Genomic DNA, 72,089 nt, shown 5'->3' with positions numbered 1-72,089 from the left:
TGGACCCTCTCTAACTCAATAATGTCCCGTTTGAGCACTGGAGACCAAAACTGAACAGCATATTCTAGATGGGGCCTTACCAGTGCTCTGTAAAGGGGAAGAATAACCCCCTCCTCCCGTGAATCTATACCCCTTTTAATACAGCTCAGAACCTTGTTTGCCCTTGCAGCTGCTGCCTGGCATTGCTTGCTACAGCCAAGTTTATTATCTACAAGGACTCCAAGATCCTTCTCCATTATGGATTTGATTTAATTGTATGTGGATTTTAGATTTAGAACTTATTTTGCTATTTGTTTCTGACAGATCATGGGGATTTCTGGGAAGAATGTACATAGGCAGCCCATAAAGAGGAATATTATATGTGGTCTGGTCACTTTTTCTGCAGATGACTTTTTTGTGTGGAATCATTTGATCTGGAATTTCTGAGAAAGGAGAAGTTGCTCACTTTATATCACTCCTGTTCAGCAATTCATAAAGGTTACAGGTCACTGGATCACTGGAGTTAAGAAACAAATGCCTGCAGGTTTTTCACCCAGACATATATAAATGAATGGGTATTTTGTTGCCCATCTGGTAGCACTATTCAAGTCCATATTACTAGCACCAATCAATCCAGTGGAGCAAACAGATTGGAAAGAATATATGGCTAGCCTTTGCAATTACTGTAGCAAACCCTGTACACAACTTTGGAATATGGGTAATTTGCTTCTCCAATACTGATGCTGTAGTACTCTTAAAGATAGGAACATTCTCAGGGGCCAGTTTACTACCCTTGTCCCCCAACTTACCTCCCTCATAATGGAGGAAATTCTTCACTCTCATAACCCATAAATTGAATTCAAGTTTATATAAAAACCTGTTGGCTCCTGCAGACCCCATACCTTTTCACACTGCAGGGGAATGGGGGTCTTCCAAAATACCAGAGCTTACTTAAGATGATTGGGAAGATTGATTTCTGATACTATGTATAACTGCCTTATTTATAGTAAGGAGAGATTAATACAGTATAAAACCTTGCATCATCATTAAGGCTACAACAGATGGCACAAGCCCCAACAGGCCATTGCCGTAGATGTGGAACAAAATCTACCAACTTCTTTCACATGATCTGGTCTTGTCACCAATCTCCAGGTTCTAGGCAGCAGTGATTAATTACCTCTAAAATAATCTAGCCTTCCCCACCATAATTACACTGGACAACTTGTCCCTTAGGAGGCTTAGACAATATAATCCCACAAAGAAGCTCCCGACTATTATTATTCTATGCAAAAAAACTTGACCATGCACTGGATGGGCCTTTCTTTGCCCACTGTCACAGCCTGGAGGAAGTTGAAGTGAATATGGTCGTCCCTCTGTGTAAACTTACATATGAAGCTAAAGGAGCATTTGATAAATTTGACAAGGTTTGGGGTCCCTGGCGTGACTTGGAAGGCAAATAAAGAGCCCTACACCGGTATACACTACTTCCCCCCACTTGATATTTCATATGTACCTACGCTAACCAGTAATTTAACTTATTATGCATGAACTGCCGCCAGAACTAAAACCTGAGATGTTGTAGCTGTCAATGTCACTCACAGATAACTTTTCTTGCAGTTGTGTTACTCGACCTGGAATCAAACTACTTGTGCTTTACACTTTTTTAGTGTGATGTAGCTTTTTGTTCAGCAACTTTCCAGCTTGGAATTTGAGCAGCTATCAGGTTGCTAGGGTCAACATACTTACACATACGTATAATAAATTACATACCACATACATACAGTACATAAACCCATTTTATTGTTTATTGATTAATTGGCAAATTGCATGTTGGATAAGACATGCAACACTTTTGCCAATTAAGCAAAAAAGCATGGGAATGAGCTTACTTAGGTTTTCCTAGCCATTAAGTCATGGCTTTTGTGGGGAATCAGATTAGATTCAGTTTCTTTAGAAATGAGATGTTGCACAGAGTTAGTACGTGACCTTAAACAAAACTTCCTGACACACAGCATATAAATTGTAGCTCATTGGGAACTAGCAGTCACTCCATTCTAAAATTCCAGAGGGCTGCACACCAAACCTCTAATCAAGAAAGAAAATGAGCACACTCGAGCTATTTGAGTTCCCTGACATGAAGGGAGATTCTCATTCCTTAACTGCTGATGCTGATGACTTGGCACCAGTTGGTTTCCTGAAGAGAGCACAATCCCTAAGAGTCATTGGGGAGCCCTGGATTGTGTTTACTGATCTCAAGTACCAAGGAAAGTATGCTGTCTTCAAAGAAGGGATCTACAGCTCAATTCCAGGCTTCAGCAAGTCAATCTGCTCCACCCGAATTGTTCAAGGAGGCTTATATGAACCTAAGATCACTGTATTTGAGCATATCAACTATCTTGGCCGAGCTCAAGATCTGGGCAAAGATGCAGATTCACTGAAAACATATGGGATGGAAAATATGATATCTTCCCACAAAGTTGCCAAAGGAGCTTGGGTCCTCTTTCAGGGTGATTTTTTTACAGGTGCAACAATGGTCACCATTGCTGGAGATAAAGTTCCTGACTATACAAAAATTGGCTGGAGTGATAAAGTAAAATCTGTGAAAGCCATCACAGCCTATCAAACCTATCAAACTGTAGTTTAACTCTATCGAAGGCTGTCGAAGTATTACATCACTGATGCTATCACTGCCTTAACCCTGGGTCACTCAAACCACTGCGATGATTTGCTGCAGTCATTATTCCTATGCATAGAATCATCTAATGGCCCTTCCCTCTGTGATTGACAGCAATCTGACTCCGATGAATTTTGACTTACATCATTTTAAAACTCTCTAGGACTGAGGATTCCTGAAGACATGATAAGATGTGGACTCATAATTCCTAATTTTTCTGCATTATTCTGATTATTTGCTTTTTTATCTTTAATAATAATAATAATAATAATAAATTCTTCTAAATGCCTTTTGTTTCCATGTGTCAGCATCTGTTTGTCTGTGCTTTGTCTTTGTGAGCATAAAATGTCTTCTCTAATGAACAGCAAAACTTATAGTAGTTAATAGTAAATGTTGTATGGGCTGAGCAACCTTGTGCAGGAAGCCTTATAAAGGTGTTAGTATGATTTCCATAGTCTTAGCAGGGTTGGCCAACCTGTGACTTAGTATTTTTTTAACTATATGTCCCATTACAGCTGATAAAATAGTTTTCAGGTCTGTGACTGATAAAAGAATTAGTATAGCACATATGTAAGAAAACTCAAACTCCTGTTATTGGGGAAGGAAGTTAAACAAGGAGTTTGCAATCTCAATGAAAAATGAATCCAGTTGGCAGTATGGCACCTTTGTCACAAACACATCATAGTTTAACAAGGACAACAAAAATGCTGGTTCTTTAGTTGGTTAATGCAGGCCGTTTACTCCAAATGTATAATTTTTCACAGAATTTTAAAGGAGAAATAAAGTTACAATCGCTGGGGGGAGCCAAAATCTTAGTGAGTATAATCACTTTCTAGAAACCCTGTGCTGGTGCACTGCACTGGCTGGGGTGTATGCGAGAGAGCGTTCCTTCTAATGTGTACTGTGTAAATAGCATGCAATTCATTTAACACAGGCAGTTGTGCCTATGGACACGAGCAAGTGAGGACACCCTGGAATTACCGACAGTTCAAAGATACTGGTAAATCTAGGGTTCCCTTGCATCCATGTGCACAATTACTTGCAGTTCTTCAGAGCAGGTTAATCAAATGCAATGGGCCTTACCATTAGTGTAAAAGGAGAATAAATGGATTGAAATACCTTTGTAAGTAGTGCCAATGCCTGCTCTGCCTTGCATCCACTCCAACATTTAGCACTTCCATTGGTAAAGGAGCCCTGCTGATTAATTAATGTGAAGGAAAACTTGCATTACATCTTGCAATCTATACTGTGTCCTTAAATGGGGCCCCTTCCAGGGTGTTGATGCCCTGTGCAACCTGGGTGAATTTACTTGCATGTATATGGCCTCCTTAAAGTGATACTGACATGAAAAAACGACTTTTCAAATTATGAATCTACATAAAAAGTTACCTATAGGTCATGTTGATCTTTTTTCACTGTTAGGGCTGGTTTTGTATGTAATTGTTGCTTGAAGTTCCTAAACCTGACTGTTCTGCCAACCTGACTGTCCCTTCTCAGCCTGTCAGTTATAGCTTCTAATGCTAACAGCCTCCTGCTGCACAAATATGGCAGCCCCCTCATAGAGGAACATGGGAGATCAGAAAAGAAATGGAAAAGCATCAGGAAATACTTTTATGGCAAAATTTTAAAGCTCATGGAAAGACAATGTTATGATAGATGTAAAAAAGGTTTCATTTCTGGTGTCAGTATCTCCTTAGGCTAATGCCACACGAGGCGTAGGGCTGAAATTTTCGGCAAGCGGATAAACGCTTGCCGAAAATTCAGCCCTACGCCTCCTACTTGTGCCTGCACCCGAATGAATGGGATACGCTCGGGTGCAGACACATGTAGCCGATATACACATGAAAACGCGAGACTTTGCATTCTCTTGCGTTTTCATGCGTATATCGGCTACATGTGCCTGCACCCGAGCGTATCCCATTCATTCGGGTGCAGGCACAAGTAGCAGGCGTAGGGCTGATTTTTCGGCAAGCGTTTTTCCACTTGCCGAAAAAATCAGCCCTACGCCGCGTGTGGCATCAGCCTTAAAGGCAAGGGGGTAATTGCTGGGTTCCCTTGGGTCCGTAAGCCCTGTACTTTCACTTTGTAAGCAAATAACTCCATGTAAGTCACCAAATTCTTGTGCAGAATAAGAGGATTCATGGTATATAAATAGGGACATAATTAGAACATGTAAACACCGAGCTAACCAGTTAACAAGTTGATCAATTAATGCCATTATAGGCTTTTCTGGTTCCTTTTACTCATTACTTTTTCTTTATGTTTCGAAGGTAGGTATTTTGTAACCCTGCATATATATATAAACATGGTAAAACAGGCACCTGGGTGCAGTATAGCAGATATCACATAAACCATAAAGATAGATTCCGCACTCACAGGACTTAAATAAAAGTGGTAAATTATTGTGATGTGGAACTAACGTTTTGGCTGTGTCCACAGACTTTGTCAAAGTTACAGTGAGTGGAAACAACCTCCCTGAAAAACCCAAAGTGGCAGGAAAACAGCAGTGACATCATCAGGTGAGACAAATTGCAAGCTAATTAAGTCAAAAACAGACAAAAATGAATAAACATCAAAATAAAAAATGAAAAAATCTAAAAACTAAACACAAATAGAAAGAATAAGAGTGAGTATTGAGAGCACTAAAATAGCCGGAGAGATATATGTTTGAAAGGAAAAAAGGGAGCGGGAGATCCTCCATAGCTGAACTGCAACTCACCGATTGGTGCCTATAAGTGCAGCCAAATTATAGCATGAAGAACAGGACTGCTATTTCAATGCGTAAGCATAGACCTGCAAAGGTATTAGATATAAAATTAGCACAAAATCCCAGATTAGTAGCGTTGGTGGCTCGGAAACTGCATTAGAGTTTGGTATGAGTACGGCATCGCTAGGCAAAGTTGATAAATTACTGCCACTATAGGCTTTTCTGTATTCTTTTACTCATTCCTTTTTCTTTATGTTTTAAAGGCAGGTAATGTGTAATTCTGCAGGAAATCGGTTGCATCTGTTAATTTGTGTTTGCAAACAGCTGATTCAGCACTTTGTGGGAAATGATTTTATCCTTTAAAAAGAGGATGCTGCATATTACGTTTATATAATCTTCTATTCCAGCCACTACAGATACAGAGCCCTGGATTGTGTTTACTGATCTCAAACACCAGGGACATTTTGTAGTCTACAAAGAAGGAAGCTACAACTGAATTCCAAGTGTCAGCAGACTGATCTGTTCCCTTTGAATTGTTAAAGGTGGGTTGTACGAGCCCAAGATAACATTGTATGAACAAGCCAACTATGGAGGGCGAGCACAGGTTCTGCAAAAAAATGCAGATTTACAGAAACCTTATGGCCTTTCAAATTAATTTAATCCAACAAATTGGAGAAAGAAGCTTGGGTCATATATGATGGTGATTTTTTTTACTTGGAATGCAATGGTGACAATTGCTGGGGATACTATTCCTGACTACTGATATTCCTGATACTATTCTTCAGCATTACAAGGTATTATTGAATGCTTTGTTACCCATGGGAGGGGCAGTCTCCTGGTTGTGACATGGCTGAAGAGCAACAATAAAACTGGCTTCCACCAATGGCCTTTTGGACCTCTGGGCTTTCAACAAGGTAACTAGTGAAGATTCAACCTCAGCTTTAACCAATGCATCACTTGGGCCCATGTCTGAGGCACATTTTAATAGCTATATACAGGAAGCTAGAACAAGCAAGAAAAAATTGTGCAGTCTGGGAAAATGTAAAATCAGAAACATGCATTATATGTTGGTGAATGTAAAATTGGGGTTTCACTGTCTAAGAATTGTGGACTAACATTGTTTTAATGGACTAAGTTGTAGTTGCAAATGAAGAGAATCACACAGTAGATCCAATGACGCAGACCAGGAGCCAGAGATTCTGGAGGGTGAGGGATGGGAGGCTGGGTGCAAACTATTTAGAAACTATACATTGTCAAAATGTTTGTCTAGACTTTATATTTGCAATATTATAAAAAAAAAATTATGGTAGTTCCCCTTTAATTGAATCCTTTAATCCCTGAGAAAGATCCTACCTAATGGTAATCAACATGCTGGACAAAATAAAATAAATTAATTCTAACTTTTCTGTTTTATACATATACAGAACACTTATCCACAAAGTAAAGAAAAATACTGTGCCAGAAGACTAGATTTATATATATATTGCGTCCCTTTAATTGTTGAATTGATAATTTCCATTTGTATGCCCCGCCTCATATAACCTACACCAGTGACCCACTGGAACAACTAGAAGTTAGGCAGGTTATATATAGGCATTATGGTTGAACGTGATGGACGTACGTCTTTTTTCATCCTAACTTACTATGTTACTATATTACTATGTTACTATATTACTAAGAGCTTACACTCATACGCACATCAATATCTCTATTCCATATGATATTGCACTTTAGCAGATTTCTCTGCTAAAGTGGAAGGGCCAGAATAAAGGTAAACTCCAGAGAAGCCCATACATTCAAAAACCCCAAATATTAAAAACCAAGCTTTATAATTTCTTCAGGCGTTACTCCTTGAAGTACACCTTGACTTAAAACAAATGAGGTTCTGTTAGTGATGAAGCCATTTGCCAGTTGAAATGTGTTCTCCCACAGTCTGTTTGTATTTCATTTGCAAGATCATCTGAAGTGAATATATGTAAAGTAAATGATATATCAAATTTATCAAACCCTGCAGTTCAAAATTTAAACAGAGTCTGCTTCTCAGAAACATAACCTGGCTTTTCCATGCCTCATCCTACAAATAAATAAATATATGTACAAATATATGTACAAATAAATAAATAAATGTTCTGTACCTATTAGGGATACCACCCTATATATGCGTATAATTTTCTAACTAACTGAATTGTCTGTTAGTCATTGGATAGAGATTTTTGCCTGATATTCATAGTAGTATCAAGTTTTGATGATACATTTGCAAGTTATGTTTTGCTTAAATTAATTATAGTACCATATGCTTACGCCCCCTTGTTCTACATAAGATCAGTTGGGATATGCAGGCTGCCATACAGTGGCAGGTTCTAATAAGTGTTTAATGTGTAAGCATTGGGCTTTTTAAAAAATTTTACAAGAGCATTTATTTCTCCTTGAAAAAAAATTATTTTACATTATTTTCATTGTGGGAATATGTATAGGAAGAAATTGTTCCTTTCTTTTAATTCGAGTAACTAAAGTGTCACAAGGCTAAGGTAGGTAAAGCATGAGTTTGCTGCGATCGTTGTTTTCACTTCCATATTGTACTAAATGCTGGTAAAATATTTGAACTGAGGTTATTGCATGTCAGATATTTATCTATAAGCACATTATTTAGGGAATTAGAGAAACATAGAGATCAGTTATTCTACTCAGAGGAAAGTTCTGCTGCTCCCTGGGTCTGTCAAGGAAAAAATGGTGTCTAGGCAGCCATACCCCTAGAAAGCTAGGATTGAAAGAATCATAAGGTAGTATGTTCACTTCAGAACCCAGAAGTATCCATGTGAGATACTGTAGGCCCCCTAAGAAATAAAAGCAAATGCAGAGCTAAACAAAATACATGTAGAAGTAAAACTATAACAATTTACTTTCTCTGTTTCATCACAGGTCTCCTAAGACTGCAACCTTACAGTACTTATTCACAATAAGTAATCAGGGTTAGAGTTTCTTTCTTAGCAGTTCCTTTTTAGAGCCCCTATCAATATCCTGACTGCAAGTCATTCTTGGGGTGTCAGTAGCAGCATAATGCTAGCCATGCCAGATATTCTACATAGCACAATAAAGAACGACACCTGTATCTATATAGCTAGTGATGAGTGGATATTTTTAACCAAGCATGGAATCACCAGCGAATTTCTGCATTTCACCATTGGCGAATTGTTTCGCAAAGATCCACTGTGGAAAGATTCGTCGTGGTGACGTCAAAATAGGCACAGCCGTGTCTAAATGGGTGCAGTGACATAAAAAAATAGGCACGGTGACGGCAAAACAGGCGCTGTCGCTTCAAAAATAGGCACAGTAACCCCAAATTATCAGCTTTATAATTAGAGCTCAATTTTAAAGGTACATGGCCCCTAGTTGTCCATATGCACAGGTACGCTGTCAGACTTTAGGCTATCTAGTCCTAAATAGTGGAAGGGGTGTGTGCAGCAAGTGTTTCTGAGATTGTCTTATGATCTCTTAAATGTTTACTTAGAACTGATTCACTTATTCTTCAGCTTGCTCATTGCAGCCTTGTACCCTTGCAAAGTTTTTTTTCTTACTAAAGAGAAACCTTTTACTTTAAAGGAGCCAGGATGCTTATTTATGTTTTTTTTCTTCCTATGAATCAGCTAATATGTTTAATATTCATCTTATTACTTATACATCAGTACAATGTATGTCATAAATGAAACAGCTTTACTTGTCCAGGGACATACATTCATGTGACATTAATAGTTCACATATAGTTCACAATTTATTTAGGTGATATTGCCCAATCAGTAACTGACATGTCTTTAATCAATAACACCATTGTGAACATATATTTAGTCATTGGTGGCAACAAGAATAAAAAGCATTTGAAAAGATAAAAGTGAGTGAACTGGGGCGAGAGACTGCAAACTGCTGGGTGACTCAGGGGCACGGAAGAGTTTGTGGGGGCCCTGTATGATGCACACTTTTGACTGAACTGACACATATTTACAGGGGTCAAGAGTGTGGGGGGTATCATTAAAATTATTTTCCTAAGGGATTCTTGTAGTTGAACATCCATATACTGAATATCTCCTACAATTGTTACATGGTTTAAAATATCCTTTTACTTTAAAGAAGCAAGACTGCTTATTTATGGTTTTCTCTTCATATGAATCAGCTAATATGTTAAAAATGTATCTTTTTACTTATACATAAGTCACAAGCTTTTCTTGTCCAGGGTCATATGATGCACAATTTGGACTCAACTGACACATAATAACAGGGGTCAAGAGTGAGTGGGGTATCATTAAAATAATTTTCCTTAGGGATTCTTGTAGTTGAACATCCATATACTGAACATCTCCAACATTTGTTACATGGTGTAACATGTCCTTTCTGCTTTAAAGTTGAATCGAATTCTATGTATAAGATAGATAAAATACAGAATTTTTTTTCTCTTAAGACTGAGGTACAAAAAAGTCTCTGTGGGAAAACTGGTTTTTATGAGAAACAGTTTTAATGTTTTTCTTGCAAATGACAAAAAAATAGGCCATGAAAAGACTGCGCACAGTAAAGTCACAATGAGATGACCTGGTAACAAGCTTGTAAACCATACATGGGAATGGGAAAGTGCTAAGTGGTAGTGGCATAGACAGGAAATGCCCGTTCCTAAGCCCCTACAAAAAATACATTAGAGCACAATATTCTGATAGTAAGACAATCCACAATATGAAATATGTGGTAGATCTACTTTGGTCACCCTAACACATGTACATGCCTGTAAGTACTTATGGGCCTGCCAAGTACAAAAACTGCCACCATTTCCAATTTGGAACCTTGATATATGCTCCCCACTATATTTTGAAAACAAAGCTGATAATTTGGCCCTATGGTTTTTAGGGATTAAAGCATAGTTTAGAATTTGAAGTAAATACAAATATTTTATTGTCAACCTTGGTGTACAGAAATATTCAGCTTCTTTCCTTGCCCTTTTGCATCATTACCGCAGCTTCTATTAATCTGGTTGTGACTTCTCTATTGGCTAATTCACTAACATGAGCATTTAAATACACCAGTTTGTTATTATTGTGCACTGGTGCAATGTAACATTTATATTAGCGAATGAGTCCTTTTGTCTGATTCAGAGGTTCCTTATTACATTAGCTCTTACACATAGTCACTTAGCACTTAGTCTCACGGAATAATACTTCTGTATTGTATCATATTGCATGAAATAGACTGATGCTGTTTAGACTGTAGAGCTATGTAGCATTTTATCCAGAAAATTCCCACATAGTGTTGCAGAAGAAAAACATTTATATTATTCACTCACTGAAAAATGATGATACAACAGGAGTAAGATAATCAAATTCTTGAAAAATATAGGATTGAAAATATTTAGCATTTGTTCTATCACAGTTTCTGTTAAAGAAAAATGAATGCTTGACAATAACATAAGGCTAAAATGTTATAGGCTTTTGTACCAGCACAAGACAACCACAGCCTATTAGCATTAAAGGTCAGTGCTTAAGATGCCCCCAAAAGCTCCCTATTTATATAAATACTTTATGATACAATTATTAATTGATTTGGATTATTTTACCCTGCCCTGTAGCATTAACTTTTGTTATCTCCCCCATGATGACTTCCAATGATCTCTAAAATTAACTTCACAATGGCTGCTCAGAGCATACTGAGCATGTGCAGTGTCACTGACGCTCAATTGATGATGTACAAGATCCAAGGTGGCGATCTCCTGTGGGAAACTTTGAAGGCCTGAACCATTACTGTTGTATGGCTGATGAACATTTCTACTTCTATGGTAAATTTATAATATAAAAGCATTTCTAGACTTATTATTGTTTGGCTTTAGTAGTGCTTCTTTGATTTTAAAGGTTTTCATATGGCATCCACGGAACTTAACATAGTAACCAGCCTGTCCTTCCTCCACCAATCTTCCAGGCTTATAGTTGTAGAGAATGAAATCTTGCTACCTCAAGGTTCTCATGAAATATTACAGGGACAATGCTTTAACCATTGTTTGAAAAAGATACACAACTAATTCTAAAATGTTAAGCTTAAGTTTCCATTAAATAAGGGATATTTGTGAAAATGGGGGGGTGTCAGGTTGGGCTGTATAACGTTTTGTAAAAAACACAATTAAAAAGCAATAAAATAACTGGAAATAGTTGAACCAAGATAATGTGGGAATAGCAATGCTGTATTTCAGAGCATTCTGGATAACTGGTTTCCACATAATATATCCCATACCCATACCATGATTCTAATTAAAAAAAAAAGTACACTTGACAACTTATATTAGCCCACAGAAAATCTGAAATCTGTATTTTATGAAATATTTAATTGTATGTGGATTTTAGATCTAGAACTTATTTTTGCTGTTTGTGTCTGACATCATGGGGATTTCTGGGAAGAATGTACATTGGCAGACCATAAAGAAAAAAATCATATGTGGTCTGATCACTTTTTCTGCAGATTACTTTTTGTGTGGAATCATTTGATCTGGAATTTCTGAGAAAGGAGAAGTTGCTCACTTTATATCACTCCTGTTCAGCAGTTCATAAAGGTTACAGGTCACTGGATCACTGGAGTTTTGATTAAATAAGAAACAATGCCTGCAAGTTTTTCACCCAGACATATATAAATAAATAGGTATTTTGTTGGCCATCTGGTAGCACCATTCAAGCCCCAAAATTACTAGCACCAATCAATCCTTTGTATTCAGAATGTATGCTAGGAGAATAGCCCCAATGGGACTGATTTTCGTGGAGTGGTTATGTGACCTTTTAATACAAACAATGACAAACAGTGGAGCAAATAGATTGGAAAGAATATATGGCTAGCCTTTGCAAATGCTGTAGCAAACCCTGTAGACAACTTCAGAATATGGGTAATTTGCTTCTCCAATACTGATGCTGTAGTTCTCTTAAAGATAGGAACATTCTCAGGGGCCAGTTTACTACCCTTGTCCCCCAACTTACCTCCCTCATAATGGAGGAAATTCTTCACTCTCATAGATGGCCCAAGCCCCAACAGATCATTGCCGTAGATGTGGAACAAGATCTACCAACTTCTTTCACATGATCTGGTCTTGTCCCCATATCTCCAGGTTCTGGGCAACAGTGATTAATGAATTACTTCTCAAATAATCTAGCTTTCCCCACTATAATTACACTGGCAACTTGTCTCTTAGGAGTCCTAGACAGTATAATCCCACAAAGCAGCTCCCGACTATTATTATTCTATGCAAACAAAAACGTGACCATGCACTGGATGGGCCTTTCTTTGCCCACTGTCACAGCCTAGAGGAAGTTAGTGAATACAGTCGTCCCTCTGTATAAACTTACATATGAGACTAGAGGAGCATTTGTTAAATTTGACAAGGTTTGGGGTCCCTGGCGTGACTTGGAAGGCAACTATAGAGCCCTACACCAGTATACACTACTTTCGCCCACTTGATATTTCATATGTACCTACGCTAACCAGTAATTATATTAAGTAACTTATTATGAATGAACTGCCGCCAGAACTAAAACCTTAGATGTTGTAACTGTTAATGTCACTCAGAGATAACTTTTTTACAGTTGTCTTACTTGACCAGGAATCAAACTACTTGTGCATTACACTATTATGTTATTTGATGTGGTGTTTTATGTAGCATATAAAAAAATAAAATACCCCTTTAAAAAATTAAAAAAAAATGTTCTACCCAATACCTAGTTCACTGGATGTCTCTACCATGATCTTATTAAAGATTCTCAGTGACAGCTAGAACATCTTCAAACCATCCCAAGGCTGCATAGACCTCTTCTATAAGCTCCATAGTCTCCAAGTTTTACATAAGTGGATCCTTTGAAACACCAGAGCATTCACTTAATGCTTCCTTTGCAGTGTAAACAACCATTTTTACTAGAAAATAATTTTTATTTAAAGAGGTAGCTCTTTTAGTATGATGTAGCTTTTTCTTCAGCAACTGCAGGTTGCTAGGGTCAAAATACTTACACATATGTATAATATATTACATATCACATACATACATAAACTATCCATATTTTAGTCATGCATTATTAATTTCTGTCTATTTATTGTTTATTGATTAATTAGCAAATTGCATGCTGGATAATTAGGGACATTTTTAACAAATGTAAATTGAAAGATACTATGGGGAATTTTTAAGACATGCAACACTTTTGCCAATAAAGCAAAAAAGCATGTGAATGAGCTTACTTAGGATTTCCTAGCCATTAAGTCAGCACTCTTGTGGAGAATCAGATTAGATTCAGTTTCTTTAGAAATGAGATGTTGCGTTAGTGACCTTAAACAAAACTTCCTGACACACAGCATATAAATTGTAGCTCATTGGGAACTAGCAGTCACTCCATTCTAAAATTCCAGAGGGCTGCACACCAAACCTCTAACCAAGAAAGAAAATGAGCACACTCGAGCTATTTGAGTTCCCTGACATGAAGGGAGATTCTCATTCCTTTACTGCTGATGCTGCTGACTTGGCAACAGTTGGTTTCCTGAAGAGAGCACAATCCCTAAGAGTCATTGGGGAGCCCTGGATTGTGTTTACTGATCTCAAGTACCAGGGAAAGTATGCTGTCTTCAAAGAAGGGATCTACAGCTCAATTCCAGGCTTCAGCAAGTCAATCTGCTCCACCCGAATTGTTCAAGGAGGCTTATATGAACCTAAGATCACTGTATTTGAGCATATCAACTATCTTGGCCGAGCTCAAGATCTGGGCAAAGATGCAGATTCTCTGAAAACATATGGGATGGAAAGCATGATATCTTCTCACAAAGTTGCCAAAGGAGCTTGGGTCCTCTATCAGGGTGATTTTTTTACAGGTGCAACAATGGTCACCATTGCTGGAGATAATGTTCCTGACTATACAAAAATTGGCTGGAATGATAAAGTAAACTCTGTGAAAGCCATCACACCATATCAAACCTATCAAACTGTAGTTTAACTCTATGGCTGTCGAAGTATTACATCACTGATGCTATCACTGCCTTAACCCTGGGTCACTCAAACCACTGCGATGATTTGCTGCAGTCATCATTGCTATGCATAGAATCATTTGATGGCCCTTCCCTCTGTGATTGACAGCAATCTGACTCTGATGACTTTAGACTTACATCATTTTAACACTCTCTAAGACTGAGGATTCCTGAAGACATGATAAGATGTGGACTCATAATTCCTATTTTTTCTGCCTTATTCTGATTATTTGCTTTTTTATATTTAATAAAAAATAATTTTTATAAATGCATTATTCCTTTTGTTTCCATGTGTTAGCATCTGTTTGTCTATGCTTTGTCTGTGTGAGCATAACATTTCTTCTCTAATGTACAGCAAAACTAGTAGTAGTTAATAGTAAAATTTGTATGGGCTGAGCAACCTTGTGCAGGAAGCCTTATAAAGATGTTGTATGATTTCCATAGTCTTAGCAGGGTTGGCCAACCTGTGACTTAAGGTGGCCATACACGCACCGATATTATCGTACGAAACCTCGTTTCGTACGATAATCGGTGCGTGTATGGCATGTCAGCGAGCCGACCGATATCGCAGGAAGCTGCTGATATCGGTCGACTCGCCGATCGGCCAGGTTAGAAAATTTTGATCGGGCGCCATAGAAGGCGCCTGACCAAAATTCTCCCTTCAGAGCTGAATCGGCAGAAGGAGGTAGAAATCCTATTGTTTCTACCTCCTTACCTGCCGATTCAGCCCTGAATGGTGTGTGGCGGATCTGACGATGTTTCGTGCGACCGACGGTCGTACGAAACATCGTGAGATCGCCACGTGTATGGCCAGCTTTAGTATTATTGAACTATAACACCCATTACCACCTGACAGCTGATAACTGTTGATTATATTGGGAGTTGGGGTTTGGCAGCTTAACAACCCATATACGTTTTCCAAACCCATCCTTGTTTTCCTGCCCCCCCCCATCATTATAACTTGTAAGTGTGGAAAAGCAAAACAAATGGCATACATATGTAAATATAAATTATTGAAAGTACAGCTGTCAATCAATATCAGTGATTACATTTGTGAGGGGTAAGAAATGGTTTTCAGGTCTCTGACTAATTAGTATAGCAGATATGTAAGAAAACTCAAACTCCTGTTATTGGGGAAGGAAGTTAAACAAAGGATTTGCAATCTCAATGAAAAATGAATACAGTTGAGCAGTATCAGTATGGCACCTTGTCACAAACACATCAGTTTAACAATGACAACAAAATGCTGATTAATGCAGGCTGTTTACTCCAAATGGATATTTTTTCACAGAATTTTAAAGGAGAAATAAAGTTACAATCACTGGGGGAGCCAAAATGTTAGCCCCCCGCCCCATCCTTCTTGTAAGTGTAATCACTTACTAGAAACCCCGTGCTGGTGCACTGCACTGGCTGGGGTGTATGCGAGCGAGTGTTCCTTCTAATGTGTACAGTTTAAATAGCATGCAATTCATTTAACACAGGCAGTTGTGGCTATGGACATGAGCAAGTGAGGACTGAAATTCCCAGCAGTTCAAAATATTGGTAAATCTAGGTTTCCCTTGCATGTGTGTGCATAATTACTTGCAGTTCTTCAGAGCAGGTTAAACAAATGCAATGGGCCTTACCGTCAGTGGAAAATGAGAATGAATGGATTCAAATACCTTTGTGAGTAGTGTTAACACTCCCAGGGCCCGATTCACTAAAGTGCGATAAAAATTATCGCACTTTTTTTGCGTTAAATTAGTCGCGATAATTAGCGCGCAATTCACCATAGTAGTATCGCATGCGTTAAGTCGCCATATCGCATGCGTTATTTCTCGCGCGACAGCATGCGTTAATTTCCGCGCTGAAAAGAATACGATTGCTTGATTCACAAACACTTAGGCGCGCTAAATATCGCATTCGGCTATGCGAAAATTAACACCTACTACAGGCAGGCGAAAAATGATAGAAAAGTACAGTAAATGAGTTTTTGGCAATAAAATATGGACTTACAGTGTTATTTATTCAAGTATGTGTCTTTTTACTCAATTTTACTAAAGTCTTGGCATGTATGGAATTTCGCTACTAATATACAGTACTATAGCGGTAAATATTTAGCCGCCAAAATATACAGTACTATAGCGGTAAATATGTTGTTGCGATAATATACAGTACTATAGCGGTGAGTATGTTGTCGCGATAATATACAGTACTATAGCGGTGAATATGTTGTTGCGATAATATACAGTACTATAGCGGTGTCCCAATGGATCAGGCACTCACGTATCAGCAGGGTTTAGGATGCCTGGGTGCAGAATTTAAAGTAAAGATAATGCAGAAAAGATACCCCGCACTCACAGGGCTTATGAAAATAAAGAAATAATTTATTGGTCAAACAACTAACGTTTCGGCTGGCGCAGCAGCCTTTCTCAAAGTACTATAGCGGTGAATATGTTGTTGCGATAATATACTGTACTGTAGCGGTGAATATTTTGTTGCGCAAAATACATTACTATGTATATTTTGGTGATTTTTTTTTTGTCGCGACTTTGTAATCTCGCGACTTGGGGACATTTTGTGGCGATTTTTTAATCTCGTGCCATGTGCGACTTTGGCCCATTTTGTGTCATTGAGCCTGCAGTCACACTACAGAGAGGATCATGCCTGGGGTTTCTTATCTGCTACCAGGGGAGAGGCGCTATATTATCAGCATGCTCCTGCGCTCAGGATATGACGACCCGCCGCTGGGGGACTTAGGGGTCCACGAGAGGAAGAGGGCAATCCTGCGCGAGCTAAGAGAAGGTTTACTCGCCAGGTTTGCCCTTGATGTGGACCTCCGCCAACTCCAGCGTCTGTGGTCTGACCTGAAGCAACCACCGGCCCCCAAGGCCCGAGCAGCACCGGCCCCAGAGGCCCCAGCATTGGCCCCACCACCAGAGGCCCCAGGACCCAGCAAGGCTCCCGAGGCCCCAGGACCCAACAAGGCCCCCGAGGCCCCAGCAACACCAGAGGCTGAGGAGGCTGAGGAGGCCCCCGAGGCTGAGGAGGCCATGGAGGCCGAGGAGGCCATGGAGGCTGAAGAGTCCCTGGACATTACCCCCCTTTACTCCTCCCCCAGTTTACCCCCAGCCCCCCGGATCCCAGCCACCAGGTTCTCCTGCAGACGAGGGAACATCACGTCGGTCCATGCAGGAGGACCTGGAGAACATGAAGGCCGAGCTGGCCCAGCTCCGGGGGGAAGTGGCCCAACTAAGGAGGGACGTGGATGAACTCAAGGGCAGCAAGCCCTAAGTTTTTTCTCCCCCTTTTTATTTTTAAATATTTTCTTGTTATAGTAAAATGTTATACTTTTCTACTTTTGAACTGTGTAATGTCTACTTATTTTTCCTTCCTTGATATGGTATTCTATACTTTCATGTAGTTTCCCCTACACTCTTACATTTATCAGTAACAGCATCAATATGCTATATGGGTTCAATTTTTGCAAATATTCTGCCAACAATTTTGTCTTTAGCCCATTTTGCTGAAAAGTAAAACTTGCGTTAATTAGTACGTAGCGTATTTTCTGGCGAGTGTGATAACTGCCAATCCAATGTTTTGTTGCCAGAATAATTGCAATATTATATTTGTCCCCATTTAATAAAGTGCCCATAACATATTTGCCATTTATTCTGTGTCTAAAATCTCCCACTTAATTTAAGCCACTTTAGCAAACGGACCCCTAAGTATTTGGCTAAATATTCTTAAATGCACCCCCCCCCCCCCCTATTTTATTATCTCTAGCACTTCTTTTTTTTTCTTACTTAGATTTTTATTGTTTTTTGGGCAAATAAACATTTATACAGCACCTCTCTTGCACTCCCAGGGCAAAATGTCACCAGTTTTATGCTGCCGATTGTCGCGTGCGTAATGTCGCGACAATTAGTGCTTGCGATAAATAGCGTGCATGCGAAAAATACCGCTATTTATATATAAATAACACTATTTATCGCGACAAAATTATCGCATGAAATACCGCGCGTAAAATAGCGCGAGTATGCTTATAGTGAATCGTGCGAAAAGTCGCAAAAATTAAGACGCGATAACATTTTTAACGCAAGCTAAAAATAGCGCACGTTAAATCGAACTTTAGTGAATCGGGCCCCCAGTGTCTGCACTTCCATTGGTAAAGAAGCCCTGCTGATTTATAAATGTGAATTGACTAAGGAAAACTTGTATTACAACTTGCAATCGATACTAAGAAAATGCAGCTATGTGTCCGCATTGTTAAACTGGTAAAGTTACTACTCAAGTTTTACTTGGCAATGTGTCCTTAAATGAGGCCCCTTCCAGGGTGCTGATGCCTTGTGCACCCTGGGTGAATTTACTTGCATGTATATTTCCTCCTTAAAGGCAAGGGGGTAATTGCTGGGTTCCCTTGGGACCATAAGCCTTGTACTTTCACTTTGCAGGCAATTAACTCCATGTAAGTCACCAGATTCTTGTGCAGAATAAAAGGACTTATGGTATACACTGTATAAATAGGGACATAATTAGAACATGTAAACACAGAGCTAACAAGCTAGAAAAGCTAAAAAGTTGATAAATTACTGTCACTATAGGCTTTTCTAGATTCTTTTACTCATTCCTTTTTCTTTACGTTTTAAAGGCAGGTAATGTGTAACACTGCAAATATATATCAGGCAATCGGTGGCATCTGGTAACTCGTGTTTTCAAACAGCTGATTCAGTACTTTGTGGGAAATGATTTTATCCTTTAAAAAGAGGATGCTGCATACTATGTTTCTATAATATTCTATTCCAGCCACTAGAGATACAGAGCATTTAGGATAAAGATCACTTATCAACTGTACAGCTACTGATACATCATATAGCAGAAAAGAATAAGAAAATGAGCAAAATTGAGCTTTTTGAATTCCGGGATATGTGTGGCGACTCTCTGTCTCTGTCTGCTGACACTCCGGATTTGGCACTGGTTGGATTCCTTAAGAGAGCACAGTCACTCAGAGTATTCGGGGAGCCCTGGATTGTGTTTACTGATCTCAAATACCAGGGACATTTTGTAGTCTACAAAGAAGGAAGTTACAACTCAATTCCAAGTGTCAGCAGACTGATCTGTTCCCTTCGAATTGTTAAAGGGGGGTTGTACGAACCCAAGATTACATTGTATGAACAAGCCAACTATGGAGGGCGAGCACAGGTTCTGCAAAAAGATGCAGATTCACTGAAACCTTATGGCCTTTACAAATTAATTTCATCCCACAAAGTGGAGAAAGGAGCTTGGGTCATATATGATGATGATTTTTTCACTGGGAATGCAATGGTGACAATAGCTGGGGATACTATTCCTGACTATGGCAAAACTGGTTGGCGCTACAAAGCGAGCTCTGTGAAGTCCATTGCAGCTCTTGACACCTATCTAACTGCTGGACACAGCTGAAGATTACCCAGACTGATGTTGTAGTGGCTTCTCTTTTAAAATGTCAATTTGCAAGATGGTAATGACTTAAATGAAAAGTTTAAATCCTGAAGTATTGTAGCATTGATTTTCTTTTTGCCTTCTTGTGATTAACGTACTTTTATTGATGAAAACTAATGAAAGCAGCATTTAGGAACTACAGTAGATTATGTGATATGGGTTACATGCCTCCAGTACAATGAAAAAGGATCTACAGAGCCAGCCCCTCCAGAGCTGTTGCAGAATGTGGAAATTGCTCAATGGCAACTACTTTCCTTTTGTTTTTTCCTAGCTATGATAGCAATAAATATTCTGTACATGCAATGGTCAGCCGTGTGTCCCTGGTGTGAAATAATATACAGGTGAGCACAAAGCAGACAGCCATTTGTATTCATTTTTAAGTTTTGCCAAATTTTGCATTTTGGTGTAAATAAATACTACAAAAACTTTTTAAAACACCATATATTTTGAATATGTTTTACAATCAGCAAATAATGTATATGCAGAAACCAACATTAAAAACAAGCAGAAATGAATTCACTATATGCCCATATTGCAGGAGTTTAACAATAAAGGCAAGACAGGCAAGGTCATGGAGAATTTCTTTACTGTACAGGCAAAAATACCCTTCCAAAAGAGAAATTATAATTTGTTATTGGTGGGTTGTTGGTTGGGTGCCATGAGTCATGTGGTGATAATGATATTAATAAAAGTTAATATACCTGTATCACCCTTGCTTCCTTTCTACTGCAGAATTATTCCTGCATCTGTATTATTGGTTTACATGCTAATGTATATTTGTTGTGACTTTTATCTTCCTTGATTATTGTCTTTTATTTAGAAGTGTGAGATTGGTTATCCAGACTACAATATTCGTTATTTTAAATTATTCTATTATAACATCTATATTTATAATTCTGAAACTGAAGGTAATCCCTGCACTTTTTAAATTAATGTTCGTTGTTTATTCAAAATTAAACCCTACCTTTCCCTTTGCATTTTTTTTTTTTGGTATCTCAGCTCAAGATAGGATTTCCATGAGGTAGGACTGCTAGGACAGGCACAATGGTGTCAAGTCGTCTCCCTGGCAAATAGAAGCAAAGGATACATTAAAACCTTTCTTTTGGAACTCCACAATAAAGGAGGCAGAATTGATGGTGTAAAGTTTCAGTGAAGGGTAAATACTTAGGAGGTGAGAAGTGGTAGCAAATGGACCATATGAAGAGTACTAGCTACAGTTATATAAGAATAAGATTAGTCAACCAGTTAAGGAACCCAAGTGCATAGTCTGAGATTTAAGGTGTTCCTTGGTCAGCTGCTGCAGACATGCTCAGTAAAGGCTGTCTTTGGAACACTTAAGTAAGTAAAGCAAAAAAGTGCTATTGTGTAATGTGTTGGTGCTGAACTTCAAATACTGGTCTACTACTGTGGTACACATTCCCTTTTCCTGTTAAATAAGAATGTTTAAGAACCACAGGGGTCCGAGTGATTTTACACCACTAAAATCAAAATTTCACCCTTGAGTGTAAAGAATCAACAATGTAAGATAATGTGGCATCCAAAGTGGCAGTGCATTATACCCTCCTTTGCTCAGAATACCCAATCAACATACATACCTAAAGTGACTTGTTTTCTTTGCCCAAGACATTCCTCTTAGTGTAAATTTCTCTTGCTGCTATTTCTAAACACTGGTCAATTTAACTCCGTTCTATCAGTGAACATTGATGTCTATTTCATCTTTTCTACTAAGTCTAGTGGTGGATGCAATCCATGTTCCAAACAAAATTCACTTCCACTCTAACAAAGCTGTGTTGAGCAACTGGGGGAAAGTCCCATATACAGAATCAAAAGCTTCACTACCACTATATATGCCAGTAACTGTAATGATACAATTAATCCTCCATGCACATAGCTGCTGTGATATGGAAATTGTGTCACAGGCATGGGACAAGGAAATTGTGTCACTGCCTCTTACATAAAAGCCAAGAGAAGTGACTAGGCAAAGAGAAGAACACCGAAACAGGATTAGTAACATGGCAGTTACAGGTAAGTGAACTAGAAATAGCAGACAGAAACACCCTAATTTTCATGAAATACTATAACTACATTTCCAGGCTTATATATTTATATATATACTGTATTGATCAGTGCAAGTGTACATTGTTACAGATACACATAATTGTGGGGAAATGCATACACTATGCTAAATGGTATGGGTGTGGGGTGTCACAGTTCATTGGAGGCATTTGTTGGTGCTAAATATGATTGGCTGCATGTGACAGGTATACACACTATTAGTGATCATAGAGTATAGTTCTACATTTTATAGATAAACCCAGTGCTTGGTTATACTTATGTAATGTAGTACAAGTTCATGATGTACAGATTACTCTGTGCTCATTTATTTGTGCATTATGTTATGTATACATTACACAGGGCCAGATTAGTGGGGAATCAGAAAGACCAGGGCTGAGGGCAGAGTTTTAAGGAAAGCAGCAGGCTGCCACCAGTAATAAAAGGTTTTGGGCAGGATGGCAATGTGTTAAAGGGCCACTGTGTGGGATGTGGAGTAATTAATTGCACATAGTTCAGTTTTCGAAGTTTTCAATGTGTTAATGTCCCTCATCATACCCTTTCCTCCTCTTGCTGCATAATAACTGGCTCACATTATGAAGTGTTCTGAATTACTTAATTATTGTTTCTGTGGGAATAACTTTCTTTCATCATATTTGGGGAAGGTTGTCATTCTGTTAGTTTTTTAGATAACTGTAAAAGAAAAGTAACATTTTAGAAGTCAGGAGTTTCATTATCTATGTTGTGTATATCAAATCTATCTTCATGGTTAGTGAAAGTGGAAGGCAGCTTAGGAGGGTACTCTGTTATTCTTTTAATAGCCAGTGTTAACATGGTTACATGGAAGATACATAAAGCACAAGGCACAGAGCTGATGGCTGATAAGGGCTTCTAGCCTAATTAGATAACCTAAAAATAAAGTCAGCTGCATTATCTGTGCTTAAGTTACTACTCAGAATATTTAATATTGTTTGGCTTTGGTTCTCCTTTAAGCTGCATCCTTAGCTAAAGGAAGTTATCTGGGACAACATAAGGGCTCATTTACTTCTCCAAGTGCAGTGAGCAAAGTGCAATTTCATGCACTTTGGGGGCGGTGGGCCTGAGTTGCAGGGAACTTTGTGCAAAAACAACTGCAGTATTGGATATACGTGAGCCCTATGGTGTATATTTGTTCTCTCTGAGCTGCAGATATTCTGATTCCCTGGTCAAAGTGGCTATAGGATGTGATTGCCAATATCTAATACTCAGGTTTATATCCTGGAATTCTCTTTTTAGCAACTCAGTATAGTCAAACTAAAATCCCTGCAATGTGCAATGTGTACTCACTTGTACGCTCTTCTTCCGAATGCTTAAAATAATATGGCTTATTTATTAGCATAAGTGCTACATAGCAACAAATCAGAAATTTATTTTTTAACCAGCATCTATGTCTTATAACAATGATTACAGCAAAAAAATTAAGTTAACAGAGGGTTGAGCTCCCCAATACTGCTATTGCTATTATAACAATGATTACTGCATAATATGATATTGCATCCAAAAATCACCCATACAATGCAATTATGGTCATTTTAAACTCTCCGCATAGAGAGTCCATCCACATGGCAACTCTAAGCCACTGAACTAAAGAGCTTGATAACACAGTCAAGCAGGGTAGAACACTTTAACAGTCTTTCAGCTTATTATATATGAAATTATTTTCTCTTCGTATCATAGTGATAACTAAAGACTTTTGAAGCCTACATTCTTACTCATATGTTGACTATCACATCAGCGCCTGCACGAAACAGGATATTAAGCTCTACAGAGTTATGTATATGTGGGAATAATATAGATATATTTCATGTGTGATGTTTTTGAAGCCAGACAGGAAGTTTGTGCAGGACTCTGCACATCACCACATCCTTTGTGGGAAATGACAGAAGTGGCCTCTCAAACAGAAACACGTGTTCTATACCAAGACACATGAGTTTATAAAAAATGTGAAAAGCAATAGTTCAGGTCTATTTACCTTCAAAGTTAGCAGTGTATTTACACTTCTCTTAACTACAAACTGATAATTCCCCCCTTTAAAATGTAAGAGTGATAACTGGGTGCATCATTTCCAGTACTGAACATCTTAACATTGGATATTATATGGACCTACTCCACAATGTGATACCTTCTATACACCTAATTGGTTTAAATGTAAGGATCAGCATGCATGCCTTTCTGAATATGTTTTCCCCTACAAAATCTACTGAAGATTTTAAAAAGTTCTATTTTGCATGTGAAACAGCCTTTTTGTAAATACCCATTGCAGAAGGATCAAGACAAATGTTATAGCAAGAAAATTACATGTAGCTCATTCATGTTTAACTGAGAAAAAAAAAATAAAATACATAATATCTCTATAAAATAATATTCCTTATTCTTATTTTAACGGACTGTCATTTTGTCCTGTCTTTTAGTGTGCTTCATTATCATCATCATATTGTCTACGGCATTAACAGGTAAGGTATGGATCCATAAAGAAACAGATATTTATACAGTAAAAACTGCATATAAAAAATTGTAGAAGGGTAGATATTAGTAAATAGGAATGTTTTATTAAAGCAAAAACTGTTTTTTTAATATCATATAACTTTCATTATGGATTTTATCACGACCTTCAAAGCAAAAACTACATGTTGGTACTTGTAGTTGGGCAAAATAATATGTAAACAAAATTAACCCCAACTAGCAATTATTCTGCCTTCTCTCTCTATGCCATTAAAAGTATTATTAATGAGAAATCTTAATACAGAAATTCTGTTTGTAACATTATCGCCTTCAACAAGCGACTATAGAATATGACCGAAGCTCTGCACTGCCCCTGTATTCTCCAAGGTGAATTTAGGGTTTGTTTAATCCACATACAGATTTTTTTATGCAGAAATAGAGTCTTTGGAGCTTGTGTGGAGATGAGCATAAGGCAAATAAGGCAAATAAGGCCAATAGGCCTTACATTTAATTTCCGAATGGTTTGGTATAATATTTGAGAATATATTCTTATGTACAAACATCCTTAATGTCTGTATGTCTTATAAACGTATTGCTTCCTCAGTCAGGATATAAAATATCAGTCATGTGTTCAATGAATAAGTAGTCTAATTGAGCATTTTTTAATTCTAACATATATACCAGACTTTGCCATACAATAGCTTTTTAACTAAAAAGTACATATGATGTATTAATTAAAATGTACAATAGATCAGTATAATGCCCTTTAATGACATTCTGATAATGCAGGATACAATTAACTGTTAAAGTGAGTGTTGATCATTGGTGTAGAGATATTGAGTGTCAGGAGCAGAATGTCATACAGTGACAGCATTTCTTAATTGTCTTTACTAATGTGATTACTGTACAAACAAATCCCAACAGGGCCGGAAAAGATTACCCAATATATGGCTGGGAGGTTCTATGACTATTATACTCTTTTTCCTCCAGTTGTAATAGTCTGTCACACCTCAAACAGGAACAGAATCCAGGATGTTGTGAAATGGCTGAAATACAATCATGATACACTTGCAAAATATTAAGGTCAACTGCTCCTTGCCAGGATAAAAAATGATTTCAATTCCTCAAACTTCATTCTTCTTGTGATTAAATGATGTGGGTTACTAATCCTAAAGTACTGCATGCTTTTAACATTTCACAAACAGATTTTGAGAAGCAAACTGCCAATAACTCTGCAAAGGACCAAACTTCATCTATGACAGTACAGGGTTCCTTTGTGTCCAAGAGCACTGCCCTCTACACATTTCACTGGATTTTTAGCTGCAAAGTGCAGCAAATTCGACAGGTGCAAGTGGATGGGTCAAAAGAGTGCCTCTTGGGGCTCTTGGGCCTGTGGATTTAGCAAATAAGCCCTAGTGGGTACTGCCGCCTCAAGCTCTTTATATGCAGTGAGATACAGTGGTTACTGGCACCCGTAACAAATTATACAGTAAAAGACTTTAGGACTTATTTAAGCTAAATTGCATGTGTGCAGTTGCCAGCAGCAACTAGGTGTTTATTTAATTTTCCAACTAAAGCAGATAGTTCAAAATGAATTGTTTGTTTTAATTAGCAACTGCACTTGTGCAATTTAGCACTTACTTTTTTACAAAATTTGCAACAGTAGGCAAATGCTCCCCCAAACACATTATATCATGCAGTGAGAAACAGTGGGTGTTGATACCCCAACACTATGCAGTAAGAGGCAATAGAGCTAATTTTCTAATGATTGGGCAGGTTGCAATGTGAACACTGCAAAAATGAGTGCAATAAATACACTTAAGCACAGGCCTTTGCATTCCATACTAAAGTGCAAACACTTGCACATACTAGGAAGCACCAACTGGGGCATAGTGCTCCCAGGTCCCAAGCATTCTCTGTAATTCATTCTATGCCTACACATCCTACACATCCTACACATAGGTGTCTAATACATCATAATATATATTCAGAGATGAGAAAAGCATTTCTAATTTGGTTTTTATTTAATTGCATACAGAGAGCTGTTGCCTTTTTATTTTGGACAAGGGACAATAATGAAGTGTAGGGAATGCTAGCTTTTCTACATATTTTTGTTCTTATCAAACATTCTTCCTTCCAGGAGCTGCTCAGGTTGTAGTAATCCGCTTTGAGCCCGAAAGGACTGTGTACATTGAGGGGGAAGCCTTAACAATAAGGTGTCTTGCTGAAAAACCATCAAATATCAGAAGCTACAGTTTCTTTAAAGATGGTTCCGAAACACAAAAAACCAACTCTAATATTCTGAGCAAACCTCTTCTCACGAGAACTGATTCTGGATTATACTTTTGTACTTACACCAGAACTACATCTAATGATTCTACAGAGAGTAATCCCATAACACTCAATGTTATTGGTAAGTGAGCATTTTAACATTTACCAGTTGGATGACTGCTGTATGTCTATATTTATTCACATATTAAATTTGGACTTGGTGTTGTGGATCTTTATCTTTGATCCTAATATTTCTGACTACTGATGAGATACAAATTAAGCTAACTTGTAGTACATAAGGGAAAGGGCTGTAAGCACAGTGAACCCAGACATCCCTATTAAAGGAACAGTAACACCAAAAAATGAAAGTGTATAAAAGTAATGACAATATAATGTACTGTTGCCCTGCATTGCTACAACTGGTGTGTTTGCCTCAGAAAGACTACTATAGTTTATATAAATAAGCTGCTGTGTAGCCATGGGGGCATCCATTCAAAGGAGAAAAGGCACAGGTTACTTAGCAGATAACAGATAAACCCTCATTATATGGGGCTTATCTACTAGTTATCTGCTATGTAACCTGTGCCTTTTCTCCTTTTTTCCAGCTTGAATGGCTGCCCCCATGGCTACACAGCAGCTTATTTATATAGTAGCTTTTCTGTAGCAAAAACACCAGTTTTTTGCAGAGCAACAGCACATTATATTTGAATTACTTTAAAACACTTTAATTTTTTGATGTTACTGTTCCTTTAATATATAACTTGTTATACGTGTTATTGTTAAAAGTAATCATACATGTAACAGTGTGTAAGGCTACACGCTAATGTCTTTCTTAAAGGGATACTAACATGGTAGAATGCCACTAATATTATAACATACAAATACTGTCTTAGAAATGTAATATATATGTCTAAATTGCATGATATCAATGGTTATATTCCTTGCAGGTATGATTACTGCTCTTGCTAACTGTATATTGGTAAAGAATATTCCATCAGCAGGGCAATTTAAGCATCCTGCAACATCACTGCAACAGGGCTATTATCACAGGGTGATCCTATCACATCATACAATTTTCAATAGCCGATGTCAGCAAGAGCATGGGGCATCAGCAGATGAGGAAGCGAAGAGGAGTCACAGTTTGTTTTTTTTAGTTCCCGCAGTTCTAAACTTTTAGGCTTTCAATTAGAATGAGCAGAACCATAGGAAAATACACGTTACCCATGTATGGCCATCAGTTTTGATATTGTCTTTCAGCCCACCAGATATCAGAGAACATCATTCAGAGTATAATCATTTTAAAGGGATAGTTCACCTTTGAGTTTACTTATAAGGGATATGTAATAAAAGGCACTAAGTTTGTCCAGGAGCAGTAATCATCAGCAACCAATCAGCAGTTAGAATTTACTGCTGTCACCTATTTAAAAGCAAAATCTTATTGGTTGCTATGGGTTACTGCTACTAAGCAAAATATTGCCTTTTCTTACGTATGGGGGTTAGTATGTTATAAAATGTCTTATTCCTAGCAAACCTATTAGTGCTTAGTAGTGATGAGTGAATCTGTCCCGTTTCGCTTCGTCGAAAAATTTGCAAATCTTTCAAAAGATTCTCGAAATGGCAGAAAATTTGCGAAACGGCGAAAATGTCGCACATCAAAAAAAAATTGTCGCCTGCAGCTATTCTTTCATTGCCCATGGCTATTATTTTGACGCGGGTGACAATATTTGGACATGCGGCGAATTTTTTGGACATGCGCCAAATTTTTCTGCGGCAAATTTTTTCAGCCATTTCGCCAAACAATCCGCCAATGGTGAAACGCAGAAATTCGCCGCGAATCCATGCCTGCCGAAACATTTCGCCCATCACTAGTGCTGAGCAGGACTTATTGATTGAGCATTTAGAGGCTCATTCAGGGTCTTCTTAAATAGCATCTGCTTTGTACAAAATAAATGACTACATTAGGCACCATACACACTCGGGTTACCACATCAGGCAACCAAGTATCCACCCACTCAAATATATAAACACTAACATACAGAGAAAAAGTTCCCATCCTCCCTCTCTCTCTCTCTCTCTCTCTCTCTCTCTATATATATATATATTTATATAAAGGAAAAATTGTCGGCACTCACAGGATTCTCACGAAGGAAACTCACGGACAACAGACCATAGTAGGATGCAATAAAGTGAGATTTATTGGTCCAACGTTTCGGTTCTCTACTAGAACCTTCGTCAGGGAAGCAAGAGTGCATACAGAGCAGAGTTTAAATGTAATAATTGGCGCCAAATAGCGCGTTGCTAGGCAACCATACAGTAGACAAACAGCCCCACAGTGAAAAAGCAGAAGGAGATACAGAATAAAGCAAGTTTATTTACAAACCTATGCGTGGTGTCATTATTCTGCCTGGGCCCACATAGAAAGACTGGCGTTCACGATCGATAGTAAGCCCCACGTGTGCACAAACCTCTGCTGAGAGCCGATCCGTCAATCAAGTCAAGCGCCGCCCACGTAACCCCCAATGGGCCTTCCTTAGCAACGGCGCGCTAACCTCTGTGCCTTTTAATCCCAGAGCAGGGATCCCAAGTGACACACGTCATGTGCCGATATGGGGAGAGCCCTTTCTGTTGTCGGCACAGCATTAAACCATCAGTGCTGGCGGCAGACAGACATCGCCGGTTTCGGCCGGAGATGTCAGTCAGCCCCCAAGCCACCTTGGAGGAATTTGTGTAAGGGCATATGGTCTGCACAGTGGGGGAGGCGCGTTGAAAGAGGGTACGCATATGCCCCCCGCGGGGCAGTTATACACGATGCTTGTAATGGTACAGGCTACCACACAGGAGATCAGGCTCTGATTGGTCCGCGCAGCACAGCGGGGCTATACCAACAGCCACTACAGTGTGTAGTGAACAAGGGTACACCTGCTACCCATGTCGCCGTCTCAGAAGGGGTATGTCAGGCATGGGTGGCTTCCTAGGCAAATGAACACCCAAGGCAGGAAGGTTTGGTAAAAGAGATAGGGAAGGTGTTAAGAGGGAGGCAATATATACATATATACAAATTACATAGTAACAAATTACTAGCAGAGAGATGGATACAGATTGCTACATTTACTGAGAGCCCAACACATCAGGGAAGTACCTTGTATCGGATAGAGAACATAAATAGGAAGTTTTAGTTTATGCAAGGGGCAAGACTCAAATAAAGCAACCAAGTGGCAGTGTCTCATTAAGGCCCCTGGGAGTCACACAGTCACGTTTGTGGATCCATCTGGATTCCCTTTGTAGGAGAGCTTGTTCCCTGTTGCCCCCCCGTGAAAGAGGGGGTTGAAAGTCTATTGCCATACACCTAAATGTTGGAAGCGAATGCTTCATTGTGAGAAAGTGTCTGGCCACCGGCTGGTGGCAAAATCCCATCCAGTTCTTTTTTAAATTTGTGGGTAGGGTCCCCGGAGAGGGCACTATAGGTCCCCGTGTCGGCCAGTTGTCCCAATAGTTCTCCCCTATAGTAGGAATAGTCCAGTAGAACGATTTAAAAAAGAACTGGATGGGATTTTGCTCTCTGCCCTCAGTGCAGGTTGGCTTACTGAGGACTCCATGCAGTATATGATCACAGAATACCCCCGCACTCCTATTATTTATACCCTACCAAAAGTTCATAAATCCCTATCATCACCCCCTGGGAGACCAATTATATCTGCCGTGGGTTCCCTATACCAACCTGTCTCGACCTTCATCGATTCTTATTTACAACCTATAGTCAAATCTATGCCTTCATATACACGCGACTCGACACGTGATCCAAAGACTGAGAGACCTGGGTGACATTCCTTCTAACAGCATTTTAGTTACAATGGACGTCAAGAGTCTATACACCATTATCCCACATGAACTGGGAATCAATGCTATTAGAATGGCCCTTACTAGGAGCCCGTTGGCCAATACCCCCACGGAATTCCTCCTGCAACTTTTGGAACTAACATTGACCAGAAACTATTTTCGTTTTGAAAACTCATACTATGTACAGGTCGCAGGTACGGCGATGGGCAGTGCACTTGCACCATCCTACGCCAATCTCTATATGCAGGATTTTGAGTCTAAATATATCTTTCCCCTACTTGGGGAACAGATTTTAGTCTATTTTCGTTACATTGACGATTTGTTTTTGATCTGGCTTGATGGGGAAGAGAATTTGCTTAGGTTCCACCAGGAGCTGAATGACCTTGACAATCCAGTCAAATTGACCTTGAACTATCACCATGACAACGTCAACTTTTTAGATTTAAATATCCTCAAAACTGACTCGGGCCTAGGCACACGACTCTTCAGAAAACCCACAGATCGCAACTCTATTTTACATGCTTCCAGTTACCACCCTCCAGCCACAACTAGGGGTATCCCCTTTTCCCAGTTCCTACGGGTGATTAGAAATAACAGCTCACCGGACACTGCAAAAATCCAACTAAAAGAAATGTATAACAGATTCCTTGAACGGGGATATACAGAAAACCAACTAGACCCGCAATTACAGAGAGCACTTCTTCATACACAAGAAGCGCTACTACTAAAGACTAATACGAACAAGACCCAGGCGACTCCCCTGATTTTTACAACTACATACAATTCTACATCATCACAACTTTCTGAAAGCATTCAAAGGAATTGGCCAATGATTGGCCAAGACGAGACTCTCTCCCTGTATCAAGCCAAGAAACCTATGATGGGCTACAAAAGAAATAGTAGCCTACGGGATCTTCTGGTCAGAACCGACTTTAAGGGCCACTCCACCACCCCCACAAATTGGCTTTCGGCACAGAGAAAATTGGGGTGCTTTAAGTGCCCTGATTGCGTCACATGTTTTTTGTGCACACGTGGGGCTTACTATCGATCGTGAACGCCAGTCTTTCTATGTGGGCCCAGGCAGAATAATGACACCACGCATAGGTTTGTAAATAAACTTGCTTTATTCTGTATCTCCTTCTGCTTTTTCACTGTGGGGCTGTTTGTCTACTGTATGGTTGCCTAGCAACGCGCTATTTGGCGCCAATTATTACATTTAAACTCTGCTCTGTATGCACTCTTGCTTCCCTGACGAAGGTTCTAGTAGAGAACCGAAACGTTGGACCAATAAATCTCACTTTATTGCATCCTACTATGGTCTGTTGTCCGTGAGTTTCCTTCGTGAGAATCCTGTGAGTGCCGACGATTTTTCCTTTCTTCTACTATTACTGCTCGTGCACCCAGGTATCGCATTTGAATTTGGGTGTGCTCTCCATTCTGCAATTTTATATATATATATATATATATATATACAAACCACGAGGGTTCAGCACTCCTTAGCAAATGGCTAATTGACCCAGGTGCTACCGATTCAAGCAATTTCAATAAAGTCCACAGGTATAGCGGTGCACACTGGGAATCCTTTAAAAATTAGCTTTTATTGAAATATATAAAACTTAATACATGGAGAAATAGGTCAACGTTTCGGCCCCCATCTTGGGCCTTTGTCAAGACCTATATATATATACACAAGAATAGATCAGTCGGCACTCACGATAAACAGTCTTTAAATGCCTGGGTGCAGTCTCAAAACTTCTTAGACACTCGAACATAAATGGGCCGCTTCACACAGGACTTGTGAAAAAGCATCGTAATTTATTGTTTGTGTAACAAAAACTGACGTTTCAGCTGCTCCTACAGCCTTTCTCACAGATACATAAACAAAAACAGAACGAACTTAAATACTAACTGTGGCGGGAAACACATATTATCGTGAAGACACATATTATCATTACGTTAAGCACATAAATAGAGGTGTTGTATAATAAAGAAAATTCCACCGCTTCCTCTCTTCAGGGTGATGTTAAGTATGTCAAAAAGCAGTTAATGTGCTCCTTTACACAAGCGTAACATATAATCATGAATATTAAATTAAATCCTTAGTAACTGGATAACAGATATACACTGGTGCTATTTTACGTGAAACCCTGTATTATAAATAGAGAATTATCGGAATCACCAAGTATAGCCAGGATTTACGATATTCCTTTACAGCACTGTGGCTGCGAGAGTCTGGAGCCAAGGATACCAAAAAGGAACCTAGAGGGTCGTTCCCACAACTCATAGGATATATTGGCCCACATGAAAGGGCATCAGGTAGCGCTCCCTTTACAGAAACTGCGGCCGCTAGAGTGAGGAGACTAGGCTATCCCACAGCCCTGTACTAAGCCCACATTGTACAATAGCCACTCGTAGTCCGATCCGATTTGTAAACAAATTTTTACGTAAAAAGTAGCTCAGGGTGTAACCGATTGTTGCACTTAATCACCTAATGAGATGGTAAACAACGGGTTTTAAATTTTATTGGTCCAAAACTGGGCCTGGAAGTAGTTGAGGTGAGGTGGATGCAGAACAGTGAAGCCCCCAAACGAATGTGAAAAAACAGAACTAAATGAATAAAAGAAGGATAACCCCGTGTTAGCAAGACCAGGGAAGTAGGTGAAGGAAGTAACAATGTATCCCATAGAAGAGAAAAATACAAAAGGTAAAACAATGTTACCATATTAGACACAGCTCTGAGAAAACCTGAGCACCGTTGGTTAATTGTAAATGCAGTGAAACAAATGTAAGCAGAAAATGTGATCAAAATGAAGTTTAGCTGTTAATAAACGGCAGGGTTCCTAATTAACCAATTTCATTTTTGGTAGGGACCGTGATGATCGGGTAGAGGCCAAGGAGTCCGCAAAATGGACATGATAGAATCACTGAATATATACAGAAGGGTACACATCAGTCTTCACCAGTGTCGGACTGGGACCCCAGGGGCCCACCAGAAAACCTTAGACCCTAGGCCGGCTTTCCAAACTATTTTTCCTCCTTTCCCCACCCAACCTCTTTATTCTCCAAGTCTCTTTTATTTACATGCTAGCATCTATTCTTTCATCACTTTAATCCCATTCAGAATCAGGGAATGACCATGAAACAAGCCAAATGGTCAGTAGCAGGAGGGCCCACTGATACCTGGGCCCACCGGGAGTTTTCCTGGTATCCTGGTGGGCCAGTGCGACACTGGTCTTCACAGAGGGGAGATATAAAAAAGACATGGGTCAAGCCTAGTACCCACAAGTTAATCTGGAAAGTCCTGTGCACATGGGTGTCGTGTCATTTCCCAAAATACACTTTATGGTAAACAGAATGACGAATAGGAAACTAGTTCATTCAGCCCCATCGGGTTTAGTGTATTCAGTTTATGAATCCAGCACAGCTCAAGGTGAAGCAATAGTTTTTTGCGGTCACCCCCACACACCGGAGGGGGGACATGATCAATGACCATGCTCCGTAGGCTTGCCAGAGAATGCTGGTGGGTCAGAAAGTGGTAAGCAAGTATCTGCCTTGCCCTTCTTAAAGGCTAATGTGATCGCCGAACGATGATTCGCCATGCGATCGCAAAATGTGGTGATGGTTTTCACAATGCAATCCACACGGGCATTTAATAAAATAAATAATGAATTTGGAAGTACATGTTAGTCTGTATTTAATGTGTATAGGTTTACCAGTATGTGGGTAATTAAAGCTGGGTCCCGTAATCAGATTCCTGCAGGTGGTGCACGAAGGGCACTTGTAACAGGCCAGTCTCGTAGTGTTTAACCATGTGGTTGGTTTTTCAGCCTGGTAACAATGGATGGGGCTGTTTTTATGACCAAGTCCCTCAAGCTCTTACCCTGTCTGTAGGCTATCCGTGGAAGGATTCTAAAGATGGGAGGCAGACTTTTGTCCTTTGCAAGAATGGACCAATGTTTGAAAATAGATTGAATAAAAGGTTTTTTGTCCGGTGTGTAGGTGGGCAAAAATGTTAGTCGTTCAGGATCAGATCTCACCTTCTTTGGAGTTTCCCCACGTAGTAAGATAACATATCTCAATTATGTATATAAACCCCCAGTCATTAATAAAATCACAGTTGATAAGGTGAGGTCATGCTACCAGGTAATTCATTGTTAAAGGGACAGTAACACCAAAAAATTAAAGTGTATAAAAGTAATTACTATATAATGTAATGCTGCCCTGTACTGGTACAACTGGTGTGTTTTCCTTAGAAAGACTACTATAGTTTATATAATAAAGCTTCTGTGTAGCCACGAGGGCAGCCATTTACAGGAGAAAATGCACAGGTTACTTAGCAGATAACAGATAAAACCCCATTATATTCTACAAAGCTTATCTGTTATCTGCTATGTGCCTGTGCCTTTTCTCCTTTTTCCCAGGTTCAATGGCTGCCCCTGTGTTCACATAGCAGCTCATTTATATAAACTATAGTAGGGTTTCTGTTGCAAACTTACCAGTTTTACCAGTGCAGGGCAACTGTACATTATATTTTAATTACTTTAAAACACTTTCATTTTTTGGTGTTACTGTTCCTTTAAGCTCAACTTATATTTCCTTTCCTTTTCAGAACGTCCAGCTACTCCATCTCTGTCTTTTCAACCCCAGTTCTCCGTTTATGTGAAAGGGCAGCAGGTAACAGTAAGTTGCCTGATTCTGAATCGTGTAGGTATCACAGGAATCTACTTATATCAGGATGGGAGGCTATTGACTGAAGCTGATAATTTTGGAGTCCTAAACATTATGGAAATCCAAGAATGGAATGCTGGAAATTACTCTTGCGTGACTACCATTCAAGTATCAGGGCGTGATATACAGTCTCGATCCAGTGAATACAAGGCGATAGCGGTGACACGTAGGTGTGACATATCACTATAAAAGCACAAACTGATATAAGCTGATCCAAAAACACAATGCTTTGAGAAAGAGAATTATAAAGATAGAGTTGTACAGCTGATTGCGTTGTGTATTACACTGAAATAACTCTTATTCTTTATTCTAGGAAAGGAATTACTGTAAAGCAAGTGATTCATAAAAACAAATGTACAAATATGACACACAAGTTAGGGGGTAGGTAGGAGGGAGGTGGGGGCCAACCTTTCTGGATAGGCAGTAAATGGAGGAAATTACACAATGCAGAATACAGTGTGCAAAATGGAAAAAAAAGTTACAGTTTGCAGCTTTTTTTTTGCTCTTTACACACTGTATGCTGCATTGTAAATGAAGTCTTGTGTTTTGTAGTTTGCTGCACAGTACCCTATAATTAGGGGGCATTTAAGCTCCTTAGTGCTTATTTACACAAGGCTTTCATACAGGGCATTACTGCACTTTGCACCTTGCACCATGATATCAGCATCATTATTTATTATATAGTTCCAGTAAATTAGGGAGCACTTTACCTTAATTTATAAGGAACAGGGATTTTACAATAATTTAACAAACAAGGGTTTCCAGAGTAAGAATAGGATAAGAGGGCCCCTACTCACAAGAACTTACAATCTAAAGGGTTAGGATACTTTGAGACATAAATAATATAAAAAAGGTGATTTACAATCATGTTTGATCAATCAAGATATATTGGATAAGCTTCCCTAAACAGGTGGGTTTTTAGATAGTGTTTGAAAGTTTGAAAGAAAGGGGAGAGTCTGATACCTTGAGGCATGGGGCTCTAGTACATCCTGTGCTGCTGGCACTTAACTTGTTAGGGGATAGAATAGGGGATGTATTGGTCTAGGTGCCAAAATGCAAAATTACATATTGTTTTTTTCATTGTCTGCACTTAGAATTCTTACGATGTTTAAAACTAATTACATTCCCCTAAATATTCTGTTAAAGCACTGTATGTTGATTTATTAACATTGCACTGTGATGTTAATGGTTGAGAATAAAAGTGAGAAATACAAAGGGGCACATTTTCACCAGAGATGTTTCACCAGCACATACTTTTCCTAGCAAATTTTCTCTAGCGGCACTATCTTTCAGAAAAAATTTGTTAGCGTATATGAGCTAGTGTTAATTAAAATCAGTGGCTATATACAGGATAGATGGAACCAAAAGGAAGACTACCTCACTTATCAGCTTCAGTAAAAACAAAGTCAGACACAGAAAAAAAATATTATAGTTACAGTCCAACAACAACATTAATAAGCTATTTGTAATAAATTGCAGCGCAAGGGTTGAAATTTCTGAGTGCATTAATACCTGGACAAACAGTATACACATGTTAATGACTTTAATGAACCACAGACAATTTACAGGTTCAGATAATAATTTTTATTTATAATCATTTGAGCATTTAAAAAAAAAAAAAAAAAATCTTTGTGGGAGGATGGCAGTGAGCATGTGTAAAATGTCATTAACAACACAGGAGGTACAGGAGGTATTAAAGGACAGGGAAAGCCTGTATGTCATAGTCGCTGCATTATTTTCTCTCAAATGTGCCTCCTTCACTTGATTTGAAGTTCTTTGCTGCACTGTAACAAGTGCTATGTTTTTGTTTTCCTTTCCTCCCTGAGAGAGCATGTGTTTCTATTGGAACTGGAAGCCAAGTATACGATTGGTGGGTGTTGCTTTCTTCACTAGCAAAATTTCTCCAAAGCCTTTGGGTAAATCGGCAAATGCTCTGCGAATTGTCTTTTTGGCAAATTTTTGCCAGATAAAGACCATTCACCTTTTAGTAAATGTGCCCCAAAGGCTCCTGGGGATGCTAATTACTAATCATACTGTATCACAGTTTTTAATAGTGTATTCTTACATGTTTATCTGCAGTGTGTTTTTGCCTTCATTCACTTTCCATTATGTAAATGGATTTTGCAACTGTGTGTGGTATAGTGTCTGTATGTGAAGAAGCATAACCTCTAAGCCATGTTTCCTTCATTATTTTTTCTTGAGAATAAATCTTTCTTCCAGTAGGGGGCAATATACCTTCACACAAAATAGTCATCATTTTTAGTGAATCAATTTTATGGATCCTATTTCCATTTATTGGGCAGTATGTATAAAGCTTTAGGCAGATTTTGCGTTCAATGTCTAAAACCTGTGCTTTATTGTCTATGCTGCTTTTTATATAAACAAAATTGTACAATTGTTTTACTTTTTTCCATTTTTTGTCAATTCAGTTTAGTGCACACAAAAAAGGGACGCAATGGATATATATAAAAATAACTACAGCAGAATCAGACAGGATGAAATGGTTTGTTTGGCCTCACATAATTATTCCATTTATGTCAGTCTGCCTATGCACTTCATAATACAGTGAGTCAATGCCTTGACAGACTCTGAAACATTAATTAGTTCTTCAGCACACCACTTACATAATTCCATAGGGTGCATTTAATTCCTCAGCTGCTTCCAAGGCAAATCCATAGACCTCCATACAAGGAAGAAGTATACCTGCATACTGGCAAATAACTTTAACACATTTATTGCATAAAGATGTTGCACAAGCTTTCGGGGAAAACCTCCTCTTCATTGTACGCTAAGAAAGGGGTATCCTGCAAAAGCCTGTGCCACATCTTTCTACAATAAATGTGTTATGCTGGTGTGCTTCTTCCTTGAACGGAGACTCTGAAACATAACGTTGCATGGTTCCATAAAAAGTATGACCCCCCCACCCCCCAATGAACTGACTTGCATTTATGTGCTGGATAGCATTTGATCACACTCTGCTATAACACTTTTATGTAATGGAAACCTTTATAAAAGCAGGTAGAAAGCTGTAAACAGAGTCTAATTATTTTCTCTTTTTAGAACCCCTTCCAGTTCCAACATTAAGGGTTTTCCCAAGCAACCCACAGACAGAAAATACTGAAGTACAACTTATCTGTGAGACCGCATTGCCTTCTACCATCCATGGTTATCGGTTTTACAAAGATGGCAGAGAGGTGACAGGAACAGCTGGACAGAAGGACAATGTTTTTGTCATTGCTGAATACAATAGTCTTTCTGAGGGATGCTATTTTTGTCAGACCTTCAGAGTAGAACTGGCCCAAGAAATAAAGTCCCCTGAAAGCTCTATGCGCTTCCTGACAGACAAAGGTGAGAGGATGCTACACACACTATTGAAAATGTTTTCAGAATGAATGTAATATTCCTGAACACAATGCCTAAAGTAGACCATGGATTTGCACTAACGCTCACTCCTCTAAAGGGCCTAGGTAAGGGGCTTTTGCTGTCACTGTAATAATGAGAATCTTGGAAGAACACAATAAGCCCATTGGTTGAGAATTCCTGCATGCTTTATAGACTTCTCAGGTTTAATATAAGTTTTACACACATATACTCAGAAATGCATGTGTCTCTTATACATGGAACTGGTTGTATCTTGGGCCCTAAGGTAATGTTAGAAAAGTTATCACCAGGTCCAGCAAGCCACAAAAACCAATCAGCAAGTTGCATTTTTATTCATTAGATGCAATCGGTTACAAGACCTGGTGACTTTTTTACATTACCCCATAAGCAGCCCAGTGTATTACTGACCGACAAGCTCACATAGGAAGTCACAGCTTTTGTGCAATGCTGTCCTGCAGCTTGCATAGAAAATATTGAATTGGTGCAAAATGGGATTTTGCCACTCAGTTTCTCAACAAAGAAATTGCAAAGGAATGGGCAGCCTTTACTCCAAACAGGAACAATGAACGGAAAATATCAAGGCAAAATATTGACAAACTTTCTTTTCTGAGTATTTGTGTTGAAGAGGGAGCAGCAATGGCTGCTCTGAAGCGGAAATCCAACCACACTGCCCACCAGTAACCACATTTTTTTCAACCACACATTTCTCTAATATGGCAGAACACATTCGTTTCTCAACAAAAACAGCCACCATTGGTACACCATTCCATCTGTAACTGGAATAACCCTTAAAGGCTAACTGACATGTTATCCTACACCAAAAAGAAAATTAATTCATTAAGGTTTATTTGCAATCTATGGCATCATTTCATGTTAAGTCATGTAAAACAATTTGCAAAGCCATTGCAAAAAAATTGTGTTTAGAAAAGCAAAAAGATTCTTGAATGTTGACAATAAGCCTCCCATTGATTTGCCAATTTTTTTTTCATTCATATTTTTAAGATTGATGAAACTTAAAAAACTGGAATCCTTGAATATGAAAAAATTCAAGATGACTTTTTTTGTTTAATTTTTTCAAATTACTTAAAAAACATGTTCTTAAGTATTAGTACATTTGGCCATTGGTGTTCTTAAATAAATGCATTATTTACATTTAAAGGAGAAGGAAAGCTACTGAGGTAGTTCATTGCCAATAGATTTGCCACAATAGTGCAAGTTAGAACACTATATTTATTCTTTACCATACCCGAGTAAACAGCCCTAGAAGCTTTCACTGTTTGGTTAAGATAATAGCTGCCATTATAGCATGATCTGACATCACCTCCCTGCCTGCAGGCTTCTGCCTGGTAAGCTCTATGCTCAGGTTACAATAAGGAGTGGAGGGGGGAGGAGGGAGGGAGAGAGAGTAGCCAGCTCAGTAGGCTCAAGCCCATGGCCTGGAGGTTTGAGCTGAAAGAAGGATGTCTAATACAGAGGACCAAGAATACACAATTGAAGGCAAGAAATGTGCTGTTTCTTTTGACAGAGGATTCCAAACAGCAATACTGTGAGTGTGTTTGGTGTATTTTTTATTATAAAGCTTACTAAGATTTACCTTTCCTTCTCCTTTAATACAATAAATGCAGAGCATTCTGTGAGATTTCTGTCAAGACACAAAATCTCCTACCATAATAAAAAAAATGCAGGGTAATCTATGTTGGAGTGAGGAAATAAAAATAAATGTCCTTTTGCAAAAGCAGATAAATCCATATTCAGAACAGGAAGTGGTCAGTGGTGAAATTATTTAAATATTCAACACCTTCTACTATACTTCCTAAATAAAGCTTTACTCATAAAAGAACTTAGCATAGGTACAGTTTCTCTAGCACAGGCCTGCACATATATCTGGAGTCCAATTCATTTACTAATCCCACCAGTACAAGCGCTGGATCCTTGGGCGGTGCCTAAGACTTCATTCACAAAGCACTTGCACCCTGCACCTTGTGCTAAATCTTTAGAGCTGTGAGAGCAAGGTAGCTCTATATGCAGCATGCCAAAGGGCAAAGATCTGTGCCTTTGGGGGCAAATTGTGAGGCAAACTGCTAAACTCATTGTGCTCTGTGCCTATTTTTTGCACTTTACACCCTATTCTGTTTAGTAAATGTGGCTGCATGATTATAACAGGGTCAGAGACACTCTGACTCTTTCTTGACCAACACCCAATAGTCCAGCACAGAGTGTGCACACTTCCTCTCTAGGAACGTTCTGCAGCAAATTGTACTCTGTCTCACAGAGCCTGAACTCATGCCTAATCTACTCCTTAGACACATAGTTTTCCCTTCAGTTACTCACTGCTAGAATGGCCCAAATACCTGCAATAAACATTATAAGTCTATAAGACAAAGTCTTAATAACGAGAGTTTTGAAAGTTCCCCAAGACAGCAGCAGCCATAGCCATTAATGCCCCAGCATGCCCAAAATGCCAATCAGGAATGTCCCATGGTAAATGGGGCCTTTGGTAGGCATGGACAAAGAGAACAAAACAAATAACATAAATAAACAGTACAACACAAGTCAAACAACAGCTCACTATAACAGTTACACATTATTATCATCTAGCCAACTACAATGTACAATTTGGATAACACTGTGTGCAAATGAAAAGAAGATACAATTAATTTATAAAAATAAATATTATTACATAGATTATAATGACATTTAGTAGAGCAGGTAATGAATCAAATTTCACTGTGTAGGAACTCACAGCTCCCTCACATGAGGTAAATACAGTATATAGACATTTTATAAATGTATGTCAATAGCGTTAATATGAATTGAATATGTGATATTAGATATATTTCACTTTCTTTTACTACTGGCTCCTTAAGATGTACAGTATATAGAAAAAGACTAATGAAAACGATGTGGTACAACTGAAGGAAGCGCACAACATATGTAATATATAGGGGGACATTTACTAATCCACGAACACTCCGAGCGTATTTTCGGTGACTGTTTCAGCGCTTGCGCAACTTTTTTGTATCTTGCGAAATTTTTTCGTACTTTGCGACAACATTTGTGAGACAAAATCGTATTGCCGCACCGAGTACGAAAGTTTCGGATTCATTCAAGCTTCATTATCGTGACTTTCCTTGGGCCAGGTTGGAGTTGCAGAGTGCCATTGATTCCTATGGGAGGCTTCCAAAATCATGCACAGAAGGATCAAAGTCGGAAAGGTTTACCCGCTGTTTACAATCGTTCGGTATGAAAATTTTGGATCGCCAATATGATATTATCGTGACTAATTCGTAGGCATTTTCGTGATATTTGCGATCTTCAGAAATTATTGTATCCAATCCGAATTTGTCCCATTTGGGATTTAAACTCGTGTTTTCATGAATGTGCCCCATAGTGTAGTATTAATGGGATATAGGGTGATTAATCAAGCCACTATACCAAATTAAAGTGACAGTGCAACACAAGTGACATGTGCAGCCATGTGGGAAATTTCCTCCACTATTACCCCCAGTGAGCCAAATTACTCACCAGATATGAATGAATATTTCAGCATATAAAACACCAACGGCTCATATATGTCCCCTGTTTCACTTCCAATGTCTTATATATGCAGGAAGATAATCCAAGGCTCTAGTATCACAGTCGTATATAGAAAAGATGCAAAAGCAAAAATAGTGCAATGAACTTTTAATTAAAAAATGTAGATGCCACAAAATGGCTACTCACAAGTTTCCAGAGATAATCAACACATCAATAAATGGCTATTCAATTGCTGTTCAACGCATTTCACTTGGAGTATGCCACACTTCTTCAGGAACTGAAAAAAGAAGTCTGTAGCCAGTACCACTGATAATTAATTCTTTTATTTTGTTAAATTTTTATGCAGTAAAATGATCTAGTTTGGCTACAAGGCAACCATTACATTGTATAAATTTTGGTTACATCTTTCTGACTGATTTCATTGTGAATTTCTTGTTTCAGAAATAGATAGAAGAGGATGTGACGGCAAAGAAATCCAAATTGATTCTGTTTTTTCTCTTCAAGGTTAGTAAAAAAAAAATATAGAAGTAATGTGCTTGAAAATGTAGTGTTTCAGGCTGATTTATTGAAAATTTCTGCAAAAACCCCACTAGTCTCGCCCATCCATTCCACTTCCTGCTGCTTCCTTTTCCAGGCTGTGCAGGGGGGCAGGCGGCACACTGCTCTGTAGGATTGGAACCAATCAGCAGCTTGGCTGACCTGATAGGGAACTGAAGCCTGTCTTTGCTTGTGTGGCTACAGGGCTGTGATTTGCTATCTCCCTCATACTGGGCTTCTGACAGGGACCGTTAGGACACACCCACCCGAGAGGGAGCTCCAATAAAGGGGACATGTTTACAGATAGTATTAATTTTTATCCCAAAGTGAAACCAGCACCATATATTATTCATAATTGCCTACAAGTTAAAGGCTTTTTTTCCATTTATCCAATATGTCTCCTTAAATGGCATAGAAATAGGGTGAAGCACCTATCTCTGCTTCTTTTGTTATCTTTTTTTTTTTTTAATTCAAAATTGTGTAGGGCTGCCCCCCCCCCCCCCCCCCCACCCCTTACATGGGGCTATAGTTATCATGCTGTGTAAAAAGTGGAGTGAAGCATTACCGATGATGTTGCCCAGGGCAACCAATCAGCAATTAGATTTCAACAGTTAGAAAATCAAAGCAAAGCATCTAATTGGCTGCTATGAGCAACATCACCATCACCAACATCAAAAACCATGTTTTACTCCACTTTTTACACAGCATGATAAATATACCCCATGGTGTATTTCTCTCCTATGTCTCTCCTTGTCTTTTTGGAGTTGGTGGCTCACCTCATCTTCAGTCACTGTGGCATTTACTCCTCAGAGAGGTTGTAGTAGCAGATACAATAGATAGCTTAAAGGAAAGTGAGAACACATGCCTATGCATAAATTACAAAATACAAGATTATTGTTAATTCAGTGATGGTGCAGGATCTGCTCATATTGCCATGTTGTAATCCTCTTCAGTCACTATCATACTAACTGTATTTTTGCATTTTCAGGTAAGAGTACACTATTATTTAACATCTTCTTCATGATATTCTTGTTCATGAAATATCTTTAGATGCACCTTGGTAACCAACACAAGTAGTAACAGGATGTCACATATTGCAGAGAGTCGCAGAGAGGAAAGCATAGCTACTCAGAGATAAAAATTGAAACAAGGCCTTTGTCCAGACAAAAATACATTGTAATCATTTGTTTTTGTCCCTTTACTTCTCATGCAGGAATTAAACTCTATGGAAGTGTGCTTGTGGGCAAGATCCTGGTTCTCCTCTTACTGTCGCTTTTTTTTGGAGTACGTATTACGTTGATAAACTTAAGGTAGGTATCAAATTAGGAGTGATCTGGACTCCAAAGTCCTTCACAAATGAATTGAACTGTGATTTTTTTTTTTTTTTTACAGACTTGTGGCATACTGTCCCTTTGTCCCTTTGCCCTCTTATAAATATGCCCCAGTGTTAGACAATGTTGGGTTATATGTAACATCAGTCTTAATCTAAAAGTAATGATTTTGTTTCCTTTATGAATTACTGTCCATACTTATCAGTCCCATTGGGGTGGTGGCCATTTTGTGTATAAATGTTAATATTTATAAATATGTTTCTCATATTTCTCTCTAGGGTCTACTAGGACTCCTACTACTTCTAGGACTCGTCTTTCTTTTACTCTTGGGGGAGATTTACTATATGCTGAATACTTTTCATTTTTTCCAATGCGTTTTTTTCCATTTAAAGGAACAGTAACACCAAAAAATGAAAGTGTATAAAAGTAATTACAATATAATGTACTGTTGCCCTGCATTGCTACAACTGGTGTGTTTGCCTCAGAAACCCTACTATAGTTTATATAAGTAAGCTGCTATGTAGCCATGGAGGCATCCATTCAAAGGAGAAAAGGCACAGGTTACTTAGCAGATAACAGATAAACCCCCATTATATGGGGCTTATCTACTAGTTATCTGCTATGTAACCTGTGCCTTTTCTCCTTTTTTCCAGCTTGAATGGCTGCCCCCGTGGCTACACAGCAGCTTATTTATATAGTAGCTTTTCTGTAGCAAAAACACCAGTTTTTTGCAGAGCAACAGCACATTATATTTTAATTACTTTTTAACATTTTAATTTTTTGATGTTACTGTTCCTTTAAGGATAATTAAAATTGTGAATCAATGCACTAAAATGAAACATATGCTCATAAGTATTTCAAAAGTCTCACCCGCAGTATAGGTGGGCCCAGGTGCTCATGCCCCAGACCTTCAGCTAGAGGGAGCCATCATGGATAAATCGCAAACTTAAAATTGTGATCTTTTTAATTTTTTCCCCTGCATCTTGAAGTTTTTCCTGATCTTTACCAAAATGTTTTTCCAATTTAATTTTTTTTGCCAAAACCTGTTCCCCATCGTAGAGGAAAAATATGAAAACATAACTTGCTTTTCAGTTCTGGAAATAAAAAGTATAGGTTCTTTTTCTGAATGCTTCAAACCATCTATAAGACACTAATCTTATGGAGTGTGTCACTATTTCTCTTTCTAAGTTGTCTAATAAAATTGTGAAGCATGTGATACAAAAAGAAGAGAAATAGTGACGTGTAGCCACTATGTTTATGAAATCTTCCTATTCATCTCTTTATTTGGAGGCATTACATAAAAGGGCCTGGTTTTATAATGCTCTTTGATTCCCCATAGTGTAGTAATGTCCTGTGAAGAGATGCCCCCTAGAGCTATCCCCACTGCCCCCTAGAGCTATCCCCAGTCATCCCTCTGTTCCAGAAATCCTTTTCAAGTCCCTGGGCTTTGTAGCTTAATATACAATTAAATCACTCCCTGGCTGGAATGACAATTATAGGGCAAAACGTGTGGGAGGGGACTAAAAAATAATGTAAGTACAAATTGTGGGATGGTTATTGTGCAAAGAAACATCAATACAATGAGAACCATGTGTGCTAAAACACTTTCTTTTTTTTCTCTTTTTAACAGAATAAAAAAAGCAGAGACAGAGCCACAAAGGTGAACGAGCAAGTGGCACAGTAAAAGTGGTGGCCAAGATGTCCATTTTACTTATGGTGCCATCCTGTAGTCTCACTGTCAGAGATTCTTGGAATTGAAACCATCGCACAAACGATATTAAGACATTTTGATTCTTCATCATTCCCTCACAGTCAGAATAGAAAAGTAGAATTCTTTTCATTGTGTATCCATCATAAAAGGTTCATGCTCAGAGATCTCCTAATATTTTACAGAAATTGGTAGGACAGATTATCTCCTTCACTGTTTTATGCCAAGGAGGGTAGCAGAATAAAGATTCACCTGTGCATCTTATTAATGACTGTGCTTAAGATTGTGTATAGTACAGATTATACATTTATATGGTACAGGTATGGGATCCCTTATCCGGAAACCCGTTATCCAGAAAACTCCGAATTACGGAATGCCCGTCTCCCTTAGACTCCATTGTAATCAAATAATTCAGAATTTTAAAACTGATTTCCTTTTTCTCTGTAGTAATAAACCAGTACCTTGTAATTGATCCCAACCCAAGACATAAATAATCCTTATTGGATGCAACACAATCCTATTGGGTTTAATAAATGTTTTATTGATTTTTTAGCAGACTTAAGGTATGAAGATCCAAATTATGGAAAGACCCCTTATCCGGAATACCCTTGGTCCCGAGCATTCTGAATAACGGGTCCTATACCTGTACTTCATTTCCTTGTTATTTAGTGTGTCATTAACTGTGACTGTACAAAGTTGAATTTATGCTGTGGCATAAGTAATTTGAATTAATACTGCCACCTCCAAACCTCTAAATGGCAATATTATTATATTATGTCATCCTAATCATCAAGCTCTTTATGCCCTGAAGTGTCTTTAAACATAGCAACCTTGGAGGGTGGGACACGCTTGCCAGGTTTAAAATGTAAAGGGAGGCAGAAAAGAAAAACATTTTCACTTTCTTTGTTTAAGTAAATATTTAAGAATAAACACAGGGCACCTGTGTGAAATGATAATACATGCTTGTCTTTTTTTGGGGGGCAAAAAACATTTGTTGAAATTGAAAGCTCTGATAAAATAAATCTAAAAAAGTTGCAGAGCTGCTTAAGGTACCAAATTAGTTTGCACCAACAGCTGCCTAAAGAAAGGCAGAAGAATGTCAGTGAATTTAAATGCTCACCAAAGTATTTATAGGATCTAGGTGCCCCTCCTGGACCAACACTTTAGGAGAGGATAAACTGTAAATACAAAATGTGGGCACTCAAGATACAGAATGAAAAAACAGCTTAAAGCTTAAATGTAACATTATCTTCGAAATACTTAAATAAGAAACTTAATATAAATATAATAAACCAAATATAATCAATTAAAAATGTGGTACCGTTTCTGAACTAATCAAGTCAATTTTCACTGCCCCTTCTCAGCCATCTGTCTCTGTTCATTCAGGAAATTTGTTTCAGATTTTCAATGACACTTATTAGAGCTCACAACTTACTTTGGCACAAATCCTGCATGTAGAGAGACGGGATTCCTGGCGATTTTAAAAGAGTGAGCTCCAATACATCGTCTAGGCAAAAGGGTTCCCTTTAAAGGCTGTATTAGACATAACTGTCTATCAAAATCAAAGTCCTGACTCCTGCATGAAGGTAGAATGAAGAGAGATGCTGAGAGGGAAATAGTGAGAAGTAATTTCAGAATGATTTATATATAGAAACATTTTTATTTGAATATGTTAAAGCTTATATAAAATTTTCACATCTCCTTATTTTGTACTCACTGCTAGAACACAAGCAAGTGTGGGTGTATTTTTTCAGCAGGCATGGATTTGCAGTGAATTTCTGCAGTTTGCCATTGGCAAATTGTTTCTGCTAAATTGTCAGTGAAAAAATTCTCCGCACATCGACAAAAAAGTCGCAGTCGCATCAAAGTAGGCGCGCCCACGGCAATATAGGTGGGGGCCGCATCAAAAAAGTTGCGAGCTACAAGAAAGTCGTGCGACACCTGCGTTTCGATCATTTTTCGCCGTTTCACAGATATTTATGTAGTTTTGCAAAATTTTCACCAAAGCAAAATGGGACAGATTCGCTCATCACTACCCAGTTAGGGCCACAAGAAAAGTATATCTCTGCTAAAGACACTAGATTTTTATTTTAAAAGATTGCTTATGAACATTGGTTCCAATTTTAAAAAAATTATGTTTTAAGTATAGCAAATGAAACATCTGATAGTTGGTCTTTCCATCCTGGTGGGTCATGGGCGAAAAGAGCTCTAATCTGTTGTGGCCACTTCAAAAAGTTTCCCAGGCAATATTTCTGCAGCTATGCACAGTATGTTTGTTCATCAGCTCAGGAGCTATTTAAATAGCAGTAAGACCCTTTTCTCACTGCTTAGAATGTGCAAGTTACAGGAAATGAAAATATTAAATTTACACCACTAATGTACATGCTTGTAATAGCAGCCTCAGAATCCTATATAACAGCAGCCAATGTGTCTGATTCCAGGCATGGCAGCATTGAGCATCATCTAGATATGCACTATATCATATCATACAGTGTAATTCCTTTCTTATTGCACTTGCATACTGTACTAATCAACATATAACTGTGTGAATTGTTGATAAATTAATAGGGAATAAAAAAAAAAAACATTACCCAAAAGATCCTGCTTCAGTGTCAGAAAGTTAGAAGGGAGAGAGTGAATATAGGGATGTGAATATAGGGATAACTATAGTGGAAGCAGACTCTGCAAAAGCTGTGGGTGGTATAGGGGACCCAATGGCTGACTGATAAGCAGATTCAATACATAGTAATGTAGCACTCCTTTAAGAAAAATGAGCGTGTGTGTACATGAGCTGTGTATAAAGCAGACAGGCACCCTGTGCAGTAATGATAGAGGTGCAAATCCCTCCAACTCGCAGCTATGCTTTGTGAACTCTACCTCTGATCCTGTTTACTTCGCTGGGACTCAGTTGGACTGGTAGAAAGCATCCCATAATTAAACACTGGTCAATAATGACTGCAGGAAATAATCAGCATCAACAGTATCTCTTGCAAACAAGATGTTTTGTCATGTGGCCCAGTAACTGCAGAAAACTAGAGAAAACTTTGTATATACTGACAGGCAAAAAAAAGAACAGCCATACATATATATAACCTCACACACTTGCACAATGTGTCATCTTGTTTCCTTGAAATGTCTGCAAGCGCTTTACTTCCTTCGGCCACCCTGTCACTGTATGTATCACACACACCTTTATAGCTGCTGACTTTATTCTTACTTACAGTCTGCTGTCACAGGCCACTGCTCTCCTCACAACATGTTGGTTTTTGGTAAGTGCACCATTTTAAGCTTAGGTAAAGTTTTCTTTTTTATATATATATAAATTGCATACTATTATATACATCCTTTTGTGCTATCCTGTATGTTTCTGATAATGTTTTATATTTGTCACATTAGATAACATGATCAGCAGTAATCAGAATTATTAGTCTGAAGTTTTCTTGGTGGTTTAAAGTTTATCGGCACCTCCTCTATTAAAATGTTTCTGATTTATAAAAACATAACTGAAACATCCCCCTGTTATAGTTTTACAACTATGTGAGACAAGAAAATATTTTACCTCTATCCACTGTTTTTGGACCCCACTCCAGGGCCACACCCAATCCCCCAAATGTGGTAAAAGGCACTTTGCTTGCTCAATAGCAATAACCCATAGTAACCAATCAGATGTTTGCTTTAAAACAGGTAACCAGAAAATTCTACCTGCTTATCGCTTGCTAGGGGTTACTGTAATGCTCCATAGCAGTAACCCTTAGCAACAAAAACTCACCACAGTTCACCTGAATGGACCTTCCTAGATCTCTATTCATGACATGGGAATTAAGGGGCATGTCAGTTATTCCTAATACCATCAGAAACATAGATTCTCTATGAGGCTACATTTTTAAATTACTATGTTTTTGTATATCTCTTTATCTAACATTTTAAAAAGGAAATTAACTAATAAGAACACAAGGTAAAACAAGAAAAGTGAAAATAATAAGCATGTGATGGGCGGTCTGCCACTGGGTGTCAATGTTAGATATGACATTTTACAATACTAATAAAGGACAAAATAATGATGAATAGGTTTATACAGTGCAAATAAGAGCAAAAGCAGGCGTCCATGTTAGTTTATGAAGATCAGTTCAGCTTTCAATATTGGTGGGATACTGAACATATTGAGCACATAGTGATGACTTGTTGCAATAATAAAGTTGATGTGAACCAGTTTGATGCTTTCCAATAGTGATGGGTGAAACTCCCTGTTTCATTTCCCTGTAACATATGCAAAACTATGGAAAAAAAATAGTGAACTGGTGACATTTTACAAATACATTGGAGCCAAAGGGTGTTTTTTTCTAAATTTTTTCTTACATCAAATGCTATGGAGCCAATAGGCATTTTTCTTCTCCGTGTTTTTTCCCATGTCAGATTAATTGGAGACAATAGACATTTTTGCATATAGAAAAAAATAGAAAAAACTGCATCTTTTCCCTATGCCTATGCCAGGCGATGATGTAAGGGGTGGGGCTATGATGACAGGGGAGCTTATATAGGGTGATATATCATGTTCATCCCTAGATTATAGGGATGAACACGATATATCACCCTATATAAGCTCCCCTGTCATCATAGCCCCACCCCTTACATCATCGCCTCACCCATTACATTGCCACTTCTGCCCCCATGTCCATTTTCTGCAAGCAACAATGGTAGCACTGGCATCCCTAAGAACATTGCATTGCTACATTTGCACAAGCAGTGTGCCACAAGCTTTTATTTTCTTCACACCACTTTGTCTAACTTTCTTGGACAAAAGTTTGAATTTTCCATGCATGCATATACTTGTAGTCCTTCTAGACAGTTTTGGGTAGCAGGGTTGGATAAATGAGGTCTTCTAAAACCTTTGACTCAATTTAACTACCTCAAACTACCTTTAACCTGCACAATATGGAGATGTGCCAGCACTCACATATATAAACATTGCCAGGCAGGTTTGCCAAGATAACCACTGGACTTGCTGAGGAATCTTGAACACATTCACCACTTATCAGAGTGGTAGGTTATTCCCCCCTGTTATTCTGAGAATCTTTAAAAGCTTGTGGCTACCCAGGCTGGGTTTCCGTCATAGCAGCAACCAAGTCAAGCAGGAACACCAGACTACCTCAAGGAAGGGAGATGCACATCAGACAAAACCAAATAGTTATGTCATGTGTGGCTGGACTATCAGAAAAACAGGAAGATTTTTAGAAATAGGAAATTCATGTGTTTTCAAACTAACAACATAAAGGGGGACACATTAATGGGCCAACACCCAAATGGAGCAATGTTTGGAATTTCCTAGTTGCTAGGGTCCAGATTACCCTAGAAACTAGGCAGTGATGTAAATGAGAGACTTGAATATGAATAGAAGAGTGACTCAAAATAAATATAAGTAATGAAAGTAACAATTACAATTACATTGTAGCCTCAAAGAGCAATAGTTTTTTGGCAGGCGGGAAAAGTGACCTCTATTTGAAAGCTAAAAAGAGTCAGAAAAAGAAGGCATATAATTAAAAAAAAAAAGACCAATTGAACTCTACTGATTCCACCTATACCTGAAGGCTGGGGGGGGGGGGCTGTAGAATCAACATTTTAGTTCATTATACAAAACATTTAATTAATTTGCGTGTTCAATTATTTGAACCTTTTTATCTCTAGGTGTTCAAAACTGTACCCTATGCTCATGATGTCATCTAAACAACATTTGTATTTTGTATCATTTTAACCAAATGTTTTTAAATATGCTTAGATGACATTTCCTGAGACAATGCAATATGGCAGCTCCCGCTCAAAAATTAAAATCTATAATATTATATGTTTAAATGAAAAATCTATAACCCTAGCTGGCATGAAGTAAATACCTCACAAAAAAGGAAGGCAATGTAAAAAAGGGAGAAATGATAATGAATGACCCTGCCTTTACCTCACTAATGAATGAGGTAAACTAATGAATGAAGAAAACAATGACAAACTAAACATTACCATAATAGTAGCCATTATAGTATTTTATAGTGTTTTTTAGTAGTTATTATGAGAAATTGATATTATAATGGCCAGTGCTGTAGTACTAATACAATTCAGAGGTATTTAAAAAAAGAAATTTTATATAATAGTATGGATGTAAACTTTCCGTATTTTCTTCCTAGGAATTTTCTTCTTTCCTCTCTGTGCCTTGGCATCAGGTAAAGAACAAATGGTACATTGCAAAGTGGTGTTACAGTGTCGTAAATTTGTCACAACTTTATTACTAATGGGGTGGCTTCTGCAATCTTAATGGTAGTTTAAAAATCTGTAGAGCTGCACAACTCTTTTAAACTGCTTTGTCCACCTGTCCAGAATGTTTTGCACTTTACATGCTACAAAGTACTCTGCTCAGAAAAAACTCCACTAAAGTTGGAACAAAAAAAAGTTGTGCTTACCACTACATCTTAAACCATTAGGCAGGGTAGAATGAGGCTGTGACCAAAAAATTCATACAGACAAAAACAAAGGATTATTTGCACTCACCTAATACCATTATGCTAAGCATAGTAAGACATTGGGGCACATTTACTAAGACACGAATCTGAACCGAATTGGAAAAATTCCGATTTGAAAACGAACATTTTGCAACTTTTTCGTATTTTTTGCGATTTTTTTCGGCGTCTTTACGACTTTTCGGAAATTGTCGCGACTTTTTCATTACCAATACGATTTGCGCGAAAAAACACGAGTTTTTTGTAGCCATTCCGAAAGTTGCGCAAAATCTGCCGATTTTTTCGTAGCGTGAAAAGTTGCTCCTTTTTCGTAGCATTAAAACTTAAAAGGTGCGACGTTTCGCGCAAGTTTTAACTCTACGAAAAAATCGCAACTTTTTGTGCAAGTTTTAATGCTACGAAAAATCGCCAGATTTTGCTCAACTTTCGGAATGGCTACGAAAAACTCGCGTTTTTTCACACAAATCGTATTAGTAATGAAAAAGTCGCGACAATTTTCCGAAAAAATCGCAAAATACCGATCATTACGAAAAAAACGCAATCGGACGCATTCGGCCCGTTCGTGGGTTAGTAAATGTGCCCCATTGTGTACATTAAAGGAAAAGTTCAATGTAAAAATAAAACTGGGTAAATAGGTTGCACAATTTAAAAAAAAAAAAATCAATATAATTAGCCAAAAATGTAATCTATAGCGAGACGCAAATGGGTAGTTTATTTTCAGGCTATTAAGTTAGACATCCATTCACTCATTCACTCCTGCCTTTATAGATTACATTTTTGGCTTGCTTTCAATGTTAAAACTCACAAATGGTTGCCCTTCTATTGGCCACCAGTGGCTGTAGTTGGGAAGGGCGAGAGCTACAACATGGAGCTAGCCACTGCTCCTGTATAAACTATAGCAAAAAAGAGAAACTTGTGCTCACTAAATTTTAAAACATTAGGTGGGGGTGCAATGAGGCTGTGACCACAAAATTCATACAAACAAAGGCACCGTTGGAGTAACATCAGTTGGGAGGGGTTTAGGACATATTGTGCATATAGTTTTTTTGAGTATTGAGCCTTTCTTATCCTGCAGTAAAATTGTACATTTATCCCACAAATGGAAAATTACACTTAACTGTATCCTAAAGTATGACAATTGTGTCTATAAGAGGAATTACCAAAAGGGCTAGGTGATAACACTGGCAATGTTTGTAAAGGTCTAGATAAAGGTCTAATAACCCCTAACATAACTTAACACAATCAGTTATCAGAGAAGTACAGTCTAGAAAAACTGTGCAAGCAAATAATTGTTTTTTTATCACTAACCAAAGAGAAGCATTGCCACTGTTGGCAAACGACCCTTACTATATGACTACTACACAACATATATGTACTTGTAACAAAATTGTTCTAATTAATCACTAGAGTACATCATCAAGTATCCCCATACTTTATTATTACATCCACTGTAACTACCATAGAGCAGACCCCACTGTGCCTGAGGGCGATCACATGTTCTGGTGTATGGTTCTAGCTTCACGAGCCTCCCACTGTCAAGCACAGTTGTGGGTTGGGAGGAGTGGTAAGTTACCAAATATTGAATTGGGGAATCCTGATGGATTAGGAGCAGTTTTATACTTTCCATATTTATCAAAACGTTCCTGACAAACAGTTTAGAAATGTATTATTTGCTGAAAAGATATGTTATAAGTAACTTTGAAGGTCATTAGTATAATGCCATATAGCATAAGGACCTGAAGCATGAAACCAGTTTTTTAACCATGCCCTCTCTGATGTATTTGCTTCATTTTCCTGCAGAACCACAATTTGATTTAGAACCAAACTACCAAGTCTATATGTTTGGTGATAAAATCAGTTTAAGGTGCTGTCATCACAGTACTGACTTTATTTGGCAACTACGGTTTTACCGAGCAGAGACTGAAATTCATTCAGCTCAAAATTCTTCAGACGTCTGCTCGGTGTATTCATTTGTGATCCAGACAGTGCAAGACAGAGGACCATACCAGTGTGCAATCTGGGCAGGTGATAATGGAATAAATTCAGAGCCCAGTAGGAGTAAGTCCATCACTATGAATATTGCAGGTAGGTTGGAATGGTAAACTAGGGCATCTATTAAAGCATCAGCACATATCTGAAAGCAGTTATATAATCACACATAGTGCTGGAACCCTTGTGTTTAACCAAACCAAATCTAATGACTTTGAGGGGCAGGTGTCCAGCACCCATGAAGAGCATAGAGTATAACTACATAAATTAATAAAGCTTAGTGGTGCAAAGATAAAAGTATCCACTGTAACCAAGGTAGGTAAATTATTTGCTGCAAATTATACACAAGTATAGGACCTGTTATCCAGAATGCTCAGGACCAAGGGTATTCTGGATAAGGGGTTTTCTGTAATTTGGATCTCCATACCTTGTCTGCTAAAAAAATCAATAAAACAATAATTAACCCCAATAGGATTGTTTTGCATCCACTAAGGATTCATTATATCTTAGTTGGGATCAATTACAAGGTACTGTTTTATTACTACAGAGAAAAAGGAAATCAGTTTTAAAATTCTGAATTATTTGATTAAAATGGAGTCTATGAGAGATGTAATTTCCGTAATTCATAGCTTTCTGGATAACGGGTTTCCAGATAAGGGGTCCGATACCTGTATATACATGAATTAGACAAAATCATTGAAAGACAGATATTGCTTGTTTAATGTATGCAACCTACGGTGTGCTGTTGTTATACTGCCACTGTAGATTAACACATACATACATGTTCTTGACCTCTTCCAGTATTCACTGACATTACCTGAGGGCCATAGCAATTAAAATACCCCTCTGTGCCTTTCCCTAGTTTTATCTCAGGGAGAAGAAGCTCTCCAACTATTTGTTATATTCATGTGAAAATAGACTAAAAAATATATTTTCTTGTTGAACAAGAAAATAATTAGAGAACAAAATATGCATGAGTAGCACCAAAGGGACTATTTTGGCCAGTTCAACAGGGGGACCTTTCACAGCTTTCTCTCCACTTGTATTGGATATTACAGGCATGTTTATGAAACTGTAACAACAGAGCTTAGCCTCTGATAAGCATGCCCCTAAAACCCTGGAGCTCTTCCTCTGGTGAACTGGGATGAACTTTATTTTCACTGTTTGTTTTACAGAATTCCCTGAAGCTCCAGTCATATTGTTGAGTCCCTCATACCCTGTGTATGTTGTGGGTGAAGAAATCAATGTAGTATGTTTGGCCCCTAGTAACCAGGAAGTGTCAAGGCTCCACTTTTATAAGGAGAAAAAAGAAATTCACCCAAAAAAAGAAATTCACCCAACACGTAAACTGAGAGACAGATATATAATAACATCTGGGCAGAAGACTACTGGGAGTTACCAGTGTGCATATCGAAAAATGTTAAATGATAGAGAAATACCATCTAAGCTAAGCTCTGCTATAAATATTACAGTTGTAGGTAAGTTTCACTGGCTTTTGGTATAGACATTAAACATTTAAAGCAAGTAGAAAAAATCCCTGCAATTACTATATGCATATATTTTATCTGCACATACTAGAGTAAAAAAATCAAAATATTACAGGTTGAAAGTATAGGCTTGCTTCCATTCTTATTTCCCATATGTAGCACACCATGGAGAAAGATCCGCTTGAATTATCCAAAATGCTGCTGTAATTGTGAGCCACAAAATACACGTTTGTGGACATAGCTCAGAGGTGCATTTGTTGTAGGGCAAAGTGGTGTTGAGAGGAGCTGCTGTAGAGGTACAGCAGGTAAAAGGGGAGTATGGGAGCGTTTGTTGGTAAGGGTCTTTTTTTAGAGGTCAGCACAATTATAGCACTGGCTATTCACAGTTGCTATAGAAGAATTGTAAATGGAAACTAGATGCAAATGTTGGAGAATACCTACTGGCAATAGCCAATAAGGAAGAGCATTACAAAATCTTATTCTCTAAGATATCCACTAGATGGTTTGTCATCAGCATTGGAAAAAATACAAAGTAAATATGTAAAAAACTTTAATGATGAGAAACCTATATAGCTCAGTACATTTACCCAGGACAGTGTTGATAATAAATGGAAAAATAAGTATGCTATTCGAGGTCACCCTCATAACTGCATACTTTTTCTTTTCCGATTCTATGAAAATTAATATAATATAATTATTTTTTTTATTATATATAAATGACAGCAGATAATACTGTTTCCTAATGAATTTTATTTAGAATTTGGCTATATAGGCACTTCTTATATGGTGAATATATATTAGTAATACATATCAGACACAAGGTAAGGGAATGGACAAGATCAGTAGTAAGCAAAGTAAGAGATGTTGTGATGAACATTGTACTAAGCAGGAGATAGTGGAAGTGGATGGGGTTCAACTGTTTCATAAATATGTCCCTATCTATTTTTGTTTTACAGAATTCCCTGAAGCTCCAGTCATATCGTTGAGACCCTCATACCCTGTGTATGTTGTGGGTGAAGAGATAAATGTAGCATGTTTGGTTCCTAGTAACCAGGAAGTGTCAGGGCTCCACTTATATAAGGAGGGAAAAGAAATCCACCCAACACGTAAACTGACAGACGGATATATCATAACATCTGGGCAGGAGACTACTGGGAGTTACCGGTGTGCATATCGAAAAATGTTAAATGAGAGAGAAATACAATCTAGGCTAAGCTCTGCTATAAATATTACAGTTGTAGGTAAGTTTCACTGGCTTTTGGAATAGACATTAAACATTTAAAGCAAGTAGACAGATATACCTTGGCACCAGGGTCGGACTGGGCCGCCGGGACACCGGGAAAAATCCCGGTGGGCCCCTGCCCTAGTGGGCCCCAGCGGCCCAGTCCGACCTTTGCCGGCGCTCCCCCTACTGACAGTTCCTCCCCGACGCATTCAATTTATACGCGCTTGGGGAGGACGTCAGGCGGGGGCCCTGCGGGGGGGGTTAGGGGGGCCCCTGGGGGGGGGGTTAGGGGACGCGGCTGGGGCACCTGCAGGGCCCCTGGGGCGGGACCCCCCGATGGGCCCTGCACCACCCAGTCCGACCCTGCTTGGCACAAATACAAAATGCTTTTACTTCAAAAAGATATTGCAGTAAACTAAAAAACGTTCCTGCAATTACTATATGCATATGTTTTATCTTCGCATATTAAAGTAGAAAATGTGTGTTTGCTTCAAAATCACTACAATAGTTTAAACAAATAAGCCAATGTGTAGCCATGGGGCAACCATGAATATGGCAAAAATGCCCATGTTTATCAAGCAGATAAAAAATAATCTTTGTACTTCTTACCCAGGAAAATAAACAAGGGTCAAATAGAATGAAAACCCTCTCTCATATAACCCAGAACATGTGTTTCTAATAAATAGTTTATTTAAATAAATAATTTATTCTTAGGCGCTAGATGAATAGACACAAAAAATTTAATTGTTCTATGTTAAATATTAAAATATTTTAAAATATTAATATGATCAAATATTATTTGCCCCGTTACAGGGCAGCAGGTGAGTCAGTGAGTGTAGAAAGCCAGGTTTCTGTTATAGCCAGCAGGTTGAAGGCACAAAAAACGCACAAAAGAGAGAAAGACCTGTGACCTGTTTATTCAGCAAGTTGAATTTATTAGGTGTGAATTTTCAAAGGATTTTGAATCTTACATTAACTAATGTTCTAACTGTTTTTTTAAATGTTTTTATAAATGGTTGTTTTTTTGTTTAAAACAAGTTGTGATGCCAGGATCAATACTAAATCCCTTTGACAAAAGTAAATTGGTGTGTGGTATGGTGCTCAGTCTAAAGTTTTTTTAGTTCTATATGAAAGAAAATAAATGAAAGAAAATAATTATATGTAATAATATAAACGTTATTACAACCCTGCAGTTAGTATAACCCTTTAAGTGTGGTCATACTAAGCACAATTTAGGAAGGTTGTCTTCAGATGACTGGTCTCATTTCAGTTTTGTGACCAAAGACCAAAAAAGGCAACATTTTTGCAGAAAACTAAATGGAGATGCTCATGCCAGAATCACAAAATGAAGTCCCAGTAATTGGCTGACCTGTTTAGGGATGGGTTGTTTGGATTGTGTTTAAACATTTTCAACCAGTAACAAGACAAAACTCAACCTTTAATTTGTTTAGGAACATAAAATGAAACAGTAGCTATCCGCAGGCTACTGTATGTTCATGGTTTGTGGTTTGCAGTATTGTGATTTTTTTCTCAGAGTTTTCAGTTTCCTGGGGATATGAGAGCCTACTTTTTGATGTAACATTGGGAGAGCATTAAAATGTAGACCAGGACTAGAACTACATAAAACTTATAGAGGCTTTAGAACATTTAACATTTAAAAAAAAGTATCAATGCAACTGTAATAAAATATATTTTTGAACATTAAGCTATGTGAATCAAGTTCAATCATGGCAACCTGTTACCCGTTTTGTTTCTTTATTTTTATAGTTCTACATTATACTGTAAATTCTGGAACTAAAGTAGGGACAATTTCTCATGCCGCTTGCTCTATTTAGGTCCAGATTCACACATTTTCTCAGCCTTGTGGTTGCACTGGCAATTAGCCTAAATGCAGCTATTAATGATTAAATAATTAATAAATAGTTGGAAAAGATGTCATCTTGTTCTTACCATGATAATATTACTACAAGTTATTATTCAGATGATTCTTATGTCTCAACCTACCTCTTTCTTACAGACATCCCACCTGCACCCTTTATCTCACAGAACTCATCCCACTATATCTTCATCAAGGGGGAATCTGTCACTTTAACATGTTTCATTCCTAATAAATATTTAGCATATCAGATTGAGTATTATAAGCATGGAATAAAAATCCACACAGAGGAGACAAATGAGAACGATGTAAAGCATGTCATATCTACTAGTGCCCAAGGGGCTGCAGGAAACTATTCCTGTACTTATTGGACCAAAATATCTGGCAGAAACATGAAATCTTTGCTCAGTAATACTTTGGAAATCAGAATAACAAGTAAGGTTAACAATCACATTACAGGTACAATTTTTTTATAAGTAAATTAAGTTTGATGCAATGTAGTGTTCATTTAATGAGTCCTGCTATATATCTTTATCTCTCCATATATCATCTATCTATCTATCTATCTATCTATCTATCTATCTATCTATCTATCTATCCTGTAAGGGAATCACTTTAAGAATGAAGACACACGGAGCTACTTGTAGCAGCTACATTTTCACAGCTACTAAATTTCAGAAAATACCTTGTCATAGACAATACTGAGATTTGCCTCTGCTAAAACACACGTAGAGACAATTATCAGTAAATGATCTGCATTGTCTATTTCTGTAGCTATGACAAGTAGCTGCTACTAGTAGCTCTGTGTGTCTTCACCCTAATAGTAGAAGCAGCAGCACTTTTTCTATAGATAAGAGACAGCGACACCAGGTAAAAACCATGTTGGACTGTGCCTTTGTTTATTCACAAGCAGGCAAACAGAAATGACTTACAGTAGGCTAAGCAACTTGCAGCTTTCATAAGTCATAAACATTACTGCTAGGAAAAACAACAGAAATAACAGTGTCACTTGCACTCACAGTTTCCCAAAGCTTCTTTCAGCAGCACTGGGCACCTCACTCCCAAGTCTTTGGGGTGGCAAATAGACAGCCCTGGCTACCAGAGAACCTAGCCCTGTTTTCTTAAGGACCCACAGCCACAGATAGGGCAAATTAATCCCCACTACTATGTTGTTTCATTGAGGATATTTATATATACACAAAGGATGGCACACCGCTACATATCACACCTGGGGTGCACAGTAACACAGAGTTCTCTTGTGAAAAAAATATTTATTTTTAAAACAGCATAAAAAGCCGACTCAAGCCTCAAGCCTTGAGAAAGGTCCTGATGTGGACCGGAAAGTAACGTCGGCTGTTTATGCTGTTTTAAAAATACACGTTTTTTTTACAAAAGAACTCAGTGTTGCTGGTCATTTCTACAGTATATTTATATATATATATATATATATATATATATAAATGATGCCTTATATGCCAGTGCAAATATGCTACTGAAAATGTAAGTGTTAATATCCACCATAAACCTGTTTAGATAAATATAGACTAGAAAATAATAAATCCCAGGCAGTAGGGGGTAGACTGATAATAAGCAGGTGATTCAACTTAACATACAATGAAAATAGATGGCTACGTTCCCTAAAAGGTATTTCCAAATACAATATACTACTATAATACTACTACAGCACTAATTTACTCCATACATAAAACATGTTTGATTTTGCTTGTCTTTCAAAGGTAGATAATTAGACTACTAAACTACCAGTACACAAATAATCTCCCTGCATAATGGCCCTTTGCTATCAAAACAGTCCCAGTAAAAGGTTCAGAGAAGGTGGTTGTATACTCGTATCTAATTATCTACCTCACAAGGACCAAACATGGAGAAGCTTCCGTTTTCCTGTTTGCCATGTTTAGCTCAAGAAATAACAAAAACTATAGATTTTTAATGGTTACAAGCAACAGGGAAATAGTAGGTTCAGCACAAGGCCTATTCATTGCACAAGGGACATCACATTTGTCTTTTTCATCTATTTGTTTTGCAGCCCACCCTCCTGCACCCTCTATCTCACTGAGCCCTTCACACTCTGTCTATATTGTGGGTGAGCATGTCACTCTGTCATGTTACCCTCCTGATTCATATAAAGCAAAAGGAATCCAGTATTTCCACGAGGGCAAAGAAATCCACTCTACCACACATGTTATCTATACAGAAGTCAGGAGCTCTGCTGGAAACTATTCCTGTGGATACTGGATTGAAACCCACAACAGAAATATAAATTCAATGGCCAGTGATTATGTGACAATTGTAATAACAAGTAAGTTAACTTTTATCAAATTATTTGATGAAGTTCATGCCATTTACTTTAAATTTAAATCCTTGATTTCTTTTTCTGAATCTGGTGAAAATGTGAATGATTCAGGAGAAAGTTACCAGATGTAAATACTCCCATACACTTCTAGTAGAACTTCACTTACTGCATTTCATATGCCTGCAGTTAGGTTGCATTTACTGCAGCCCAGCAGATTGCTTTTATTAGACATGTCCTAATGTTTCCTAAATGGTCCCTGATTTGTCCAGTGATCCAGTAACTTTAACTTTGGAGCAATGAAATGCATGCTAATTTGTCTATTAATATAGAGATAATGTTTTAGTGAAACAATTTTATTAATCTTTTACTATGCACTACTGAAGAATAAACTGGAGATCCATACACAGGTCTTGCAGATTAACTCCAGAACAGATTGTATTTATATCCACCTTTAAAGCTACACACCATGGCCTGTAGCCCTTTGCCTTTAAAACTGTGTCCCTGATTGGCAAGCACTGCCGGGGTGCAAACCCCTGCCTTCCTAATACCCTGCCCATTTAGTCAAGAGTGGCCAAGTCAGAAGATAATATTGGCATGCTCATGACTGCCAATGAAAGTTTTTGTTCTCTACAAAGTATATATATATTATAGTATTACTTTATCTTATCTCCACAGCCTGTTAAATTAATACTGATTTAGACTATTAATGTTGTCATTAATAGTTATAGACACAATTCTATAACGTGAAGGAGGTTAAATGAAATATATTCCTTGATTTTTTTTAATTCACAAATATTTGTTGGGGGAATAGATTGTATGTCACTTATTACATAATCTTGCAACTACAAGTAACTATTTACTATTTCCTATCTCCGCCTGACTCTTTCTTACAGACATTCTACCTCCACCCTCCATCTCACTGAACCCATTCCACTCTATCTACATTAGGGGAGAAACAGTCACTTTGACATGTTCTGTTCCTGATGGATGTGTAGCAAATCAAATCCAGTATTATCAGCATGGAAGGGTAGTCCAAGCAAGGCTGACAGATGAGAGAACTGTGATGTTTGTCATATCCACTAATAATGCTGAGGTGGCAGGAAATTATTCCTGTAGTTATACGACCACCAAATTTAGCAGAAGCATTAATTCTTCAGTTAGTAGTTCTGTAACTATAATAATAACAGGTAAGTATAATTATACTATTTAAGGTTTATAAAGAGTTGTGTTTTTCAGTTTAGTGTCCAAGCACTTTGGCAACTGAAAGGCTGGTAATGGCGGATTTTGAAGTTTCTTCAATGTCCAAAAAGCCTTCTTTAAATCTAAAACAAGCCTTTTATATATTGGTTCCCCCAGAGCCACTTTACCCTCAGTTGATAACAAGGTAGGCCAAGGGCCATTAATACCAAATGCTCCAATGCACAGTTACCCTACACTTATGAGAATACCATTTATAATAATCTGCTGCACATTTGTAAATGTGGAGTAGACCATATAATGCTATAGAGCTCTCTTTGCATATTAAAGACAAGTTATAAGAACTAAAATACCACAAAACTCAATATGGTTAATATAAATATATGTATTTCCAATAGCTAGAATATAAAGGAGGCAGGTTATATTGCAGATGGCTTTAAGATGTAATTGCACACGCATTTATATGTTACAGACAAACCAAGACCACCTTCCATCATCCTGAGGCCCTCACATCCTGTATACTTAAAAGGAGAATTTATAAATATGACCTGCTCAATTTATAATCATTCAATAATGACAAAAGTACAATTTTACAAAGATGAAAATCAAATTCAAGTTGAGGAAGCACATGATGGAGAGGCTACATACCGACTATTTCTATCTGGTTTGGAGGCTACTGGACATTTTCTATGCAAATACATGATCATAGTTTCTGGGAGAGAGATACTTTCAGAGCCCAGTCGACGTATTCAGGTTACAGTCATGGGTAAGTTTTTAGCTGTTTTAATCCGTTTAATGTATCCTGGAACTCAAGTTTGATTAGGATTAGGATACAAATTTTTCAACTCTTTGAGGTTTACTTTAGTTTCAGGATGTGGTATTACCTTGTGTTTGAGCACTATGCCACTTACTTCCATTAAGCTCTCAGTAATGACTGCTAGTTCACCTTTAATGAATATGCTCTATAATGTTGTGCTTCCTTAGCTTGCTTGCAGCTGCCATTGGTTGGAGTTAAGTAAAATTCCTTAATCATTTGGATATTACAGTTCATGGTGACACTGGCAAGTTTAAATCATTGTGATGACATTTCAAGGAATGGTATAGTAAGTTGCTCCTACATATAAAATGTCAACATCCTGCATGGTTATGAATATTGCAGCCTACTCTTCCTACTGGTTTTGTGCAACCACCCAGCATGCTTCTAATTTATTTGCTTTTAAATGAACATTTCTAGTGGCTGTATTGATAACATGTCATTTTAAGTGTTTTCATAAACCATTGCCATAAAAAAAACCATTGCAATTGATGGCAATATTGTAGCAAATCTTTTAGCACTGTACGCAAATATTACTTTGAAATGTCACCGGAGATTTTTTCATGCTGAATGGGAAATTCTTTCTCAGGGCAGTTTATAACACCCCAAATTAGACTAGTGCTGATGCCCAAGCAATTCACTTTGACACCATAGTGGAAAAAAATATTGAATTAGACCACTCTTATAACCATTAGGGGAGGGGCATAAATTCCTATTTGACCACACAGGACTTGGACATTCTTCCCCTACTTCTACTCTATGGAACACCAATCCAGCAGGTTTCTACTCACATGTATGAGCTCTGCGTCAGTGGTATTGGTGGCTAGAGATTATACACTCCAAAAGCTAATACAGGTATGGGATAGGTTATCAAGAAACCCGATATCCAGAAAGCTCTAAATGACAGGAAGGCCATCTTCCATAGATTCCATTTTATCAAAGCACATTTTTAAAAATGATTTATTTTTTCTATGTAATAATAAAACAGTACCTTATACTTGATTCCAACTAAGATCTAAGTAATCCTTACATGGAGAACTAAATTACCGGAAGACCCCTTATCCAAGAAAAACCATGGTCCCGAGCATTCTGGATAACAGGTCATACCTGTATTAAATAAAATGTGTTTTATCATTACTGTCCAAAATAAATGTTGTGATTGTGTATTGTATCTGTAGGATATACTAGAGGGACCAATATTGTGCTGCACCTTGCAGCTGCAGGTAATCCCTAACTTGCTTGGCTGCATGCATACGAGTTAAGGGGTAGGAGAAGTGACATCTTTATGCTGCACCCAGTCAGTCCCTTGTGAATACAGCAACACTGAATGTAAGAAGCCCTGTATTCATGGGAGAAGCAAAGGTCTTTGGGTACAGTTTGTAGCAAAAAAAGACCTGCAACAGAATGCAAACTGCAGAGAATAATACAGAAGTGCAAAAAATGAGGCAATTTGCATCCTGCCATGCACTTCAGAAATAAGCCCTCAGATGTATAAAATAAAGTATTTGCACATGTAAGCTCATCAACCAATGTCTGTCTTTATTAACAGATGTTCCAAATCCACCTTCAGTAGACCTGATCCCTGCATACTCTGTATACCTTAAAGGAGAGTCTGTAAATATGACATGCTCAGCTCCTGGAAATGCTACAGTTAAAAACATACTATATTTCAAAGATGGAAAAGTAATCCACACAGAGGAAGCCCGTGAGGGGAAAGCAACAGTTTTAATACCTGATTTGGAGATTGATGGAAAATATGCATGCAAATACACAACAGTGCATTCTAGGAGAGAGATACCTTCTCAGACTAGTTCCCTTGTCAGAGTTATTGGTAAATACCCTATCAATTCAATGCCTTCTGCTTCCAGCTGTTGTTTTAATTTCTTTCATGTATGTGACCACCATGTTTTCTACTGTCTGTCACAATTTTTGCTCTAGCCACAAACATACGTCACAGTAACTCCAGGGTGGATAGTTAGTAAGTAAACTGTAGCCATAAAAAAACAGTAATTTGTAATTGTAAATTCTTCAGATTACTCTAATGTAAGTCCCCAAACAATGCTATATGGGGGCACATGTACAAAAATACTTATATACATATAGAATAAGTACATGTTAGCCTTGTAAATGGTGTTAGCCTTGTAAATGGTGTTCTTTATGCTCTGTTACAGATCACCCACGTCCACCCTCTCTAAAGCTATTTCCAGAGCACAACATATATATAACAGAAGAGACCCTCACTATTACTTGTTATGAGTGTGGAAACACTGATGAATTTAAACTATATAAAAATGGGCAAATACTACACAACTCTAACAGTAAAAACAAAATTCTCCAGCATAAACTAATACTACAAGCCAGCTCCAATGGGTCTTATACCTGCACATGTATAAAGACTCTTTCAGGAGAGCGTCGGATGGAGACAAAAAGCAGTAACCCTGTGGATGTTTTTGTGTCAAGTAGGTATTTATATGTGTCCCTTCCATATGTAGAACACATGAATGTTGAAGTGATGCTAATAATACAGCAGGACATAAAATATGAGCAGATTTGTCTAAGAACTCAATACAGCTCATTTACATCAACAAGCTTAGTTGTGGTAACCACACATTTCCCGCTGTGAGTTGCACGTAAAACATCTATCGGGTACTAAAAAAATGCACTCGCACATTCGTATAGTTGTGGTCATCAGCCCTTAGTGCTTAGTCCTTCCTGACATTCATTCCAAAGCAGCACATTTTGATGCAGGGTTCCACATGCGCAATTACATTCATTTTGGCAAATTGAGCACAGTGCCAGATGCCTGCAATGATGGAGGGAGAGCCCAATGGATCAGCCTAGCGGGACAGGTTGGTGCTGCAGGTGGGGGTGGCCCGGTACCGGGTTCAGCAAAATTTCCATCAGCAAATTTTTCCACAAAACTAGGGCAAAAATTTGCCACGGGAAAATTTGCAGAGAGAAATTCGCTGAGAGAAAAAGTTGCCACAAAAAAAAACACGCATTGGCTTTAATGCATTTGGAGTAAGAAAAAGGCCAATTGACTTCAATGTATCTGGAGTAAAAAAAGTTGTGCTTAAAAAATGCTGGCCACATGAAAATTTGTCACACGTAAAAATTGTTGCACATAAAATAAAGTTGCCTGTCGACTCCAATGCGTTTCCGGAATTTTTAAGCAATGTCTTAAAATTTTTCGGCAATTTGAAATGGGACAGAGTCACTCATTACTATATGTGATTATTCCACCTTCACTTAGGAGCAGTTTTCATACTGTGCATATTTTCTGCAGTTTTTTTTTGTTAATTTCGTACTTTGCAACAAATTTTACGTGTCAAAATCATATTTGTCGCAACGAGTATGAAAGTTTCGGATTCATTAAAGCTTTGATATCGTGACTTTCCTTGGGTCAGGTTGGAGCTGCCATTAAGTCCTATGGGAGGCTTTCAAAAATATGCACAGAAGGATCAAAGTCAGAAAGGTTTTCCCACTGTTTATGATTGTTCGGATATGAAAATTTTGTGACTTTCGAAATTTTTCGGAAGCATTTTTGTGGCATTGCCGATCATCAGAAATTATCGTATCTAATCTGAATTTTACCCATTTCGGGATTTGAATTCTGAATTTGTACTTTGATGAATCTGCCCCTTAGTGTGAGTTTTAGGGATGTAGTTGATATAGAAATATGTCAGTCGTAAAGTATTAATAGCATGTTTATATAACAGATAGAAATGTTTTAGTTGTAATAAACTGCAGAAATGTTCTTTTTTTAACCAAAATGCCCCAAAGCTGCCTCCAATTATGCTGAACCAGCCACACCAAGTCTGGATGAGCATCTCCAGCACTGAATTTGAGCACTGTGACAAGAAAAGACTTGTCAAAACATAAAACTCAGTCTAATCTAAGGCAAAACAAAGATTTTACTTTATTTTATATTGGCAATTCTTTACTTTACTGTATTTCTCTGTCAGGTCCTCCTCCTGCTCCACGTCTCACCTTGGCAAAACCAGTAGAGAAAACTGAGACTGGCTTCCAGGTGACATTAAACTGCAGTTCTGCAGAATACCCAGGCCTTGCAAGAAATTTCAGCTTCAGGAGGATGGGGGAACAGTATAACCCAATCCAATTTTATAAAAAGGTTACAAGTGTGTCAGGCTTCCTGCAGTGGGAGGTGGAGGATACTGATAATGTTGCATTTTCCTGTTCATATGAAGGCGAAGTAAATGGAAGGATTGTAGAGTCTGAGAGAAGTGAGATCCTTAGGATCACTCTTATGGGTAAGTGGCCTTGGGCCAATGTCTTTTTCAACTTTGTCTCATTTTCCTTGTCTTATATGCAGTGCAGCAGTTCAGGGTTTAGATCTCTTAGTGGGCCTTATTAATTGTACCCCTCACAACAGGTCAGCATGCCCTTTAGAAGAACAGTAGAACGAGGACTATGCTGATGACACCTGGAAAGAAAGTAATTTTAGAACAGGGGCCACTGGCTGTGGCATGTGGCACAGCATCACTATACCTTAGCACAATGCTACAGAGAGAGCTTTAGAGGGGGCTTTAGAGGCATTTATTATTTGCCAACGATATTGTCATAAACCATTGGTGTGACTGATATCAACATCACATTGCACTTAATGGTCTGTTTTTAAAGGGCAACAAATCACTGAAAGTATTTTGCAGGCAGATAGTAACTCTCAGCTCATGTCCCTGGTAAAGAGAGATAGACAGGAGCCTTATGATACAGTTTCACCATTTTTCTAGCTTTAACAATTTACAAGTAGGTTTCTTAATCAGAGATATGGCACTGCAGTTCCTTAAAGGTAACAACAATAATATAAACATGAAACATTTACATGAACATTTAATCTGTAGTGGATGCTTAGGAATTCTTTTCTTATAGTTATAAAATTGTACATGTTTTGCAATTCACATTAATGTGTATATTATAGTTTTATAATACTTTTCATTATAGTGTTTTATTATATTTTTCATGATATTAGCAGCTTTATGCAGGAAGTGCTTCTCCATTCAGTTCTATCGCTCTTGAAGCAATAGAGCTAGCCAGAGGGGCACGTTGGTTTTAAATAGAAAGCTTTTTTTTTGGTTATCAGTTGCTTTTTTTAATGTAATCTGTATGTTCATTTTTGTACAACGCTGTAAAATATGTGGCACTTATTATGATATTGATATTATGATACTGATAATAATAACAACACAATTCATCATAGTAACAGAGCACAACTACTAATATTATGGATACTGTGCAGGATTTGTTATCAAGGCGGCCCAAGGCTGCCCCATTTGTGCCCCACCCCCCCTGCGCGTATGTGCATTCACGAGAGGTCCCTGTTGCTTCGTATGTGAGCAAAATTTCAGTGCGGCTTGGGCAGCATGCCATCCATAAATTTGTGCCACCCTAGGCCCAGCCCTCTGTGGCCTCGCCACAAATCCGGGCCTATATGGGTATGGATATTAAATTTAAAAAAAATGTAAATTGCCAAAGTGCTCAGAAGATCACTCACAATTCGATGTAATTCACAATGGTCATAAAAAAGAGCTGAAAAAATCTAGAGACATACAAATTAAATTATGGCATAGTCACTGATAATTATACATTTGCATTATACTAAAACTTATCATACAAGCAATCCAAATCCAAATATTGTGCTAATGGAAAACTCCAAATGGAGCCATGTAGGAAAAACAAGAAAGAGGAGAAAAAACAAAAATAATAATATAGTGTAGCATTCTTAAATAATTTACACACCCTTGTGTCACAGACTTAACACTTGTGTCAGAATAACCACATTCTATAGAGCCCAAGTGTATTTACACTCACACCAAAAGGACTTAGTTTAGAATGCTGTTCATCAAACATCAGTGTAATGTGCACATTTAATTTAACATCAGTGTAATGTGCACATTTAATTTAACATCAGTGTAATGTGCACATGGATTTGGATTACATTTGACTATTGAAGAGAGCCAGATGTGTTGACTGGAATTGGAACTGCCATGGATTTGGGAATTTGTATTATTTTAAACTATCATACAAACAGGTGGTGCCTTTAAATGCAGTGTCCTTACCATAATCAATAAAACAAATCTCCTCTGCTCTAGAACTACTAAATAAAGATATGTATGTATCTGCATAACAAATGTTAACAATTTTCAGTGCAAGGGCCTAAGAAAAAAACATATAAGATAGTCAAGAGCAGCCAAGGACTATACCATGAGTTCCCATAACTGGTCAGCTATTTTAGCCTTGCAGTAATACAGTGACCCCCCCCCCACTGCAAATTATTTTTTCTGGCCCCACTGGCTGAAATTGAAGGTCACCTATGACATTTAAAAAAAAATGGTGATTTATAAAAATGATGGGGCTGCACAGAGGGGCATGCAGTATCTCAGCTAACTCGTTCAGTGCAAAGATACTGTAAGTGAGGAAGAGTCTCCCCAGCTTATCAGGTCTCTGCACCTCAATGGTTTGGTTTCACAATAAAAACAGAACCATAAATTAACTGACACAGGATCATTAATTTAAAAATGCCATAGTATTACTGAAATGCCATAGTATTACTTTATAGCATTTATAGCAGTGATGCAGCTACACAGGCATTTTTCCAATAGTAGCAATGACCTCATATCTCTTGCAGTATCAGTGTTCTCTCCCCCTTTGATTGCTGGTATAACCGGAGGACTATCATTTCTTTTATGCTTGATTGTGATCATCTTCTTCTATATGAAATATAAAAGACGTAAGTATATAATTCATTTTTAGAATTTGCAGGTAAATGGTTGCATATACAGTAGGTATAAGGTTATTCATGCATTCATATATATTCACAAGTGACCACTGTTGATCTATCAAAGCTAATATAGTGGCCATAACAATGATGGGAAGGTACCACTTCATAGAGTTATACCAAATTCCTTTACATTGCCAGCTTGTAGAATAAAAAGGTGAAAATATTTTTTATACACAGCAAGTGGAAACCTAAAAAATTCTCACTGTCTAACTATTTGTTAATGTTGCAATATACTCAATGAAACAGAAACAAGTCACACTACAACCAGTGTACAAAGAAGTAGTATATGCATTGCATCTCTATAATAGATGTGTCACAAACATTGAGCACATACATGTCAGAGGGAAAAGAATTGATAATTAACACAAGCCAAGGTATTTTCTATTATCCATAAACTGTAGGGTTGTATTCAGGAACTGCAGAGATAGACATTTAAGCCAATAAATAAAACAGAGAGTAGAAATGTTTGGTACAGACAGCAGGCTGCTGGGGTATCCAGGGTTGTAGAGGATTAGTGGGAATCCCCCTCAATGCAAAGTTCAGCTCTACATGTGAAAAAATAGACCGTAAAGATACTGATACATTTTAATTATGGTACTGATCATTAATCCTTATGTTTGACTGATCAGGTTGTATCTTTGAGTGTAGCATGTTATGGCTGTGTGTGGCCAGATATTTAATACAATAGGAGCTCCAAAAATCAATGTAAAAATTACCTTTATGAAATAAAGAGCATAGAGCGCATAGCAACCTTTCAATTCACAGATGGCGCTTTATTAAGCATTCTGCTTTGCATGGCTGAAGGTTTAACAGGGGAGAAAGAAATTATATGCATGTCGATGAGTGAAGTGGAGAAAAGGAGTAAAAGTGTGGGATCTACATTTTTGCAGACTTTTAATTGTTAATAGAAAATGGGTGTTGCTAAATTTTTATTGCAGTTCCAAACATTTCTATTTTCTTCAGTTTCAGAACTTAAACGCAACACTTGGCGTTTCAGGTACGTTAAGAATAAATGTATTGGCTGTAATGTGCCCTGATTAAGTTCTGCTTGTGCCTCATACTATTAATACACTTCTTCCCCTTCTGTCTGGTAAATCCCATTTGCTGGTGAGATGTCATCTTTAGCAACAGAGAGAGAAGGGCTTGAAAAGAGCTAATACCAGCTAAAGGCTGCCAGTGGTGCTGGAAGTTGTAGTTTGACATAAGTCACAGGTTCACATGTGAAATTCACATTTGTTTGGGAACTGAGTCTTCATTCCTCTGTAATTGCAGCCCCAACTGTAATGTTGATAAAGACTTTTCATACTGCTTGTATTTCTGTGACACTCAATCAATCAACACTCACCGATGTGAAATATATCAAGCAATTAATAACAACACTCACACTATGGCAATAACTACATGTGCCTGGAAAGTCAGTGCTTAGATTTTGTGCAAAGCTGAGGACCAATTTCAAATTGTCTCAGATTATCACTGTCTGCATCTTACTAAAAGTTGATTTGAAGGTGAACAATCCCTTTAAGCTTTTGTAGTCATACTTTATATAAATTATGAAGCCACTCAGATGGTCACGCAGTATCTCATTCATCATTCATTGTTAATGTGATTCTTTTGCATTGTATTTCTTCAGCTGGTACTGGAAGGACAGACAAAGGAATCCTTTAAAATGGTAAGATCTCTATAATATCTACTGTATCCGAGGTCAGACTGGGGGGTCCAGGGCCCACCGGGGCTGCTGCCTCAGAGGCCCCTGCCTCCCCTTAGGAACCCCCACCATCTTTAACCCCCTGCAGGGGCCCCCACGACCCGTACGACCCTATGCCCAGAGCGTGCACAATTTAAACTTACCTTCAGCGCATCAGGGGAAGGAGACTGCCGGCTTGGGGGAGCAGAGCTGACAGTTCCAGGGCCCATCTCATTTTTAATCCTACTTATACAGAATATAACTTAAGAGCTTAATACATAAAAACTCACCCATGTTCTATTCAATTCTATGGGATTTTTAGATGTTTATTTATCAATAGGTGAAAGTCAGAACTCACCATTTGATGAATATGCTTCTAAAATCCCATAGGAAAGAATAAAATGCATGTGAGTTTTTATGTATTAAGTTCTAAACTCGCATTTTACCTGACCCCTAGGGGCTGATTTACTAATCCACGAATCCGAATGAGAAAAATTCGGATTGGAAAACGA

General features: G+C 38.1%; 3 protein-coding genes across 4 annotated transcripts in view; all 3 read left to right on the top strand.

Annotated features, from left to right (window-relative positions):
• Positions 1-21,724: 21,724 nt before the first annotated feature.
• Positions 21,725-46,651, top strand: LOC100490989 (Fc receptor-like A). Of its 2 annotated transcripts, XM_002934332.5 has the most exons (8): positions 21,725-21,857; positions 24,335-24,376; positions 26,506-26,778; positions 35,083-35,367; positions 38,262-38,549; positions 42,561-42,623; positions 43,870-43,966; positions 45,618-46,651. In XM_002934332.5, exons 1-8 carry the CDS (start codon positions 21,845-21,847, stop codon positions 45,649-45,651), a joined length of 1,095 nt encoding a protein of 364 aa, XP_002934378.3. In that variant the 5' UTR covers positions 21,725-21,844; the 3' UTR covers positions 45,652-46,651. The 2 variants fall into 2 exon arrangements, with proteins under 2 accessions (XP_002934378.3, XP_012826757.2); XM_012971303.3 differs by lacking the exon at positions 35,083-35,367.
• Positions 46,652-58,852: 12,201 nt separating this feature from the next.
• On the top strand, positions 58,853-62,782 carry LOC105946319. Its single transcript, XM_031905959.1, has 4 exons — positions 58,853-59,207; positions 60,817-61,089; positions 61,977-62,251; positions 62,753-62,782. The coding sequence occupies exons 1-4, from the start codon at positions 59,165-59,167 to the stop codon at positions 62,780-62,782; spliced, it is 621 nt and encodes a 206-aa protein (XP_031761819.1). The 5' UTR covers positions 58,853-59,164.
• LOC116406502 overlaps positions 62,767-72,089 on the top strand; it is a 15,392-nt gene continuing 6,069 nt past the window's right edge. The window contains exons 1-7 of the mRNA XM_031891398.1: positions 62,767-63,046; positions 64,644-64,925; positions 65,266-65,553; positions 67,060-67,365; positions 69,741-69,842; positions 70,857-70,890; positions 71,524-71,562. Coding sequence (XP_031747258.1) covers positions 62,824-63,046; positions 64,644-64,925; positions 65,266-65,553; positions 67,060-67,365; positions 69,741-69,842; positions 70,857-70,890; positions 71,524-71,562 — 1,274 coding nt within the window. The 5' untranslated portion in view covers positions 62,767-62,823. The remainder of the gene's footprint in view (positions 63,047-64,643; positions 64,926-65,265; positions 65,554-67,059; positions 67,366-69,740; positions 69,843-70,856; positions 70,891-71,523; positions 71,563-72,089) is intronic.

This window comes from Xenopus tropicalis, chromosome 1 (genome assembly GCF_000004195.4).
Source record: "Xenopus tropicalis strain Nigerian chromosome 1, UCB_Xtro_10.0, whole genome shotgun sequence".
In the NCBI taxonomy this organism is placed as follows: domain Eukaryota; kingdom Metazoa; phylum Chordata; class Amphibia; order Anura; family Pipidae; genus Xenopus; species Xenopus tropicalis.
This window is presented reverse-complemented; position numbering and strand designations above follow the sequence as displayed.

Bases quoted from the DNA above. Each gene is read 5' to 3' on its own strand.
- LOC100490989 (XM_002934332.5), top strand. The intron at 35,368-38,261 runs GTAGGTGTGACA...TTCTCTTTTTAG, and splicing joins CAAGGCGATAGCGGTGACAC to AACCCCTTCCAGTTCCAACA. The intron at 38,550-42,560 runs GTGAGAGGATGC...TTCTTGTTTCAG, and splicing joins GCGCTTCCTGACAGACAAAG to AAATAGATAGAAGAGGATGT.
- LOC105946319 (XM_031905959.1), top strand. From the start codon at position 59,165: ATGAAATCTTTGCTCAGTAATACTTTGGAAATCAGAATAACAA. The intron at 59,208-60,816 runs GTAAGGTTAACA...TTTGTTTTGCAG, and splicing joins TTTGGAAATCAGAATAACAA to CCCACCCTCCTGCACCCTCT. The intron at 61,090-61,976 runs GTAAGTTAACTT...TCTTTCTTACAG, and splicing joins TGTGACAATTGTAATAACAA to ACATTCTACCTCCACCCTCC.